This window comes from Peromyscus maniculatus, chromosome 1 (genome assembly GCF_049852395.1).
Source record: "Peromyscus maniculatus bairdii isolate BWxNUB_F1_BW_parent chromosome 1, HU_Pman_BW_mat_3.1, whole genome shotgun sequence".
In the NCBI taxonomy this organism is placed as follows: domain Eukaryota; kingdom Metazoa; phylum Chordata; class Mammalia; order Rodentia; family Cricetidae; genus Peromyscus; species Peromyscus maniculatus.
In genome coordinates, this window is record NC_134852.1 from 11,522,595 (window position 1) to 11,591,283 (window position 68,689).

A 68,689-nucleotide genomic window follows, 5' to 3' on the forward strand; every position below is an offset into this window, starting at 1 on the left:
TCAATTTGATTCCATGGATGAATGTGTCTGTCTTGTACCAATACTGTGGTGTGTTTATTAATGTAGGTCTACAGAATGAATGGAAGTTAGGAGAGGTGAGACCTCCAGCAGTTCTGTTAGTGTTCATGATAGTTTAACTATCCTGTTAGTTTCTATGTGTGTTTACATTAAAGCTGAAATTGTCTTTAAGGTCTGTGTAGCATTATGTTGAAATTTTGATATGACTGCCTAGATGGGATTCTTTAGATTACTTTTGATACGATGGGCATTTTAAATATGCAACTCCTACTGATACATATGTATGACATATTCTCCATTTTTTGATGTTTTTCAACTTCTTAAAACAAATTTCAAATGAAGCAAAAACTTACTTGCTTTGTTTGTTCTATTATTCAAAATTGGTATTTTATTATTGTAAATACCTACATGATTAATTAAGAAACTGAATATCTGTAACCTGAAACTGGAAGACTAGCAGTACAATCATTTTGAATGACAATTTGGATTGCTCTTACAATATAAATAATAATTATTTGTCATGCTGCATAGAAATCCAGAGGAAACACTGAGTCTCAGATATAAAAAGCAAAAGAACACATCAAAAGTTTGAGTACAATAATCAGATTTAACCTTTTTTTATTTTTTTAATTTTTTTTATTTTTTGTTTTTTTTTTCGAGACAGGGTCTCTCTATGTAGCTTTGAGCCTTTCCTGGAACTCACTTGGTAGCCCAGGCTGGCCTCAAACTCACAAAGATCTGCCTGCCTCTGCTTCCAGAGTGCTGGAATTAAAGGTGTGCGCCACCACTGCCCGGCTCAGATTTAACCATTTTGAAACAAAGAAGTCGGTCTAAGATACAACCGAGCTGTAGTCATGGCAAATACTTTTTATGAAAAGATAAAGTATGAACAATAATCAAGAAGCTATGGTTCAACAAGGCAATGGTAAAAGCAGAGTCTTTTACTACCTGGTAAGAGAACCCACACTTTTAATCCAAGCACCTGGGAGGCAGATGCTAGTGAGGCTTTCAATTCAAAACCAGCCTAGCCTGCTCTACAAAGTACATTCCAGTATAGCCAGGGCTACAGAAAAATACTCAAACACACAAAAAAATAATAATGAAAGTGGCAGTGAGGGCGGATGTTCTGTCGGTAAGCTTTTGGTACTGTGGTCAAGTAGATGCCTCAAGCCTTTCACACCCCATATTAAGTTTTATTCTGGTTCTGCCTCTTGTCAGCCAAAGCAGCACCATGCTGTCTGTGCTCCTAAACATGATCTGCACTGGTGAGTCCTGCTGGGAATGGATGGTGTGGAATAAGAGGGTGGAAATATCATCCTGGGAGACTGAATCTGTCTACAGCAGAAACACTGGCCTCCTGTTTTATATTAGTGCATGAGTTCATCTTAACTAAGCTCTAATTCTAATGTACAGAGGCCCAACAGGGACACAGATGTAAGAGGGCAGGCTACTGAAAAAACAAAGAGCATTCATCATGAGTTTTTCTTCCCAGGCCTCTTCCTAGTCCTGAGGACATTGGCACAAGCAGGTGAGTCCATCCTTAAAACCTTAAAATACTATCCATCAAAATAGATAGATTTTATTCTAACAGGAGAGAAGGCATCACAGGGTGTTGGCTGCTAGCTTCTGTGAGTGACTTGTTGGTGAATATTTTGAATTTCAAAATTAAGACCCTGGAAACCTTCCTATCAGTCATTTCTTTCCCAGATTGTCCCAGACACTGCCCTTGGCTGGGTCAGGCATCAACTTTGATTGGATGAACTTTTTGGTTCTTTAAAACAGGGTTTCTCTGTGTTACCTTGACTATCCTAGAGTTTACTTTGTAGACCAGGCTACCCATGAACTCACGTATTCACCTGCCTCTGCCTCTCAAGTGCTGCATTTAAAAGTGTGGACCACAGCACCTGCTGGATAATCATTTTTTTTAAAAAAAGTATCTTCCATATTACTCCAATCCCCATGACTACCTCCCCTTGTATTGAGATTTTGATGTTATAATTTATGACTTTTTAGACATATATGTCAATGGACAAATTATTATGGGATTATTTTTCTTGCAACATCTGTGCTAAAGATAGAATTTGTGTACCATCACCACACTATTGTATCATCTAATTTTGTATTGCTTTAGTGAGCTACTTTTATTTTTTCTACAGGGAGATATTTTCATGTAACTCATTATCAGCCTTTTCTTTAAGCTTCAAGAACACCACAGCATTTCCTGAGCTTATTGTGATAGACTTTGTCTGCTACTATATTGCTGAGAAAATCTTTATATGCTTCATTTCTGAACAACACTGTTGCTGACATTTGTAGAGTGTTTTCTTGTTTTCTTTTATCTGGTCACCCTGGTCTCTTGTGTCCTATAGATTTTTCTCGGAAGACTGCTATTAGCATTGCTGGAAATGTCTCTTGTGTTCTTTGCTTCTTTTGCCATTCTGATATCAGGATCTCTTATGATAATTATATGTTCTGTGATCTTGACTATTTGGTTTGAATTTGTTTCATGTCATTTGCCCATCTTGGACCTGACCATATTCATTTTTTTTATGTCTCGATAACATTGTATAGTTTTTTCTGCTTCTTTTTATTAGCTATTTTTATGACTTTTTGTAAATGTTTTACAAACTCTTTGAGAATTTCATACAATACTTTTAATAACATTCAACCCACTCCCTAAACTCATTCTAGCTGTCACCACCATCCTCCCATGTAAGTCTCAATGTTTCTTTAAACTTTCTTGAATTTTTGTGACGTATAATTTGGTATTAGGATAGTTTCAAAATTATCTGATCATTCTTTGATTGTATTTTTATTCAATTTCTGTATTTACCTCTGATGATAAAGTGACCAATCTAAGCTCACTCATTCTCCTATTTTATCATCAAGTAAACTATTGAAATGCTCTCTTAACTTTTTAAAGTTTACATTCAGTTGATGTGTGTGTGTGTGTGTGTGTGGGTGTGTGTGTGTGTACTATTTAAAAATGTGGAGGTCAGAGGAATATCTACTGGAATTAGTTTTTTTTCCTCTCCCCATTTGGGTCCCAGCAATGATTTTCAGAATCAGGCTTGGTAGCAATAGCCGTTACCTACTTAGACATTAAGCTGGTCCATAAAATTTTCCAATTCAGTAGGTGTATTCTTTGTCTATAGGGGTGGTTTTCAAAGTTTTTATGTTGTTTGATGAATCATTTAAAAATTCATAACAATTTCAACCTAGAGTTTTTTTTATAGTCAGATTACACATTTTTTATTTAATAAAAGATGATTTTCTCTGTAAATTTAATATTTTTGAGACTTTCATACATGAGTACTATATATTCATCATGTCCACCCTTTGGCATATGTCCAAAGAACCTGACATCCTATGCCATGGATGCTTGTTCAGTCATCTTCTTTGCTGCTCTATTCTCAATAGTTAGGAAAAGGGAACAACCTGAATGTTCTTCAGCTGATGAGTGAATAATGAAAATGTACCCTATTTTGTTGAGTCCAATACAAAATTTGTACATAATATACAAAAATCCAATTCAATGTAAAATATTGAAAACAAGTATTTCCTTTTTTAAAGCAGATGGAATAATCTACCTTTTTATCATATCCATAGTCTCTCTTTTTTCTTTTCTGAGTAGATTCAAAAATCTACCTTTTATGTTATCATTTCTATATCTTCTCTTTTTTCCTTTTAAAGTATATTTAATGAGCAAACTTTTATTCTATTATTTCTATATTTTTTTCACAGTAGACTCCATGATCTACCTCATATCTATATCCTCTTTTCACTTTTCCTTTTTTTAAACAAAAAACTCTGAATCTAATCTCCTTGTTTAGCTTTTTCTTGAACATTAACAATTAACAACTTGTAACCAACCATTGTAAACAATGACACTATTCATAACTTAAATAACCAAAAACTATCCACCCTGCCTCTTGGGAATGTGAACATCATTTTCTTCAAATTACTTCCTGCTTTCTTGGACAAAGATGTCTTCAGGGGATCCTGAAAAGAAATTTTGAGGTTAATTATCAAGTCCTGTATCATTTGTCCAGTCTTTCCATAATGGAAAAATGCAGGCTTAAGTCCTTCCTCGAGTACTCTGGGAATCTGTATCATCTCAGCTAGCCATCTCAAAATTGTCCTGAGCAGGCTTTAGTCCAAAACAGTTCTTTCAGTGTTGTTAATCAGCTTAATGACATTATCATAGTCCATGTGGAATCATCAATGTGGGATTCTGTCATCCTTTTGAAGATTTCAAAGCTACTGATAGGCATGGTCATGGTTCCCTGCAGAATTTTATTTTCTTTTTTTTGTACCTCCTCTGTGAGTGTAGTTTATGGGTTACTTACAAAAGCAAGTGATGACTCAAAACAGTACTGAAAGCACATCTCTGTATGAGTGCTTATCATGACAGTCAGAGCCCTGGAACTCTGTATAAAATACAGGCAACTCAACAGGTCTTAGAAATCTCCTCTTAGAGCTCAACTGGCCCAGTAGCTTACTCTTTCTATATAGTTGAAAGGGCCACTCATGAATCGTGGATGCGTCAGCTTCCCAGGGCATAGAATGTTTGTTTACTTTCTGATTATTCTGAGCCCCTCAACCTCTCACATTGAAACAGGGATGTTTCAATTCAGAGAAAAATGTTATACAGAAGACCCCAAAGGAAATGAAAATTGGAAGCTCAGCTCTCAGGGATGTGTAGCAGGAATCTTAAAGGGTCTTGTTAATAAAAACAAACCTGGGAAGCCAGGTATTGGGGTGAATCCTGGAAGATCAGAGAAGCAGAACAAGTCACAGTTCCTCACCAGTTCCTCAGCTGATCCTGTTTCCTTGCACTGGAAGCTTCTCAGTTCTTATCCAGAATGAATCTCAGCTGAACTGTTGCTCAAAGCCTAAAAGCTTAACCAGCCTAGTTCCTGGTGCTCACGCCTTATATACATTTCTGCTTTCTGCCCTTACTTCCTAGGATTAAAGGCATGAGTCAGCATGCCTGGCTGTTTCCATGTGGCTTTGAACTCACAGAGATCTGGATGGATCTCTGCCTCCCAAGTAATAGGATTAAAGGCATGTGTGCCACCATTTTCTGGCCTCTATCTCTAGTGGCTGTTCTGTTCTCTGACCCCAGATAAGTTTATTAGGTTGTACAGTATTTTGGGGAAGACAATATCAACACAGGGATGAAGGAGCATCATTAAATTTTTTATAATGTGCATCTCTCTCCAGGTGTTCATGACAAGCCTTCACTCTCTGCCAGGCCAAGCCATGTTGTTCCTCAGGGACATCATGTGGAATTAGAATGTAACTATCATAGTGACTATTACATATTCAAGTTGTACAAAGAACATGGTAATCCTATTCCTCAGATCCATGGAAGAATATTCCAGAGGAAACTTGTCTTGGGTCCTGTGACACCAGCACATGCAGGAACATACAGATGCTATGGTTTTAATTATCAATCCCCTGATGAAACTTCAGCACACAGTGACCCTCTGAAGATCATAATTTCAGGTCAGAGATGACATTTGTAGTATCTTTTCACTCCCCAAAATCTCTCAACCCTGTAATTGTCTGAAATAGTATTAGTCAGAGGCTAGGATTTATAAGGAATATTCAACATAGAGAAATATATAATGTTCTGGGCATAATATGATACACATAACATGCATTTTTTCTAATCCCTAAATCTTCCTGTGTGTTAAGTAAGTCAAGCAAAATTTGGGCTGGAGGATGGAATTCAAGTCTTAACAAGTTGACATCAAGATGCTAGAATATCCTGAATTATCCTGGGTCTGTAGAACTACAAGGGTTGATGTAACAAAATAGGGAAAAATTCAGTTGTGGGCAAAAAAAATCATCATGAGGGAGACCCCCTGTCACAAACTCTGAACATGGAGGAAGGGTCCAGTGCCAAGGAATGCATGAGGCTCTAGAAGCTGGAAGGAAAAAAATGGACACTTTCCTAGGGATCAGTAGTTACTATCCCTGAAGATACTTGATTTATGCCATTTAAGCTTTTCAGAATTCTAATCTCCACAACACTTACATTCTTTTTAAGAATCAAATTTGTGGTATTTGTTATGTTAGCATTTGGAAAATAATATGGGAACCCATGTCAAGGGCAAATTAAGAAGCATGAAGGGATGCTCTGAGAGCAGTAAGTCAGGACGCTAATTCATCAACATGTTGAAAGGAAACACTGTTCATGATTCTGGATCAGGAATGCCTTACAGAGGTTTGAACCAAAGAGAGGACTGAAGTGTTTCCCTGATCACTATGTTCAACACCAATTCCTTTATGCTGCCAAGGATTATACTTTATCCAAAGTTGCATAAAAAAGGACACATAAAGCAGCCTGATTTGAACCTGGCCATGTTTCCTGCATTCCCCAATCTTAGAAAAAAGACAATATGCTGTGGGATAATGCTTTTGAACACTAGTTTAATAAAATGCCCATTGGCCAGTAGCCAGGCAGAATGTATAGGAAGGAAAAACAAAGAGAATTCTGGGAATAGGAAGGCTGAGTCAGGAGACACCATCCCTCCATCCAGGAAGCAGCATGTAATGGCACACAAGTAAAGCCACAGAACATATGGCAACATATAGATTAACAGAAATGGAGTGAGTTTAAATGTGAAAACTAGTAAGTAGTTAGCCTGAGTTAATGACCAAGCAGTTTTAATTAATATAAGCCTCTGTGTGTTTACTTGGGTCTGAGTGACTGTGGGACTTTGGTGCCAGAGGAGCCAGGCAGGACCAGGAAAACTTTCTCACTACAACAATAGGGTCTATGGAAATAGGGTTCAAAAGACACATTCTCACAACAAGCAAATGGGATAATATTGTGCTAATCATAGAGTCAAACATGTGGAAAATGGACACAACAATGAAGGATTCTGTGTCCAGAGTTGAAATAGACAAAAACTAGTGCACTGGAGCACTAATGGGAAGAACAGATCAATTTTGGGAGAACCACAAGTCTTCAAGGACATAGAGATTTTGATCAGGTTCATACAATTTCTTTATTTATAGGAATCTACAGAAAGCCTTTCCTCTTGGCCTTACGAACTCCCCTGGTGAATTTAGGAGAGAAGGTGACATTGGAGTGTCATGCCGAGATTAAGTTTGAATCTTTTACTTTGACTTTTCACACAAAAGGAATAATCAAGGACTCTTTGCAGCTTTCTGCTGAAAATCATCTTGGGAGGTCCTAGGCCAACTTCTCAATAAGTCCTATGACACCTGATCATGCTGGGAATTATACATGCTATGGTTCTTATAATCACACACCATATGAGTGTTCTGAATCCAGTGACCCCATTGACATAAAGATCACAGGTAAGAGCATGTTACCTGCTCATCATTCTCTTTGTGATATAGAAAAAATATTCTATATACTAAAAGCTATGGGAGGTCAAAAGGAAAAAGAGTGTGGAAAATTTACATGAAGCCAACCTTGTTGAGTATTTTACTGACATAGACAGTGAAAAGAAATACACAAGAACAGACCATTGGTTGTAACATAAAACACAGATACAGGGAGGTGCAAAGGAGTCCTAAGTAGAGATAAACAGAAAATGGTGATTTGGTGAGCATGATATGAACCAGAGAGAATGAAGGCTTTCTATTAACATCCAGAAAATTTTTGACTTCTACCTCTACAAGAAGTCTACCAAGAGAACCAGACATAATGTGCTATGACCTGAGTCCAAATACTTAGTTGGGCTGGTTCTTAATGAATCCTTATACCTTCACACAGGTGGAACCCAGGATTTGCTGGGAATTTGTAAACATGGAATGTGTGCTAAGAGAAAAACTACAAAAAGACAGAAGCCTGAATGGAAACTTTGAAAATAGAGATGGAAAATTTATAGCATATGTTAAATATGTCAAGACAGAGCTTGTCAGACACATGATATGTCTGGCTTTCTTGGTAGAATTCTTATAGAGGTAGAACCCAAAAACAAATTCTAAACCAAATGCTTGGGAGGCAGACAATAGATGACACTTGAGCAGTACACACACTGAAAAGAACAAGAGAGGGAAGATCACCATGGCCACTGTTCAAGAGAAATATAGATATTTATGGATTATTCTGTACTTTGAAGTGAGATTAATTAGTGGAAATTGAGGGACAATTGAGAATAATAGCATTAATATGATTTATATGTATATATAAGTATATATGTAACAACAAATTTAAAAACAATTTAAATACATGAAATGATGTAACTGTATTATGTTATAAAAACATACATTAAAATACAGATTGAATGAACCAAATGAAAACAGAGGCAGAAAATGTAAAAAAGCAAAAACTCTCTTAAAATGTTTGAGTGAGGAGAGAAGTCATTGACTAAATATGATAATATAGAAAGGAAGAGAGAGAAGGAGAGAAAGAGAAGAAAAGTGGAGAAATTGAGAGAGGGAGATGGTGAGAGGCAGGAAGATCACAGAAATGGAATCAGGGAGAGGAAACACTGAGCAGTGAACAAACACTAGTAAGAAACTCTCCCTCTAACTGTCTCTGGCTCTTTTCTTCCAGGTTTGTACAAGAAACCTTCTCTGTCAGCCCTGATGAGCCCTGTGGTGATGTCAGGAGAGAATGTGACCTTGTCCTGCATCTCTGACCATCAGTTTGACATGTTCCATCTGTCCATAGAAGGGGTGACTCAGAGGCATGGGCTGCCTGCAGTGCAGAGCCACAGTGGGACATTCCAGACCAGCTTCCTTCTTGGTCCTGTAATCCAGACAGGGAACTCTAGATGCTATGGCTCTTTCAGGAACTCTTCCCATGTGTGGTCATCCCCAATTGACCCATGGTACCTTCCTGTCACAGGTAGGAAAGCCTCATATAGAGATCTCATATCTTGTGACTAATGAAATACTAAAACCATATCTGGGAACCATCCAACTGATGATAGACAGAAAGTATCATGGAACTACAGTGAAGGATTGCTGTGCATCCTAGAGTCATATATGTACATTGTGTCTATATGTGTGTGTAAGATATTTATACACTCATATGTGTATATATATATGTGTGTATATGTATATAAATATGTATATATGTGTATGTATATATGACACATATACACACATATATATGTAAATATGCATATCTGTAGATATACATATACCAATAATTATCAGTAAAAAAGAGGCTGTCAGCTTAAGAGTGCTGTGGGGATATGCAAAAGCTTGGTAGAAGGCTAAATGGAAGGTCTAGAAACAGGAAAGAGAGGAAGAAAGTAATACACTTATATTTCAGTTGAAAACCTTTTATAAAAGACATGGAACTTGAGACATGGTATCAGATTACAAAATGATAGACAGGTAGCCTCCCAAACACTCCTTATATGACTGCACCCAAACTGGGAGATCTGTGTGTCCAGGCAGATATTGAAACATGTCAGGACAGACTCATTAAGGATGAGGTTCAAATCAGTTTTGGAAGAGCAGAAATGGTGAAGCCCACCTGAAATCTCACTCACACAGATCTCCCCATAGCATTCTTGTAGCTGTGTGGTCCCTACATGAGTGTGTGCTTTCATGTGGGTCCATGGAATGAAGACACAGAGGCATCTTATGAATGAATCTAGCCTATCATGGCTGCAGGGGGGTCTAGCCTCAAAGGACTGAAGCACTCTTCCCTTCACCTAGGACAAATTTATTTACTCCTTTTTCCAGTTTAGATAATAAATTTCCATACCTTCAAAGCAACCCAAAAAGAGCTCCCAGAGACAAAATGCCAGGTGAAAAATACTTGAATTATCAGGTACCTTGTTTTTCCGGGTTTCCTGGACCAAGTTTTGCATAGGCCTTTGATCCTTGGGGGACTCTCTGATCCTTGACTCTCAAACAAGATTCACATAGGGTAATAAGAGAAACAAAAGGTAAGAGAAACAAAAGAGGTGGCTAAACAAAGTAAGGATTAGAGCTAGGTGCTGCTCTCTGGAGCCAAGCCAGGAGCTCAGCAGGAATGCCACTACACATTCTTCTTGTATCATAACAAGAAATCCAAAAGAGAGAGTCTATACCTAGAAGCAAACCACATAATGGTACCATATAACTCTAAAGGTTCAACACTAAGGGGTTTAGTAGGTGCTGGTCACTGTCCAAACTGAAAAAACACTCCATAGATGAAGGCAGACAGGCTCTTGATGACCTTTCTCCCTCTCCTATCCCTTGTTTTTATTAATAAGATTATTTAAGATTCATGTTGCACTGCACTTTGGCTAGTTGTGGATATCTGCATTGATCATGATATATTGCAAATATAAACTTCCCTGCTGAGTTTGAGAGATTGCTATGGGATGGTCTGTATGTCAATTGCTCTGATGGGTCAATAAATAAAACACTGATTGGCCAGTGGCCAGGCAGGAAGTAGGTGGGACAAGGAGAGAGGAGAATCCTGGGAAGCGGAAGGCTGAGGAGGGAGACACTGCCAGCCGCTGCCACCATGACCAGCAGCATGTGAAGTCGCCGGTAAGCCACCAGCCACGTGGCAAGGTATAGATTTATGGACATGGACTAATTTAAGCTATAAGAACAGTTAGCAAGAAGCCTGCCACGGCCATACAGTTTGTAAGCAATATAAGTCTCTGTGTTTACTTGTTTGGGTCTGAGCGGCTGTGGGACTGGCGGGTGACAAAGATTTGTCCTGACCGTGGGCAAGGCCGGAAAACTCTAGCAATAAATGGCGCCCAACGTGTTGGCAAGAGTTTCCACCTAAAACCTGAGAAAAAATATTCTAAAACAGAGCTAAAAACAGTTCCTAATTGTCTCTCTCAAATGAGCGGCAGCTGCCGGTTTGAGCTACTGGCGGGCTCCAAGTGTGTGAGCTTGACCTGCAGTATGGCGGGAATGAGGCCTCTGCAAGTGGCACATTAAGCTGCATGGTGGATTTAGCCTTTGCTAGTACAAAACAAAAAAAGAGGTTTCTGGGCTACATGCTGCATTGGTAGAAGCATAGACCCACTATTTCTGAGAATTAATGGGCTCCCAGAGCTGGTGGAAAACGTACCACCGCCATGTTGGGAAGCTGAAGTGGATGGAGTCAGCAGACTTAAAAGGCTGCAGTTTAAAGCAATAGGCTCAAGGTAATATAAAAAATAAGCCATGTAAAGATGGCTACCACACAGAGAATCTGGATTATGTTCTCTTTGATATTCGTAACTGAAGAAAAACATTTGGTTGCAAAAGCTGTTAAGTTATGCCAAAATGTGTATTTTAAAGGTACCTTGACTTCAAAATTTGGCTATAAGGATATGTTGCTTTGGACAAGAGGCTCTACTTTTGTTTCTACAGAAAGCCAGAGCCTATGGATTTGTTCCAGATTAAGATACATCAGGTTTGACCAGCCAAGACCACCTGAAGGTCTCCAATGACACCATGGCCCAGATGATCCAACATCCAAAATCATTTCAAGGCAACTGGCTCAGATGATACAGCCTTATGGACTGACTACTCCATGATCCTAAAATTGTCTTTGTATCCCCATAAGATACAGCGCCCCCTCCAGCAGGAAGTAGTAAGAGAAGCTACGCCCAAATTCCCAAATATACCAAGCTGGCTTTGGAGATGTGTAAAAGTTAAAGCCTTCCTTTTTAAAAAAAGAAAAGGGGAAGTGCTATGGGATGGTCTGTATGTCAATTGCTCTGATTGGTCAATAAATAAAACGCTGATTGGCCAGTGGCCAGGCAGGAAGTAGGTGGGACAAGGAGAGAGGAGAATCCTGGGAAGCGGAAGGCTGAGGAGGGAGACACTGCCAGCCGCTGCCGCCATGACCAGCAGCATGTGAAGTCGCCGGTAAGCCACCAGCCACATGGCAAGGTATAGATTTATGGACATGGATTAATTTAAGCTATAAGAACAGTTAGCAAGAAGCCTGCCACGGCCATGCAGTTTATAAGCAATATAAGTCTCTGTGTTTACTTGGTTGGGTCTGAGTGGCTGTGGAACTGGCGGGTGAGAGAGATTTGTCCTGACTGTGGGCAAGGCCAGAAAACTCTAGCAACAAGAGATGCATTAATATAGGGATCCAAAGGAAAGTCATAGGAGCCAGTTTAATACTGTGTGCATTTAGCACAATGAGAATAGTAGCTTCTTCATCAAGAATCTTGTCCTAAAGATTAATATTCTATTAGTTAACCATCTATCAATAAATATTAGTCAATCTATTACAGGGATCTTATGATTGTCATGTTATTTATTGCATTCATATGTTCCATCAGACAATCATGGGCTCCTGTATATTCTGATTAGACTGTCATTCTACATGATGGGTTTTTTTGCTCGTTTTCCTCATGCATTCTTGGTGCCACACAAAAAGGAATGTACATCATAAGGCAGCAGTGAGTGTCATCTGAGTAGCATGAGAAACTGAACCTGGAGGAATACAGGTGTGTGGCATTCATTTACATGGCCTAGGACAGGGACACTGATGTGGGTCTTTGCAGAGAGAACAGCTGAGCCCTTGTTCTTTCCCTCAGCTCACAGACCAGTGACTAATTCTTCACTGTATATTCACATTCAAAGCAGACTAATATCTAGAAGAAGGTTTTATGAAAGAGAGAGCACTAAAGAGAGAACTAGGAGAATAGAGCAAGAAAGAGATGGGACTGGAACATAGAGATGCAGAACATCTGATTCTGATGGGAGAAGAGAAACCTTGGTTTTTACCATATCTCTCATTAATAAATTGGTATTTGAAATGAGCATGCAGAAGTGCTTTCTTGGGTGTTATTAATTACTCCTCTCCTCTAAAAATGCAACACCAATGACCAAGGGTCTGAATTGAAAAGAATTTGGAAGAGATAGGTCCTCATGAACTCACACTTTCCCATGAAGGGTGTCCTACATCCCCTCATACTGCACAAGAATATGTTCATATAAAAGCACTCAAAATTTGCCTCATTTTAGGACCCTGAAGGAAAATAAATGCAGAATGTGACATGCACAGAATTTGATCAGTGGGTCTTCCAACTCAATTTATCCAGACCAGTTCCTCACAGCCCAATCAAGCCTCCACACATATCAGGGTGTGCATAGGAGTTATCAAATGATGAGCTGAGATCATAGATTGTTGGTACCATATGAGTACTCAAAGTAAGATATCAGGAATTCTTCTGTAAAGACCTCAGCCCTTTTGGAAGCAAAAATGAATAGATGCAGTGAAACAATTACTGAAATCATAGGATAGAAGTCTCTAACTTTGGTGCCATCTGTCATTGTTCTGAAATGGATCTGAATGTGGATTTCCTATATTTAAATGCTATGGTTCTCAATTTTCCTGTGGACAAAAAAATCAAATTATAAAATGAAATTAGACTTGAAATGTTAAAGCCTGCTAAGGGTTCATTTTTTAATTGCCTAATCTTGCACAACTTTAACAAAATTTCTTGGCATGTTTCTGTAAATTAAAGCTTGCTTTGTTCCAGATGACCTTCTGTTTGCCTGAAGATAGAGTGTAATGTCAGGTACTCTGCCTTTAAAAACCCCTGATTGAGGTATATTGGGGCTGCCTTTGAGAGCCCCAAGTCTCAACTATATATCTGGTGTCAGCATGTGAATAAACGCCTTTGCTTTCTTAAAATTTATTAATGATCAGAGAGGTGAATCTCTGAGTGACCCCACACCCATAACACCATGATCCTGTAAGTAATCATAATAACCTTCTTAGTTCAATACAATAGACCTGTCTGGATCATTTATTGGATCTGTCATTGGTGCCCTATCTGCTAGAATCAAGAGATGTATGCTCATGTTTTACCAGAAAGATTCACACAAACTTTGTACACAATCTTAAATACGTTTTTGGTTGCTGTGATAAAATCCCATCATCAAAAGCGAATTGAGGTAAAGGGTTTATTTGTCTAACATATCTTTACTATCCAAGGTCACAATCCATTGAGGGAAGCCAAGGCAGGAACATGGATGAAAGAACTGAAACAGATGCAATGAAGATTCACCACATACTTGAATGTTCTTCATGGCTTGGTCAGCCTGCATTATTCTGCAATTTATGACGACCTGTCAAGAAGTAGAACTACCCATAGAGGTCTAGGCCTTCCCACCTCAACCTTGAAACAGAAAATTCCCAACAGATTGCCTCCAGGCAATTTGTGTGGATGCATCTTCTCAATTGATAGGCCCAAATGACCATATCTTGTTTCAAACTGACAAAAAATAAATAAATAAATAACTGGGACACTACCACATATGTTCTCTTTTGCATTTTCTTTGTTTTGATATATGATAAAATGGGTTTGTTAAATGAAAAAGAAAAGTTGAGCTATTCAACAGATTGTCTTCTTGCCCTATATTAAACTGATTTGAGGGTCAGTCAACTAATGTATCTCCTAGAAGCAGACATCTAAGCCTTAGTAAGTACTTAATTTCCAATGTGCCATTGCATAAAGTGATGTTGATAAATGATCCCAACTTATGCATCACTGCTGTGACATAATCTTTTGTACACTCTGAAGATAAGTTACTCTCATTGGTTTAATAAAGAGCAAACTCTAATAGCTAGGCAGGTATAAGTTAGGCAAGAGACCCAGACTAAGAGAACACTGGGAAGAAGGGCACAGTCACCATCTAGACAGAGAGAAAGCAGGATAGGGAGTAGAAATAAGGGAAACTAAGCCACTTAAAAGAATGTAGATTTAAAAACATGGGTAAATTTAAGCGATAAGAACTAGTTAGAAACAAGCTATCTGCTGAGGTTTCATGATTAGTAAGTCTTCATTTGTTTACTAGGGAGTTCACTAGTGGGACAGAAACTTCTTCCTGCACATGGCAGAGCATGAGCATGATAGAGGCAACACAGTACAACCCAGTCTTATCTAAGTGTTGAGAATGTAAGCTAGATTCCCGGGTGTGATGTTTCTAGGTGTATGCTCCGGGGTAATTTTCTGAGACTCAGGTTTCGCATTTATCATTTGAGGACCATAAGATCTAACTGTTTATTGATGTGGGGAAAACATTCACAGTACTTGATTTCCTTATAGTGAAGTCCTTTATCAAAGGACTTTTGGCAAAATATTGAAAGTTATTCAGGTCTTAAAATTAAGAGTGGATCTATACTATCAACTAGTGACTCAGATTCAGATATTAAACTCACTAAGACATGTAAAGTGTATAGAATGGAGGGACATTAAATGACACTTTTGATAATGCAAATTAGGATAGAAAATGAATTAGGTACAACTTTTGGACTCACCAAGATAGGATAGATTATGGAGTATTTCCTCTGAATTTCTCAAATGTTTATGGACTAGACATTTTTCATGTACTCATTGCCTGTATATATTGTATATAGTTGTGTACTTATTGTATATAGTTTTTCTTATATTAGTTTTACCCTACTTTTTAAAAATTTAGACAAAAAGGAGAAATGTGGTAAAATTTTTTTTGTGCTCTAACAAATAAAGCTTGCCTGGAAATCAGAGAGCAGAGCTAGCCATGAGTTAAGCATAGAGGCCAGGCAGTGGTGTCACATGCATTTAATCTAACACATGGGAGAAGGAAAGAGGAAGTGATGCGGCTGGGCAGAGAGAGGAAGTGATGAGATGGGGTGGAGACAGGAACTTGACTCCCTTTCCAGGCTGTGGATTTGGTAAGATAAGAGGTGAAGTGGCTAGCTCCTTCGTCTCTCTGATCCTTCAGCATCTAGGCTTATATCTAGCTCCGAGTCTTTATTTTACTACCAATTAGGATTCAAGCTACAATGGAAAAGTGTTCTAACCTTCACTGAGGACTTAGCCCTTCACACTGGTTGTCAGCTGTGGGGATCCTTGCAAATGCTATGGGTGGCAGAGAAATAAACATTGAAAGACAAGAAGGAAACTCAGTTCAGCATGACTTAGTTGTCCTGACTGGTCCAAACTTCTGGAGTCTGAAAACAAACAATTTGTTTCAAGCACATTGAAACATTACACTTTGAGGGGAAAAAAAGTATCCTGATATAATGCAGTTTCTAATGCAAAAGGAAGTATAATGGCATCAAAAGTCAAAACATTGTACATGTAATTTGTTCCAAAGATAGACTGTAGAGATAGGCTACCAGTATTAGTTTAAGGGCATAGGGAAAGCTCTTATGTGTTTTCTATCACACAAATAGCTTAGTGATCATTGGACTATTAACCAACTCTGTTCCTGGTTCTTGGAGCCTGAGGGAATACCTGGCTATGCAGATAATGTAAAGGATTCAAAGACTATTAAGCATCTGCAGTCCTCATTTTGGAGCTTGATATGGCCTGGCCTTTCAGAGAAAACAGTGTTTATATAGACTATGAGCTACTTCTAGACCTGCTTATAGGAGATTGATAGGATCTGAACCTTCAGAAAATAGAGATCACCAGGTTATTGATCACTTTTAATCCCTAGATCTCAAGGAAAAAATCAGGCTACACATCTGTTCTTTGAAAAGACAACCATTCATGTTTGAACTTCTTGGCTTCTCTAGTGGTCATTTGGCACAAATATTTTGTTTTCCTAATGTATTCATAATGAAAAATTAAATAGAAAGTTTTCAGGAAAATGGAATCAACTGGAAATCATAGTTTATAATAATGAGCAAGTTTTAGAAAGATAAAATAACATATATTTCGTTATGTTGATTAAAATTAAAAATTGTGCTTCTATATTTTTAATATTTAATAATTTTTATGTTAGCTAAGAAAATATAGCATTTCCTTATGGCATATATATATATATATATATATATATATATACATATATATGTGTAGTATACTGTATGTGTGTTCATGTCTGTGGCAGAGAGAGAGAAAGAGAAACATTGATGTCTCTTATGATGATCCATGAGACTTGTAGAGGCAGATGTGACAGAGAGGAAGAGGAGAATAAAAAGGGTGGAGAATTAAGGATGGTGGGTGAGAAGTGCATGTAACAGGAAAGCAGAAGAGAGACAAAGCTAGAAGTAGAAGGGAAACCAGCAAGAGCAGTAGGGTGTGATCTAAAGTCTTCCAAGAACAAATTCAGGCATTTCTCAGACACATCAGCCCGAAGTCCTAAAACACTATATAGAGACAAATGGCCATCTTGGAACATCTACAGCAACCCCTTCCAGGCTTCAGGAATCATCACAAAAGAAGGCTTTGAAGAGAGCATAAGAGCTAGAAGATGGGAAGGAGTACAGTGAGAGGCTGGTCTCTGAACATGACAAGGCTGTTATACAAATGAAAGCACCACAGCTGTAAAACTACCTAGTCAATCAACAGACATGAATATGCAACTGTATCCATGCTGTGCTGATGACTAACAGTCCTTCAAGTATATTCTCAAGAGAGGTGTAGCTCTTGTTTCTAAATGTTTTAGGCAATTGTAAATGTCAGTATTATCTTGATATATCTGCTAGTGTGAACTTTAATTTAAAATGTCAACTTGCTAGAATCCAGAATCACTTCAAATATCTAAGAGTTGAATAAACCACAGAGAGTTTGCATGTTGGCATGCCTGGAGGAAAATTTTCTGATTCAGTATAATTGGTATGAAGAGATCTGCTCAATATATAGTAAGTGGCATAATTTCCTAAGTTGAAAGTCCTTAAAGTTTTAAGAGTCAAGTAAACAAGTTGAATATAAACAGACATTCCTTGATGTGATTTTTATTTGTAAATACAATGTGACCACTGTCTCTTGAGGGACATTACTTTTGATTCATCCACAAAGATGAAATTGCAAGTGAAACAAAAATTTCTCCTTCAAAAATAAAAATTAAGACAAAAATGCTTACAAGCAAGTGTGGTAGTCAACACCTATATTCCCAGAAATGGGTAGGATGGAAGAGAATTAATTCAAGTTTGAGGCCAGTCTTGGCTTCATGACTGAATTCTGGTACAACCTGGGCTGCTTAATATAGGCTGTGAGGAAAAATATAAAAAGAAATTTAAGCCACGACTTCCCTTCTGGACCAGAGGTGAGTACCAGGGTCCAACCCGGACCCCATCCCTGGGCACCAGCCACTCCGGGAAGACCTGCCCAACTTGGCACCAGGTTCTGGCCACCGGGAGGGAACCCCTTTTCCAAGCCCCCCGGCAACCCCTACAATCTCCGTGCCCTGCCCCCACGCCCATTTGCCCGAGACCCCAGCCACTTCCTGAGACTTAGAGACCGGCCCCCAGCTCCCAGCCTGCCCCTGACCTCCCTTCTGAACCAGAGGTGAGTACCTGGGTCCAACCCGGACCCCCATCCCTGGGCACCAGCCACTCCAGGAAGACCTGCCCAAGTTGGCACCAGGTTCTGGCCACCGGACAACTCCCCTTCTAGCCCCACCGGGAGGGATCCCCTTTTCCAAGCCCCCGGCAGCCCCTGCATTCTCCGCGCCCTGCCCCCACGCCCATCTGCCCGAGACCCCAGCCACTTCCTGAGACTTAGAGACCGGCCCCCAGCTCCCAGCCTGTCCCCGACTGCCATTCTGGACCAGAGCCTGGCCCCGACTTCCCTTCTGGACCAGAGAGTTGGACAAGAGAACTCCCTTTTGGACAAGAGAGAGAGTCTTCCTGAATCTGTCAGCTCTTTCTGAAACAAGTACACTGATAAGACCAAGAAGGAACCACAAGGAGATGGGCAGACATCGAGGCAGAAGTACATACAACAAAATGAAGAGAATTACAGCATCACTAGAACCTAGCCCGCCTCCAACATCTAGACCTGAACACCAAAAATTGGAAGAAGCAGAAGAAAGTAGCCTTATGAGTAACTTCATGAAGAAGGTAGAGGCTTGTGTAGAGGAAAAGACAATAAAATTGGAAGAATGCTGTAAACAACTAGAGGAAAGGGCAAACAAATTAGAAGAAAACAATAAAGCCCTCCAAGAAAACAATAAAGTCCTGGAAGAAAACAATAAAGTCCTGGAAGAAAACAATAAAGCACTGAAAGAAAATCATGAAAAAGCAATGAAACAAACAAAGGAAACAGTCCAAGAACTGAAAAGGGAAATTGAAAAAATAAAGAAGACACAAACAGAGGGAATGCTGGAAATAGAAAACCTGAGTAAAAGATCAGGAACTTCGGATGCAAGTATAACCAACAGAATGCAAGAGATGGAAGAGAGGATTTGTGGCATTGAAGATGCAGTAGAAGAAATAGTTTCATCAGTCGAAGGAAACACTAAAGCCAACAAAGTCATGAACCAAAATGTCCAAGAAATCTGGGACACCATGAAAAGACCAAACCTATGAATTATAGGGATAGAAGAAGGTGAAGAATACCAACTCAAAGGCACAGAAAATATTTTCAACAAAATTATAGAAGAAAACTTTCCCAACTTAAAGAAGGAAATGCCTATGAAGATACAAGAAGCCTATAGAACACCAAACAGACTAGACCCCCCAAAAACGTCCCCTCGACACATAATAATTAAACAACTAAATGTACAGAATAAAGAAAGCATATTAAGAGCATCCAAGGAAAAAGGCCAAGTGACCTATAAAGGTAAACCCATCATAACACCTGATTTCTCAATGGAGACTTTGAAAGCCAGAAGGACCTGGACAGATGTAATGCAGACACCAAGAGACCATGGATGTCAGCCCAGACTAATATACCCAGCAAAACTTTCAATCATCATAGACGGAAGGAACAAGACATTCGAAGACAAAGCCAGATTTAAACAGTACCTATCCACAAACCCAGCCCTAGAGAAAGCACTAGAAGGAAAATTCCAACCGAAGGAAGTCAGATACACACTTGAAAACACAGGCAATAGATAAAGCCACAACAGTAAACCCCAAAGAAGAGAAGTACACACACACTACCACCAAAACTAACAGGTATGAAGAATCACTGGTCATTAATATCCCTTAATATCAATGGACTTAATTCACCTATAAAAAGACATAGACTTACAGAATGGATACGAAAGCAGAACCCAACTTTCTGTTGCATACAAGAAACACATCTCAAATTCAAAGACAGACACTACCTAAGAATAAAAGGCTGGGAAAAGACTTTCCAATCAAATGGTCTTAAGAAACAAGCAGGGGTAGCCATCCTGATATCCAACAAAATAGACTTCAAACTAAAATCAATCAAAAGAGATAAAGAAGGACATTACATACTCATCACAGGAAACATCCACCAAGATGAAGTTTCAATTCTGAACATTTATGCCCCAAACACAAGGGCACCCACATATGTAAAAGAAACATTACTAAAGCTTAAACCACATATAAAACCCCACACATTAATAGTGGGAGATCTCAACACCCCACTTTCACCACTGGACAGATCTCCCAAATCGAAACTTAACAGAGAAATAAAGGACTTAAGTGATGTCATGACCCAAATGGACCTAATAGATATCTACAGAACATTCCATCCTAACAAGAAAGAATATACATTCTTCTCAGCACCCCATGGAACTTTCCCCAAAATCGACCACATACTTGGCCACAAAGCAAATCTCAACAGATACAAAACAATTAGAATAACCTCCTGTGTTCTATCAGACCACCATGGTTTAAAGTTAGATTTCAACAACAACAAAAACTACAGAAAACCTACAATCTCATGGAAACTGAATAATGCTCAACTGAATCACCAATGGGTTAAGGAAGAAATAAAGAAAGAAATTAAAGACTTCCTAGAGATCAATGAAAATGAAGACACCACATACCCAAACTTATGGGACACTATGAAAGCAGTGCTAAGAGGGAAATTCATAGCACTAAATGCCCACATAAAGAAGTTGGAGAAATCTCACACTAGTGACTTAACAGCACACCTGAAAGCTCTAGAACAAGAAGCAAAGTCTCCCAGGAAGAATAGCCGCCAGGAAATTATCAAAGTGAGAGGTGAAATTAATAAATTAGAAACTAAGAGAATAATACAAAAAATTAATGAAATAAAGAGTTGGTTCTTTGAGAAAATCAACAAGATAGATAAGCCGTTATCCAAACTAACCAAAAGACAGAGAGAGAGAATCCAAATCAACAAAATCAGAAATGAAAAGGGGGACATAACAACAGACATTGAGGAAATCCAGAGAATTATAAGGTCATATTTCGAAAACCTCTACTCCACAAAACTGGAAAACCTAAAAGAAATGGACATTTTTCTGGATAAGTACCACATACCTAAGTTAAATCAAGACCAGATAAACTATTTAAATAGCCCAATGACCCCTAAGGAAATAGAAACAGTCATTAAAAGTCTCCCAACCAAAAAAAGCCCAGGATCAGATGGTTTGAGCGCAGAATTCTACCAGATCTTCAAAGAAGAGTTAATTCCAAGACTCTCTAAATTGTTCCACATAATAGAAACAGAAGGAACATTACCAAACTCCCTCTATGAGGCTACAATTACACTGATTCCTAAACCAAACAAGGATACAACAAAGAAAGAGAACTACAGACCAATCTCCCTCATGAACATTGATGCAAAAATACACAATAAAATATTGGCAAACAGACTCCAAGAACACATCAAAACAATTATCCACCATGATCAAGTAGGCTTCATCCCAGGGATGCAAGGGTGGTTCAACATATGAAAGTCCATCAACGTAATATACCATATAAACAAACTCAAATTAAAAAACCACATGATCATCTCACTAGATGCAGAAAAGGCATTTGACAAAATCCAACACCCCTTCATGATAAAAGTCTTGGAGCAATCAGGAATATGGAGAACATACCTAAACATAATAAAGGCAATATATAGCAAACCAACAGCCAACATCAAATTAAATGGAGAGAAACTCACAGCAATTCCACTAAAATCAGGAACGAGGCAAGGCTGTCCACTCTCCCCATACTTATTCAATATAGTATGTGAAGTTCTAGCCAGAGCAATAAGACAACATAAGGAGATTAAGGGGATTCAAATTGGAAAGGAAGAAGTCAAGCTTTCCCTATTTGCAGATGACATGATAGTATACTTGAGTGACCCCAAAGATTCCACCCAGGAATTGATAAAGCTTATAAACACCTTTAGCAACTTAGCAGGATACAAGATCAACTCAAAAAAATCAGTAGCCCTCCTATATACAATGGACAAAGAAGCTGAGAAGGAAATCAGAGATACATCACCCTTTACAATAGCCACAAATGACATAAAATACCTTGGGGTAACACTAACCAAGCAAGTGAAGGACCTATATGACAAGAACTTTAAGTCCCTTGTGGGGCGTTTACCCACCACCCCCACAGCTTCCCAGAGTTTTCTTGAGTGCGAGCAGCAGGAAATATTAGATAGAAGGATTTATAGCGGAGAATCTTGTGGAGATAAACAGATAGAAAATAAAGGATAGCCTCGAGAGGGCCTGGAACCTATTCCAACGGGCCCCGACTGTCTCTGGTCCAGGGTTTTTATAGAGACGCCAAGGGGTGGAGCAAAAGACCTCCTCCCCCAGCACAGCCAAGTGCAGGCCATCTCAGACACCTGCACTCAGGCCCGTGGTCCTGATCATCCTCTATTCGGACCTGCTGGGTAAAGCCACTAGGAACCCCAGAACGGGCACCCACAGTCCCTGAAAAAAGAAATTGAAGAAGATGTCAGAAAATGGAAAGATCTCCCATGCTCATGGATAGGCAGGGTTAACATAGTAAAAATGGCAATCTTACCAAAAGCAATCTACAGATTCAATGCAATCCCCATCAAAATACCAACACAATTCTTCACAGACCTGGAAAGAATAATACTCAACTTCATATGGAAAAACAAAAAACCCGGGATAGCTAAAAGAAACCTGTACAATAAAACAACTTCTGGAGGTATCACAATCCCTGACATCAAGCTCTACTATAGAGCAACAGTAATAAAAACAGCTTGGTATTGGCATAAAAACCGACATGTGGACCAATGGAATCGAATTGAAGACCCTGACATTAACCCACACACCTATGGACATATAATTTTTGACAAAGAAACCAAAAGTGTACAATGGAAAAAAGAAAGCATCTTCAACAAATGGTGCTGGCATAACTGGATATCAACATGTAGAAGGCTGCAAATAGATCCATATCTGTCACCATGCACAAAACTTAAGTCCAGGTGGATCAAAGACCTCAACATAAATCCAGCTACTCTAAACCTGCTAGAAGAAAAAGTAGGAAGTAGTCTTGAACGCATTGGCATAGGAGATCACTTCCTAAATATAACACCAGTAGCGCAGACACTGAGACAAACAATCAATCAATGGGACCTCTTGAAACTGAGAAGTTTTTGTAGAGCAAAGGTTACGGTCAACAAGGCAAAGCGACAGCCTACAGAATGGGAAAAGATCTTCACCAACCCCACATCTGACAGAGGACTGATATCCAGAATATATAAGGAACTCAAGAAATTAGACATCAAAACAACCAACAGTCCAATTGAGAAATGGGCTTTAGAACTAAACAGAGAATTCTCAACAGAGGAAACCCAAATGGCTGAAAGACATTTAAGGAATTGCTCAACATCCCTAATCATCAGGGAAATGCAAATCAAAACAACTCTGAGATACCACCTTATGCCTGTCAGAGTGGCTAAGATCAAAAACACTGAAGACACTTTATGCTGGAGAGGTTGTGAAACTAGGGGAACTCTCCTCCACTGCTGGTGGGAATGCAAGCTTGTACAACCACTTTGGAAATCAATATGGCACTTTCTTAGAAAATTGGGAATCAATCTCCCCCAAGATCCAGCTATACCACTCCTGGGCATATACCCAAAAATGCTCAATCATACCACAAGAGCACTTGCTCAGCTATGTTCATATCAGCATTGTTTGTAATAGCCAAAACCTGGAAACAACCTAGATGCCCTTCAACTGAAGAATGGATAAATAAATTGTGGCACATATACACAATGGAATACTACTCAGCAGAGAAAAACAATGACATCATACGGTTTGCAGACAAATGGATCGATCTAGAAAAAATCATCCTGAGTGAGGTGGCCCAGACTCAGAAAGACAAATATGGTATGTACTCACTCATAGGAAGATGCTAGATGTGGAACAAGGATGACTGGACTGCTACTCACATCACCAGTGAGGCTACCTGGAAAACGAGACCCCAAAAAAGACATGGAGAAATGGATGAGATCTACATGAACAGCCTGGTCATGAGTGGGAACAATGAAGGGCGACGGTCAAGGGAAAGAGAGTGGGAGATCCTAGCTGGATCAAGGAAAGAGAGGGAGAACAAGAAATAGGAGACCATGTTAAATGAAGACCACATGAGAAGGGGAGGAAGCAGAGAGCTAGGGAGGCCCACGGAGATCCACAAAGATACCCCCACAAAAGACTGCTGGCAATGGTCGAGAGACGGCAGGAACTGACCTACTCTTGTGATGGGATGGCCAGACACCCTGTTAGTTGTGCCATAAACCCCATCCAAGGAAGTTCTGAGGAATCTGGATGCCGACATCCACAGCTGGGCCCCTGGTGGAGCACTGAGATTCTAATTAGTGAGAAAGAAGAGGGTTTATATGAGCAAGAATTGTTGAAGCCAAGGTTAGATAAAGCACAGGGACAAATAACCAAATGAATGGAAGCACAGGATCTATGAACCAAAGGCTGAGGGGCCCCCAACTGGATCAGGCCCCCTGAACGGGTGAGACAGTCATTTGGCTTGATCTGTTTGGGAGGCAGCTGTGTGTTGGTGCCGGGTCCTGGGCTCGTTGCATGAGTTGGCTGTTTGAATCCTGGGACCTATGCAGGGACGCTTGGCTAGGTCTGGGAGGGGGGACTGGACCTGGCTGGACTAAGTCTACCAGGTCGACCCCGGTCCTCGGGGGAGACCTTGATCTGGAGGAGGTGGGAATGAGATGTGGGGTGGGGGGAGGGGGAGAGGGCAAGAGTTGGAGAACAGGGGAATCTGTGGCTATTATGTTGAACTAAATGATGTTGTAAAATACATTTACTAAAAAAATAAAAAAAAACAAATTTAAGATGAAAAGAGAGACAGGAATTTTAGCAACCTTAAATGGTTTTAGGGAAAATGCCTTTCATGTTGGAAATATAAACAGAAGTATTCTTTGTTTCTTCTGCAATTCCCCACAAGACCAACTAAGTATTTCAAAAAAGAACTGCTTATTTTGCATTTGAAGCAATGAAATTAGAAAAGTGTGGTCAGTAACTGAGACCTCACACCTCCTGTGGGTCCTACTACCTCACAATTACCTGTGGTTTTGAAGGCACACAAACAGGAAGCTAACTGGACTGCAGCTATATCAGCATTTCAACCCACAAAAAAAAACCTTCCTGTGTCCTCAATGTGTCCTAAATGAAAGTGGGTTATCAAGGAAGACAGGGCTCCCTAAAAGCTAGACTGTCTCTTAACAGGAAGACTAACTCATTTTAGTGGCAGGCAAGGATAGTCTACTCTCCTTAGCATTTTGCTAATGTGACGTGACTGTCTGGAGCTGTGGGTATGGCTGCCTCTCTTCAACCACTGACATACTGTCTGTGTTTCAGGGTGAATGAAAATTATTGAGAGGAGACTGAGAGACTGAAAACTACATTTGAACCCTCAAGACTGTGCTTATTTTGAAAAGAAAAATGTGTTGTGAATATACAGAAAGACATATGATAGTTAAAGATATTTGTAAGAAATCATAGACAGGCCGGCAGTGGTGGTGCATGCCTTTAATCCCAGCACTCGGGAAGCAGAGCCAGGCAGATCTCTGTAAGTTCAAGGCCAGCCTAATCTACAGAGCAAGATCCAGAACAGCACCAAAATTACACAGAGAAAACCTGTCTTCAAAAACCAAAAAGAAAAAATTTAAAGTAATGATAGATGAATGACAAGCAGAGATAAATAGATAATGAGTAGAATAAAGATGTGTAAAAATAGATGATTGGAAAAAAAGTTTAACAAATCACAAATATATAAATGACTACAGATGATTTGATTGATAGAATGAAGAGGATAAAAAAAGATGATTGATAGCTAATACGTGTGTGTGTGTGTATATTTATGTATACAGATAATAGATAGATAGATGATAGATACATACATACATATAGATACATAGAAAAATACAAAGATGACTAGATATATGGTAGATAAATAATAGATTCATAGATGATAGATAGATAATAGGTGCTAGAAAGATAGCTACCCACATGATTACAGATCACAGTGACATACATAATTGATATACCCAAACTTATTGTCAGATCTTTAAGTACATAAATAAAATATTGTAGAGGTATAATACAAGGAAGTTAACAGCATACCAGAAAGCTCTAGAACAAAAAGAAGAAATCATACCCAGCAGGACGATAGGGCAAGAAATAATCAAACTCATGTTTGAATTTAATACAATAAAAAACAAAATAAATACAAAGAATCAATAAAGCAATTTTAGTCATCAGGAAAAACAATATTGACAAACCCTTATCCAACTTAAATAAACCATAGGAAAAATATCTAAATTAAGAAATAAGTCCTGAACATGAGATATAAAAATAGAGAAGGTTAAATCAAAGGAATCTTAAGGACATACTTTAAGTACCTGTACCGCACCAAATTGGAAAAATCTAGAAGAAATGGATAATTGTCTCTATGCACACCACTTATAAAGTATAAAAATTAAATAAAGATTAGATAAGCAATATAAGTGGACCTGTAACCCCTACTGAAATCAAAGCAGTAGTCAATAAAACATATTCTCAGAAAAAAAAATAGATTTAGCACAAAATTCTGCCAGAATTTCAAAATTAATGCCAATATCCCTCCAGTTATTCCACAAAATATAAAAAGAGTATTATATGAGGCCACAGTCACCCTGATACACAAACCAAGTTATGGTCCTTGGTAAATGGTAAAAGGCAATGGTAAAAGTGGGTTTTCTTTAGCCTGGTATAAGAGCACACACTGATTAAATGATGTGTGAATGTGTGCATGTGAGTTCTGGTGCTTGTAAGGGCAGAAGAGGGCATTGATTGGATCCCCTGGAGCTGTAGTCTCAGGCAGTTGTGAGCCTCCTGCTGTGAGCACTGGGAACTGAAGTTGGGTCCTCTGCAAGTTCAGAACACACTCTTAATGTGTAAGTGATTTCTCTAGCCCTGTACATTCACCATTCTTTACCAAGACACCAGAAATATATTTTTATGTCGTGTTGTTTCACTTCATTGTTGAATGGTTGACTTAGAAATATCTGAAAATGGTTAATATGAACAATTTGACAACTTGTCTTTGCATATTTTCAGACATTTTTATTTTACAAGCCTCTTTACTGACTCTACAGCACTTCCTCTTTATTTCAGTAGGACATACACTATTCTTGACAATGAACATAGACAAGAAATATCAATATTCTCATGATGTATTTCTAGAAGATTTTGTCAGAGGCCAAGAAGCTGTAAAACACTGCAAAGAACTGGAAACATTTGAAACTGGACTGATTATTGGCCACAGAAATCCTAAAAGTATAGTATGCATATTTAATATTTAGGACCTTCAATATTTTACTATATTGTTAGGCTTATTTTTTCAAATAAATTTACTTAAACCATTTTTCCTTTCCTTACTCCTCTCAACCTCTCATATACAGCCATTTTCTTCTCTCAAATTCATCTTTATTTTTAATTACCTTTAAATATCTACATATATTCCTAATTTTATGAATATAATCAGATTAATGTGTATAATGTTATTTATATTTACATAATTTTATATTGACATTTCTAGCAGATGCCATCTCACAACAGACTTTTTCCTCTTGTTAGTAGAATCTTTCTTTCCCTACTTCCATAATATTGCCTGAGCCTTAGATGCAGGAATTCTGCTGTAATATATCAGCTGGGCTTGGACACCTCATAATCATCTGTTCTCTCTATTTTTTTTGTTTTGCGGTTTTTATTTGTGTTTGTTTGATGCTATTCAATGGATTTTTTTTCATTCATGTGTGAGAGCTACATTTCCATGTATCTATAAGGAGAATATTTAGATATTTAGAATGCATTTAGGGATTATACTCGTTTTGAGTTTGTTGAAATTGATAAGTAAGAAGCTATTTGTATTCTTCTACATGCAGATATCCAATCTGATCAAACCATTTGTTGAAGATAATGACTTGTTTTCCAGTGAATGTTTTGGGTTTCTTTAGCAAAGATCAGCTATGCATATATGTCTGGAATTATGTCTGGGTCTTCATATTGATTCCGTTGATGGACCTGTCTGCCTTTCCACCAACACTGTGGCGTGTTTATTCACATAGGTCTATAGTAGGACTTGTAGTTAGGAATGATGAGACCTCCAGAATTTCTTTTAGTGTTCATGATAGTTTAACTATCTTGTTATTTTCTCTGTGTGTTTACATTAAAGCCAGAAATTGTCTTTTTAAGATCTGTGTAGCATTGTGTTGAAATTTTGATGTGACTGCATAGATGAGATTCTTCAGATTACTTTTGGTAGGTTGGACATTTTTACTATGCAATTCCTACTGATACGTGAGCATGAGAGATTCTCCATCTTTTGATTTTTTTTTCAGCTTCTAAAAACAAATTTCAAATACAGCAAAAACTTATTTGCTTTGTTTGTTTGATTTTTAAAAGTGGAATTTTATTATTCTAAATACCTACATGAATAATTAAGAAACTAAATAACTATAACATAAAACTGGAATGATTCAGTATAGTCACTTTGAATGACTCATTAGAACTATTCTTACAATATGAAAAATAATTATGGGACATGTTGTATAGAATGTCAGGGAAACACTGAGTCTTGAATTTAAAAAGCAAAGAGAACACATCAAAAGTTTGAGAACAATAATCAGATTTAACTATTTTGCATAAAGGTGATGGATTCAAGATGGAATTCACTTATAGTCATGGTAAATACTTGTGCTGAAAAGGTAAAGCCTGAACTATTTCCAAGAAGTTATGATCCACAAAGCCAATGGCAAAAGAGATTTCATTAACTTAGTATGAGAACACACACACTTAATTGAAGCACTTGGGAGGCAGATGCTGGTGGGACTTTGAATTCAAAGCCAATGTAGCTTGGTCTACAAAGTGCATTCCAGTATAGCCAGGGCTACAGAGAACCCTGTCACACACTAAATTAATGAACGTGGCAACAAGGGCAGATGTTTCTGTTGTTAAGCTTTCCGAGCTGTGGTCAGACAGACGCCTCAAGCCTCTTATGACACCCAATATGTTTTATTCTGCTTCTGCCTCTTGTCAGCCAAAGCAGCACCATGCTGTCTGTGCTCCTAAACCTGATCTGTACTGGTGAGTCCTGCTGGGAATAGATGGTGAGCAATAACAGGGTGGAAATATCATCCTGGGAGACTGAATCTGCCTACAGCTGAAACACTGGCCTCCGTGTTTTATATTAGTACATGAGTTCATCTTGACTAAGTAAGCTCTGATTCTAATGTACAGAGAACAACGGAGATAGGGATGACAGATGGCCAGGCTACTGAAAAAGAAAGATGAGTTCAACATGAGTTTTTCTTTCCAGGCCTCTTCCTAGTCCTCAGGACATTGGCACAAGCAGGTGAGTCCATCTTTAAATATTGAGATACTATCCATTGCAATAGATAGGTTTCATTCTAACAGGAGAGCAGGCATCACAGGGTGTTGGCTGCTGGCTTCTGTGAGTGACTTGTTCGTAAGCCTTCTGAATTATGAAATTAGGACTCTGAACCCTGTCCATCAGCTCTCTCCTAGATTGTCCCAGACACAGCCCTTGGCTGAGTCAGGCATCAATGTATATTGGATAAACTTTTAATTTCTAGTTGTTCAACACAGGGTTTCTCTGTGTTGCCCTGACTAGCATAGAATTTACTTTGTCGACCAGGCTACCCATGAATTCCCGATATTCTCCTGCTTCTGCCTATCATGTGCTGCAATTAAAAGAGTGAGCCATAACACCTGGAAACTCATGACCAGACATTCTTTCAGCTTCAGGAATTACACAGACTTTTCTGATCTTATTATTAGGAACTCTGTCTGATATAGTTTTTCTGAGAAAATTTTTATATACTTCATATCTGAAGGAGAGTGTTGCTGTCAATTATAGGCATAGTTTTTCTTTTTTCCACTCAGCTGGTCATCCTGGTCTCCTGTGTCCTGTAAGTGTTTGCTCAGAAGACTGACACTAGCTGTACTGAAAGTCACCCATGTTCTTTTCCTCTTTTGTCAATCTGATGTCAGGATCTCTCATGACAATTATATGCTCATTGATCTTGATGATTGGATTTGAATTTGTTTCATGTCATTTGACCATCTTTAACCTGACCATTTTCAGTTTTCTTCATGTCTCAAGAGTGTTGTACAGTAACTTTTCTAAATAAGTTTTTCTCTCCTCTTTTATAAGCTTTGTTTTTCTATCTTTTTGTAAATATTATACAATTTCTTTGTGAATTTCATATAATATTTTAATAATATTCATTCTGCTCCCAAACACATTCTAAATGCCACCTTCATCGTCCCAAGTAAACTCAATGTTCCTTTACCTTTCTTGAATTTTTATGATTTGCAATTGGGTATTTGGATGGTTTCAATTTATTTTCATTCAGGTTTTGTATTTACATGACATATCATGTAATGCATGATCTAAGCTCACTCATTCTCCTATATTATAATCAAGTAAACTGTTGGAATGTTCTCTTAACTTTTTATTTTTACATTTATTTGGTGAATTTGTGAATGTGAGTGTGTGTGTGTGTGTGTGTGTGTGTGTGTGTGTGTGTGTACATGCACCATGACACTAGTGTGGAGGTAAAGGAAAACCTGCTGAAATCAATTTTCTCTTTTCACCATGTGCATCCTGGCAATGGTTTTCAGAAGGTCAAGATTGGCAGAAAGAGCCTTTACCCACTTAGACATCAAGCTGGCCCATATATTCTTCCAATTCAGCTGCTGATTTTTGTCTGTGGGGTGGTATACAAAAATTTTATGTTATTGTTGATTCATTTCAAAATATTTTCTACCAAGAGTTTCTTTTTTTATAGTTAGATTGCATCTTTTTTCTTTTATAAAAGATGTTTTTCTTTGTAAATTAAATATATAGAGAATTTCATACATAACTATTATATGTACCTCATTTCAACCCCTTGGAATGTATCCAAAGAACTTGATGTCCTATGGCATAAATGCTTGTTCAGTCATGTTCTTTATTGCTCTATTTTCAAAGTCAGGACAAGGAAACAACCTGAATGTCCTTCAGCTGATGAATGGATAATGAAATTTTAACACATGTACACTGTGGAATACTGTTCAAAGATAAATAACAATGAAATTAACATTGACACAGATAGAACCAGGAAATCTCATACTGACCAAGGTAACCCAGACCCAGAAACAAAAATAGCATATTTTCTATTTTGTCACTGGATGGTAGCTCTAAAGCTGAAACCGTGTGTTTATTCTCCTAACAATTGACAAGGATTAGTTTTTATTTTTCTCTCATATATTATATCCCTATCACAGTTTCTCCTAAATTCTTTTCATATTCAAAAAAGAGCAAGGCTCTCTGGGATATTAACAGAGCAAAGCACAAAAAGTAACACTAAGCCAAGGCCCATAAGCTTATATCAACATTGGACAAGAAAACTGTATAAGTGGAACAGGGTCCCAAGTGTAGGTATAAGAATCAGAGACAGCACCAGCTCCCAATTCTAGGAGTCCAAGAAGAACACCAAGATATACATCCATAACACACATGCAGAATAACTATTGTAGACCCATACAGGTTCCCTGATGAACTCTGCAGTCTCTGTAACTGAAGGCCATGATCCATTCTACTTGAATCTTTGGGTCATGTTCTGGTGATGCCTTTGACCTTTTGGCTCCTACAATTCTTCCTTCCCTCTCTTATTTGGGCTTCCTGGAGCACTGCCTAATGTTTGGCTGTGGATCTCTGCATCTGCTCCCATCTGTTGATAAATCTGGTTTGATGTTGAGGTCTTTGATCCACTTAGACTTTAGTTTTGAAGGGTAATAGCCTGCTTCTTATATCCCTTTGCCTAGAAATTACTGGACCAGTGCTTTATTCTGAGATATTGAGGTGATGTTTACATTTGATATTAGTGCTGTTTCTTGTATGCAACAGAAGGATGGGTACTGTTTTCACACCATTCTTCTAGTCTGGATCTTTTCATGGAGGAATTGTGTCCATTGATACCAAAAACAGTAATGACCGATGATTGTTAATTCCTGTTATTTTGGTGGTGGTAGTGGTAGTCTCTGTCTCTGTCTCTGTCTCTGTCTCTCTGTCTCTCTCTCTCTCTCTCTCTCTCTCTGTGTGTGGGGGGGTGTTGGCAAGTACATGAACATACATGTTCTTCCATTATTTGCCTTTACTAGTGTGAAATTATTTATTTCCTGTTTTTACATGTGTGTAGTTGAAATTATTGGGATGGAAATGTCTTTCTAGTATTTCTGGATCTTGACGTAGATATTGTTCAAAATTGGCTTTACCATGGAATATGTTGCTTTTCCCAGATATGGTGATTGAAAGTTTTGCTGGATAGTAGGTCAAGAACGGTGGTGGGATATTGAGTCTTGGGAAACTGAACCTACTGATTCAGAGAGCTAAAAGTGGTGGAGGGCAGCCTATCTGCTCTTCATGCTGGTGGGGCCTTCACCTGTTCTTCTGACTGCTCTGGCCTGTCCATGAGCAACAGATATCTGCCCAGGTTTTGGTGGTGTTTTCTTATACTTGTAACTTAATTAAAAAACACTCTGGGAATTATTCATCATGGGGTTTATAGGTTTCTCTTTCTTTTGTGTTTACTTCTTGTGCCTCCCCATTGTTCTCTGTAATGTTTTACGTCTCTGATTTAAACTCTTTTGCTCTTATACATGGATGACAGTGCACTATTAATAATAAACTCCTCTGCCATATAAAGGAGTTCACTGTTGGTAAATAGACATTTACTGTTTAGTTTAACTGGTGATAGTAGTCAGGTTAACTTGTTGTAACCCTGGATCGGCTGACTTTGGTGTCAGCTTCTGTATTTCAGCTGGTATCCTACATGTATTTTGCGATCAGACACTGTTCCTAGATGTACTTCCTGCTGCTTTAAGGGGCCTCAAAACACTCTGCAATGAAGAATAGTCCCTGGCTAGGGTCTATGATGACTGCTGGGTAGCCAGCGTTGCAAGATGTCTACCAGACCTGACTGGTAGTATACGTTGGAGTCTACATAGTTGAGAATACTGAGACTACTTGTTGTCTCATTCCTCAGGAATATCCACAAGGTGGATACAGATAAATGAACAAGATTCATGGGCTGACCATTATGAGTCCAAATCCATTCTAAATACAAATAAACGAGTTGCTGAGCTATACTAGTCTCCCAATATTTCACATAAGGAGTCTTGAAATGAAGAAGGAAATATCTATCAGCCTCTAGCCTATCACTCTTAGTGTAGAACATGATCCTGTATAAACTCTGCGAATAAAAATTTTTACAAAAGTACATAAGGGGCAAAGTGGTTCAAAAGACTCATTCCTCATCATTGTTCTAGATCTTCTCAATCATGTGGTCCTGGCTGCTGTCTCTCCATCATCCATGAGTTTTGGAATATTCATGATATAATTCTCATCTCAATATTGTTAGATTTCTAGAGTTGGTGAATCTAGAACTGTCATTTTCTGCTCCCTTTGTGGCATCACTTGCGATCTATCATCTCAATCACACTAACCTTTCCTTCTACACTTCTGGTGTAAATTTTTTAAATTATAATGTTTTCATGATGAAATTTACTTCATGATTCCAAATTCAAAATTCTCAGTTACAATATCTTAACATGAAAGATATATCATATATATGGTATGTTGGATAACACGTGCAGTCTTTTGTCTTAGTGTTTCTATTGATGTGAAGAGACAACATGACCATGGAAATTCTTATAAAGGGAAACATCTGATTGGGTTTAACCTACAGTTTAGAGTTTTAGTCCATTAAAATCATAGTAGAAAGTGTGTAGGCAGTCATGATGATGATGCTTGAGAAGGAGCAGAGATTTCTTCATTTTGATCCACTGGCAGCAGACTGAGACTCTGTTTCACACTGTTAATAGCTTGAGCATAAGAGTCCACAAAACGTGCCTCCAAAATGACACACTTCCTCCACCAAGGCTACACCTACTCTAATGACGCCATACCTCCTATTAGTGATATTGCCTATGTGATGTGCAATTAAACAGAAGAGTCTATAGGGACCATACCTATTCTAAAAACCACAGTCTCTCACACTTATCACTTCAAAATGGCCCTCTGTGTACAACACATACAAATCTACTCAACTCATGAGAGAAATCCATGGCAGAGCAGTGATTGCAGCAAAGCATAACTCTTTGAATCTATGGGTTTACTGTGTTACTAGCAATGTGGATTAGGGGTTACTCACAGAAGCAAGGGTGACTCAAACCTCACTTAAAGCACACCCTAATATGAGTGATTATCATGAAGCCAAAACCCTGGAGTTCAGTGCACAACATGCAGGCAGCCCAACAGGTCTTAGACATTAGCACTCAGAGCTCAGCTGGTCCAGGGTCTCACTCTTTCTATAGAATTAGGAATGGCCACTGATGACTCTTGAATGTTTCACCTTTCACTGACATAGAAAGTTTGTTTACTTTCTGAATCTCCTGAACATCTCAGCCTCTTACATTGAAGAAGGGATGTATCAAATCAGAGAAAAGTGTTATACAAAGTACATCAAAGAAGAGAAAAATTGGAGACTTAGCACTCAGGGATGGAGGAGCAACATTAAATATTTTCTCTGTGCACCCCTCTGCAGGATATCATGACAAGCCTTCACTCTTTGCCTGGCCAAGCCATATTGTTCCTTTGGGACGGCATGTGGAACTTCAATGTGACTCTCCTAGTGACTATTACACATTCAAGTTGTACAAAGAACTCTGTCATCCTATACCTCACATCCAGGGAAGACCATTCCAGAAGAAATTTGTCGTTGGACCTGTGACATCAGAACATGCAGGGACATACAGATGCTATGGTTTTAATGATCATTACCCTACTAAAATTTCAGCCAACAGTGACCCTCTGAAGATCATAATTTCAGGTTCGAGATGATGTTTTGAATGCCTTTCATTTCCCCAAACCTCCCAACCCGGGAATTTTCAGAAACAGTGTTACTAAGAAGTTTGGACTTATAAAGGAATATTAAACACAGAAAAATATATAATGATCTGAGCATAATAAAATATACAAGGTCATATATTTTTTTTAGTCCCTAAGGCTTCCTTTGTGTTAAATAAGTCAAGGAAAATTGGGCTGGAAGATGGAACTCAGATATTTAACAATTGATATCAGGATGCAAGAATATCCTGAATTATTTCAGGTGGTAGGTCTTCAAGGGTTGGTGTAACAAAATAAAATTCAGTTGTGGCCCAAAGAAATCATCATGAAGGAGACACCCTGTCACTAACTCTAAACATGGATGAAGGGTCCAGGTGCCAAGGAATGCATGAGGCTCTAGAAGCTGGAAGGTAAAAACAAATACTTTCCTAGGGATTTCAGTAGTTATTATCCCTGAAGAAACCTGATTTATGCCATTTGAGCTTTTCAGAATTCTGATCTCCACAATAATTGTATTCTGTTTAAGAATCAAATTTGTTGTAATTTGTTATGTTAGCAACTGGAAAATAATATAGGTTCTCATGCCAAGGGCAAATTAAGATGGAGGAAAGGGATGCTCTGAGAGCAGTAAGTCAGGATGCTAATTCATCAATGTGTTGGAGGAAACAATGTTCATGATCCTGGATCAGGAATGCCTTACAGAGGTTTGAACCACAGTGAGAGCTAGAAGTCATTCCCTCATAACTATGTTCAATACCAATTCCTTTATCCTACCAAGGATTATACTTAATCCAAAGTTGCATAAAAAAAGACACATAAAGCAGCATGGTGTGAAGCTTGCCATGTTTCCTGCACTTTCCTATCTTAGAAAAAGATGATAGGGCCTATGGAAGTAGTATTAAAAACACACATTGTCATAACAAGCCAGTGGGAAGATATTGTTCTAATCCTAGACTCAAAAAAGTGGGAAATGGACACAAAGATGGAGGTGGTTGTGTCTAGAGTGGAAGCAGACAAAAACAAATTCACTGGAGTACTAACAGGGAAAACAGTCCAATTGAGGGGGAACCACGGGTCTTCAAGGACACAGAGATTTTGACCAGGTTCGTACAAGTTTTTTATTCTTAGGAATCTTCAAGAAGCCTTTCCTCTTGGCCTTACCAACTCCTCTGGTGGATTTAGGAGAGAAGGTGACACTGGAGTGTCGATCAGAGATTATGTTTGACACCTTCATTTTGACTTCACATAAAAATGGAACAATCAAAGACTCTTTTGAGCTTTCTACAGAACATCATCGAGGGGGTTCCCAAGCCAACTTCTTAATAGGTCCTGTGACACCTGATGATGCTGAGACATACACATGCTATGGATCCTTCAATCACTCCCCATATGAGTGGTCTGAATCCAGTGACCCCATTTACATAAAGATCACAGGTAAGAACATGTTACCAGCTCATCATTCTCTTTGTGATACAGAAAAATATTCTATACACTAAAAACTGTGTAATGTCACCAGAAAAAGGAGTGTAAATAATTTATATAAAGATTTATATAAAGGCAACCTTGTTAAGTATCTTACTGGCATAGACAATCAAAAGAAATACACAAGAACAGACCCTTGGTTATAACATAAAGCACAGATACAGGGAAGTGCAAAGGAAGCAGAAGTAGATATAAACAGAAAATGACAATTAGGCAAGAATATTATGAACCAGAGAGAATGAAGTCTCTCTACTGACATTCAGAAAATTACTGACTTCTACCGCTATAAGAAGTCTGTAAAGACAGCCAGACAGATCATGTGTCTGACCTGAGTCCAAATACTTAATTGGGCTGGTGCTTAATGAGCCTTTAAGCCTTCACACAGGTGGAACCCAGGAAGGGCTGAAAATTAGTAAACATGGAATGTGTGCTAAGAGAAAATCTACAAAAAGACAGAAGCCTGAATGGAAACTTTGATAGTAGAGATGGAAAAATTAGAGCAGATATTAAATATTTCAAGAAAGAGCTTGTCAGACACATGATATGTCTGGCTCTCTTGGTAGAAGACTTATAAAGGCAGAAGCAAAAAACAAATTCTGAACTAAGTGCTTAGGAAGCAGATGACAGATCACACTTGAGCAGTACACACACTAAGAGGAACAAAAGAGGAAAGATCACCATGGTCAATGTTCAAGAGAAATATAGAATTTTATGAAGTATTATGTACTTTGAAAAGAAAGATTAATTAACACAGATATGTAAACGGACACAAGAATGAAAAAACAGAATGACATTAGATTCTAGATTTTTATTATACATAGGATGTCAAAGTTATAGGTCATGAAATTAGCAAGTGACCAAGGAAGAAAAATTTAATAGAAAGGGGTGGGAAAGAAATGAAAGATATATGACATGGAGGAGGAAATGAGGGGAATAAAGAGATCAGCAATTCTGTACAAGGGAGGGAAGAGGGAAGAAAATGAACAAAAGGAGCTGTATGAGGATTATATAATGAAGACTGTTACTCGGTATGCTAATTAAAACAAAATCATGAGTAACTCTACTTGAACCCATTTACTTGTAAAACAATTGGAAAAAAAAGTGAAAGTATAGAGAAGACTAATTAGAAAAATGAGTGTGATTAGTGGAAGTTGAGGGGCAAGAAAGAATAATAACATTAATATTGTTAATAGTATACATCTATAAATATATGTAACAATTTTTTAAGAACATTAAATGATATAAATACATTAAATGATATAGTTCAATTTCAAATATTAAGAAATAATTTCAAAACAAGCATAAAAATATAGTATGCATGAATATGAATATTTCATTATGAAGGTTATTGCTAGCTAAAATTAATTATGCTCATAAAAACAAACTTTAAAAGACAGATGGAATGAACCAATGCCAATACAGGCATAAAATGTCAATAAGCAAAAATTGGCATAAATATTTGAGTACCAGTGAGGTCATAGACTAAAGATGGTAACATAAAAATAGAGAGAATGAAAGAAAGAGAGGAGAGGAGAAATGGAGACATAGAGAGGAGGAGATGGTAAGAGGCAAAGAGGGATCAATGAAATAGAAGCAGGCAGAGAGAGCACTGAGGAGTGAATGAACACTGGTAACTAACTATCTCTGCCTCTTTTCTCTCAGGTTTATACAAGAAACCTTCTCTGTCAGCCCTGATGGGTCCTGTGGTGATGTCAGGAGAAAACATGACCTTGACCTGTTTCTCTGACCTTCAGTTTGACATGTTCCATCTGTCCAGGGAAGGGGTACCCAAGAGACATGGGCTGCCTTCAGTGAAGAACAACAATGGGACATTCCAGGCCAACTTCCTTCTTGGTCCTGTGGTACAGGCAGGGAACTATAGATGCTATGGCTCTTTCAGGAAATCTTCCCATCTGTGGTCACTCCAAGTGACCCCTTGTACCTTCCTGTCACAGGTAAGAGAACTTCATATATACTTTATATCTTGTGACTAATGAAATACTGAAGCCATGTCTCAGAATCCTCCAATCGATGATAGAGAAAAAGTAGCATTGGGAGCTCCAAAGGACTGCTGTGAGTCCTAAAGTCACGTGTGTGGAATTAAACATATATATGTGTGTGTGTGTTACATTTATATATGTGTATATATATATGTGATGTGTATATATGTACATGTATGCATATATGTATGTGTATATATGACATGTGTACATATATAAGTGAATATGCATAGCTTTAGCCATATATGTAACAATAATTTTCAATGAAAAAAGGATATCAATTTAAGAGTGGTGTGAGGATATGAGAAAGCTTGGAGGAAGGGTTGCTGGGAGGGACTGGAGAGAGGAAAGCGTGGGGAAAGAGAAAGATTTATATTTGAACGGAAAATCTTTTGTTAAAAAACATTTAATTTGGGACTTGGTAGCAGACTACAAAATAACAGACAGACAGCTGCCTGAACACATCTTATACAACTTTTATGCATCCATACTGGGATATCTATGAATAGAGGTAGATATTTTTAATGTGTCAGGACAGACACATTAGGGATGAGGTTCATATCAGTTTGGGCAGAGCAGAGATGGAGCAGCCCTCTTGAACACTTGCTCACATAGATCTTCCCACAGCAGTCCTATGAATCATCAAAACTTGAAATCCAAGGAGAGAGCAAACACCCAGAAGCAAACCACTAAATGCCATCCTATAACTCTACAGGCTCAGCACTAAGAGGTGGAGTGGGTGGTGGTCACTGTCCAAATTTAAAAAAACTTTCCTTAAGGGGAAGGCAGACAGCCTCTGATGAACTTTCTCCCTCTCCTGTCCCCTTCTCTAGTTAACTCAGTAAAAAATTGCACTTCATGCACAGAAGTAGACTCCACAAAGGGTGAGTAATTGATTCCTCTTCTATTGTGGAAGCTTAGAGACCCAAAGCTCTTTAGTTTATTTCTATTTCAACTCCATCTTGACTCTGTGTTCTTACCATCATCATCCCCCTCTCTGATTATTGAACTCTTCAACATTAGATGTTATTTAGAGCAGCATGGAGAATATAAGGACTATTCATCTCTAATTTCTGTACCTGAGACCTTGGTGAGTGAAAAGGAGAGAAAATTTTCTCCCTTCTCAGGAATAATGAAGTGCTCATTCCAGCTCTCTTCCTCCTGGAGAGGAGGTTATGGGGCCTGAAGAAGGAAACAAGTGTTCAGAAGGGAGGATTTTATATGAAAATACTACTTCTAACAGAATAGCCTTGACTTCGTGTTTTCCCTACAAGAGAATTCAATGTCTAGTTCAAGGTGTTGTAGAAGTAGAAGTTGCAAAGCAGCTTAGCTGAGCACTGGTGTCAATCTCAGATGGAGAAACTGAACACGTGATTTACACATAGGGTCCTGCAGGTTTCTGCCAATGGCATAATGCAAATATATCTTTGGATGTGTCGCTTTCTGCTGGGCCATAGTCAATTTACTAGTAACAACACTCCTAAAACTGACTCTCCTCTGAATAGTTATCAGTTGTCTATACTACCTTGGCTAAGGGTGGGACTTCATGTCCACCTCCAGTCCCCATGCTAGGATTTTCTCTAACTTGAGCTTGCACTGGTCATGGAAATGCAGTCACAACCTCTTGTGGAGTTCATATATGTGTCTGCCCTACTGTGTCCAGAGACAATTTCCTGTAGTTATTCATATATATGTATATATGTACATATGTGTTTATTCCATATGTATGTTTTTCTGTGTGTGTGGTGTGTATTAAAACGCAATACTCAGCAAGATATATACATTATATATAAACATTACAATATATCAATATATAAATACTACAACACATACAAAAATAATAATCAAAGAAAAAGAGAATAACAACTTAAGAGTGGTGGGTGATATGGAAACTTGGAGAAAGTATACCTGGGAAGTGCTGGAAATATGCAAGGGAGAGTGAAGGGATATACTTTTATATCAATTAAAAACTTTTTTAATAAAAACAGATGAAGTTTGAGTAAGGATATCAGACTACAAATTAATAGACTAGGAGCATCCCAAAGAGTCCTGAACTTGCTTGGCCAGACACACCAGGACATTGTATGTACAAACAGATATAGAAAGTGGTCAGGAAAGACTCATAATGGATGAGATTGGGATGAGTTGGGCAGAGAAGAGATGGAACAGCCCTCCTGATATCTCAATCACATAGATCTCTTCACAGTATTCCTATTGTCTCATCATAACTTGAAATCCAAGGACAGAGTGCCAGCCTCTAAGCAAACCATACGAAGGCCTCCTATGACACTGACACTCAGAACTAAGGGTAAAGTGGGTGCTGGTCACTGACCAACCTGAAAGAACTTTACATAAGAGGAAGACAGACAGCATCATTGACAACCTCTCTCTCTCTCTCTCTCTCTCTCTCTCTCTCTCTCTCTCTCTCTCTCTCTCTCTCTCTCTCTCCCTCTCTCTTTCTCGCTCGACCTCCTCTTCCCATTACATAGTAAACACATCTAGAAATTGTACTTCCTGCAGAATACAAGATTCCCAAACTAGTGAATAAATTATTCCTCTTTTTATGTAAAACTGGAGGTAAACAAATCTCTTGGGGCCATGTGCTGTGTCAGCTGCCTCACAGCTCTGTAAAGTTTGCTTAGTCACTTCTCTTCTCTGACTCTCAGAAAGATAAAATAACATATATTTTGTTATGTTGAATAAAATTAAAAATTATGCTTCTATATTTTTAATTATTATTAATTTTTATGTTAGCTAACAAAATATAGCATTTCCTTATGGCGTGTATATATATATATATATATATATATATATATATATATATGTGTGTGTGTGTGTGTGTGTGTGTGTGTGTGTGTGTGTATTATACTGTATGTGTGTTTGTGTCTGTGACAGAGAGAAAGAGAGAGAGAGAAACATTGCTGTCTCTTATGATGATCCATGAGAATTGTAGAGGCAGATAAGACAGAAGAGATGAGAAGAATAAAAAGGGTGCAGAATAAAGGGTGGTGGGTGAGAAGTTCATATAACAGGAAAGCAGAAGAGAGACCAAGTTAGAATAGAAAGGAAACCAGCAGGAGCAGTGGGTGTGATCTAAAGTCTTCCAAGAACAAATTCAGGCATTTCTCAGACACATCAGCCCTAGAGTCCTAAAACACTATATAGAGACAAATGGCCATCTTGGACATCTACAGCAACCCCTTCCAAGCTTCAGGGATGATCACAAAAGAAGACTTTGAAGAGAGCATAAGAGCGAGAAGATGGGAAGGAGTACAGGAGAGGCTGGTCTCTGAACATGACAAGCCTGTTATACAAATGAAAGCAGAACAGATGTAAAGCTACCTCGTGGATCAACAGACATGAATATACAACTGTATCCATGGTGTGCTGATGACTAACAGTCCTTCATAAATATTCTCAAGAGAGGTGTAGCTCTTGTTTCTAAATGTTTTAGGCAATTGTAAATGGCAGTATTATCTTGATATATCTGCTAGTGTGATTTTTAATTTAAAATGTCAACTTGCCAGAATCCAGAATCATTTCAAATATCTAAGAGTTGAATAAACCACAGAGATTTTGCATATTGGCATGTCTGCAGGAAAATTTTCTGATTCAGTATAATTGGTATGAAGAGATCTGCTCAATATATAGTGAGTGGCATAATTTCCTAAGTAGAAAGTCCTTAAAGTTTTAAGAATCAAATAAACAAGTTGAATATAAGCATACATTCCTTGATCAGATTTTTATTTGTAGAAACAATGTGACCACTGTCTCTTGAGTGACAGAACTTTTGATTCATCCACAAAGATGAAATTGCAAGTGAAACAAAACTTTGCTCCTTCAAAAATAAAAATGAAGATAAAAATGTTTACAGGCAGGTGTGGTAGTGAAAACCAATATTCCCAGAATTGGGCAGGATGGAGGAGAATTAACTCAAGTTTGAGACCAGTCTTGGCTTCATGACTGAATTCTGGTATAACCTGGGCTGCATAATATAGGCTGCCAGGAAAAATATAAAAAGAAATTTAAGATGAGAAAAGAGACAAGAATTTGAGCAACCTTAGACATTTTTAGGGAAAACCTCCTTTCATGTTGGAAATATAAACAGAAGGATTCTTTGTTTCTTCTGCAATTCCCCACAAGACCCACTAAGTATTTCAAAAAGGAACTGCTTATTTTGCATTTGAGGTAACAAATTTAGAAAAGTGTGGTCAGTAACTGAGACCTCACACCTCCTGAGGGTCCTACTACCTCACAAGCTCCTGTGGTTTTGAATGCAAATGAACAGTAAGCTAACTGGACTGCAGCTATATCAGCATTTCAACCCACCAAAAAAACCTTCCTGTGTCCCCAGTGTGTCCTAAATGAAAGCGAGTTATCAAGGAAGACAGGTCTCCCCAAAAGCTAGACTGTCTCTTAACAGGAAGACTAACTTATTTTAGTGGCAGGCAAGGATAGTCTAACCTCCTAAGCATTCTGCTAATGTGACTATGTCTGGAGCTGTGGGGCTTGCTTGCCTCTCTTCAACCCATGACATACTGTCTGGGTTTCAGGGTGAATGAAATGTTACTGAGAGGACAATGAGGGACTGAAATCTTCATGGAAACCCTCAAGACTGTGCTTATTTGAAAAGAAAATGTGTTGTGAATATACAGAAAGACAGAGGGAATTTTTTTAGCCTGGTATAAGAGCACACACTGATTAAATGATGTGTGAATATGTGCATGTGAGTTCTGGTGCTTGTAAGGGCAGAAGAGGGCATTGATTGGATCCCCTTGAGCTGGAGTCACAGGCAGTTGTGATCCTCCTGCTGTGGGCACTGGAACAGAATTTGGGTCCTCTGCAAGTTCAGAACACACTCTTAATGGATATGTGATTTCTCTAGCCCTGTGCACTCACCATTCTTTACCAAGACACCAGAAATGTATTTTTATGTCGTGTTGTTTCACTTCATTGTTGAATGGTTGACTTAGAAATATTTAAGAATGGTTAATATGTACAATTTGACAAATGGTTTTGCATATTTTTAGACATTTTTATTTTACAAGGCTCTTTCCTGACTCTACAGCACTTGTTCTTTATTTCAGTAGGACATATACTATTCTCGACAATGAACCTAGAAAAGAAACGTCAATATTCTCATGATAGAGAATATTCTTTCTAGAAGATTCTGTCAGGTGTGAGAGCTACATTTCCATGTATCTATAAGGAGAATATTTAGATATTTAGAATGCATTTAGGGATGATACTCATTTTGAGTTTGTGGCAGTTGATAAATATGAAGCTATTTGCATTCTTCTACATGCAGCCATCCAGTTTGGTCAAATCATTTGTTGAAGATACTGTCTTGTTTTCCAGTGAATGTTTTGGGTTTCTTTAGCAAAGATCAGATACACATAGATGTTTAGAATTATGTCTGATTGATTCCGTTAATGAACCTGTCTGTCTTTCCACCAATACTGTGGTGTGTTTATTCACATATGACCTGAAGTTACGAGTGGTGAGACCTCCAGCAGTTATTTTAGTGTTCATGATAGTTTAACTATCCTATTAGTTTCTCTGTGTGGTTACATTAAAGTTGAATTTGTCTTTATAGATCTGTTTAGCATTGTGTTAGAATTTTGATGTGACTGCATAGATGGGATTCTTTGGATTACTTTTGATAGGATGGTCATTTTTACTATGAAATTCCTACTGATACATGAGCAGGAGAGATTCTCCATCTTTTGATATTTTTTCAGCTTCTTAAAACAAATTTCAAATACAGCAAAAACTTACATGCTTTGTTTGTTTGATTTTTAAAAGGTGGAATTTTATTATTCTAATATCAACATGATTATTTAAGAAATTGAATAACTATAACCTAAAACTGGAATAATAGCAGTATAATCATTTTGACTGACACATTAGGACTATTCTTACAATATGAAAAATAATTATGGGACATGTATCGAATGCAAGAGGAAACATTGAGTCTTGAATTTAAAAAGCAAAGAACACATCAAAAGTTTGAGAGCAATAATCAGATTTAAACATTTTGAATAAAGAGAGTGAGTTCAAGATGCAATTCAGTTGTAGTCAGGGTACGTACCTTTGCTGAAAAGCTAAAGTCTGGACAATTTCCAAGAAGTTATGATCCTCAAAGTCAATGGCAAAAGAGATTTTTTTAACCTACTATGAGAATGTACACATTTAATCGAAGCACTTGGGAGGCAGATGCTGGTGGGGCTTTTAATTCAAAGCCAACGTAGCTTGGTCTACACAGTGCTTTCCAGTATAGCCAGGGATACAGAGAAACCCACACACACACACACACACACACACACACACACACACACACACACACACACACACAATGAACGAGGCGGTGAGAGCGGATGTTTCTGTTAGTAAGTTTTCCGTGCTGTTGTCAAGTAGATGCCTCAAGCCTTTAACATCCCATATTAAATTTTATTCTGGTTCTGCCTCTTGTCAGCCAAAGCAGCACCATGCTGTCTGTGCTCCTAAACCTGATCTGTACTGGTGAGTCCTGCTGGGAATGGATGGTGTGGAATAAGAGGGTGGAAATATCATCCTGGGAGGCAGAATCTGCCTACAGCAGAAACACTGGCCTCCATGTTTTATATTAGTACATGAGTTCATCTTAACTTAGATCAGAACTTATTCTGATTCTAATGTACAGAGGACCAACAGGATAGGGATGTCAGATGGCCAGGCTCCTGAACAGAGAAAGATGAGTTCATCATGACTTTTTCTTTCCAGGCCTCTTCCTAGTCCTCAGGACATTGGCACAAGCAGGTGAGTCCATCTTTAAATATTGAGATACTATCCATTGCAATAGATAGGTTTCATTCTAATAGGAGAGCAGGCATCACAGGGTGTTGGCTGATGGCTTCTGTGTGTGACTTGTTGGTGAGCCTTCTGAATTGTGAAATTAGGACTCTGAAACCTGTCACTCAGCTCTTTCATACATTGTCTCAGATACAGCTCTTGGCTGAGTCAGGAATCAATGTATATTGGATAAAATTTTACTTTCTGGTTTTTCAACACAGAGTTTCTCTTTGTTCCTGTGACTATCCTAGAATTTACTTGATAGGCTAGGCTACACCTGAACTCAGATATTCACCTCTGCCTCTCAAGTGGTGCAATTAAAACACCTGCTAACATATAGCCAGCCTTTATTTCAGCATGAGAGATTCCTCAGATTTTCCTGAGCTTGCTGTGAGGGAACTCTGTCTGCTACAGGTTTTCTGAGAAATTTTTTATATGCTTCATCCTGAAGGAGAGTGTTGTTGACATTTATAGTCAGAGTTTTCCCTTTTTCCACTCAGCTGGTCATCCTGGTCTCCTGTGTCCTGTAGGAGTTTGCTCAGAAGTCTGACATTAGCTGGACTGGAAGTCAGCCATGTTCTTTTCCTCTTTTGTCAATCTGATGTCAGGATCTCTCATGACAATTACATGCTCGGTGATCTACATGATTTGGTTTGAATTTGTTTCATGTCATCTGACCATCTTTAACCTGACCATTTTCTGTTTTCTTCATGTCTCAAGAGAGTTGGACAGTATTTTCTCTAAGTAAGTGTTTCTCTCCTTTTTTCTAAGCTTTATTTTTCTGTGTTTTTGTAAATATTTACAATTTCTTTGTGAATTTATATAATATTTGTAACAATGTTCATTCTGCTCCCAAAACTCATTCTACATTCCACCTCCATCCTCCCATGTAAACTTCAATGTTCCTTTACCCTTTCTTGAATGTTTATGACTTTCAATTTGATATTTGGATGGTTTTAATTTATTTTCATCCAGGTTTTGTATTTACATGTCAGATCATGTAATACATAATCTAGGCTCACTCATCTCCTATATTATAATCAAGTAAACTGTTGGAATGTTCTCTTAACTTTCTAATTTTTACATTTATTTGGTGAATGTGTTAGTGTGAGTTTGTGTGTGTGTGTGTGTGTGTGTGTGGGAGTGTGAGTATGTGTGTTTATGTGTGTGTGTACATGCACCATGGCACTAGTGTGGAGGTAGAGGAAAACCTGCTGAAATCAATTTTCTCTTTTCAACATGTGCATCCTGGCAATGGCTTTCAGAGAGTCAAGCTTGGCAGAAAGAGCCTTTGCCCACTTAGACATCAAGCTGGCCTATATATTCTTCCAATTCAGTAGATGATTGTTTTGTCTTGGGGTATGGTTTACAAAATTTTTATGTTGTTGGTGATTCATTTCAAAATTTCAAAACATTTTCTACCCAGAGTTTCTTTTTTCATAGAGTGCATGTTTTTCTTTTATAAAAGATGTTTTTCAATGTAAATTAAATATATGGAGAATTCCTTACATAACTATTCTATGTACATCATTTCCATCCCTTGGAATGTATCAAAAGAACTTGATGTCCTATGGCATAAATGCTTGTTCAGTCATGTTCTTTGCTGCTCTATTTTCAATAGCCAGGAAAAGGAAACAACCTGAATGTCCTTCAGCTGACAAATGGATAATGAAATTTTAACACATGTACACTGTGGAATACTGTTCAAAGTTAAATAACAATGAAATTAGCATTGACATAGATAAATTAAGAAATGTCACACTGACCAAGGTAACCCAGACCCAGAAAAACAAATGGCATATTTTCTCTTTTGTCAGTGGCTGATAGCTCTAAAGCTTTATATGTGTTTTATTCTCTTAATAATTGACAGTGATTTTTTATTCTTTTCTCATATAGTATAACCCAACCACAGTTTCTCCTACTTCCACTTCTCCAGCCCGCACACACACACACACACACACACACACACACACACACACACACACACTCATCTTTTCCAGATCTACCCCTCCTTCATTTTTCTTCAGAAAAGAGCAAAGCTCCCTAGGACATCAACAGAGAAAAGCACTAAAAGTAAGACTAATCCCGGTGATGGTGGCACATGCCTTTAATCCCAGTATTTGTGAGACAGTAGCAGGCATATCTCTGTAAGTTCGAGGCCAGCCTAGGCTATAGAGTGAGTTCCAGGAAAGTCCCAAAGATACACAGAGAAACCCTGTCTTGAAAAAAAAACAAAAAAAGTAACACTAAGCCTAGCACATATGCTTGTATCAACACTGGACAAGGAAACCCAGTAGGAGGAACAGGGTCCCAAATGTAGGTATAAAAATCACAGATAGCTTCAACTCCCAATTCTAGGAGTCCAAGAACAAACACTAAGTTACACATCCATAACACATATGCACAGTAGCTATACAAGGTCCCTGATGGACTCTTCAGTAACTGCAGGCCAGGAGCCCATCCTACTTGAATCACTGACTCAAGCGCTGGTGAGGCCTTTACATCTTTGGCTCCTACAATCCTTCCTTCCTCTTGGGCTTCCTAGAGCACTGCCTAATGTTTGGGTGTGGATCGCTGCATCTGACCCCATCTGTTGATATTTCTGGTTTGATGTTGAAGTCTTTGATCCACTTAGACTTTCAGTTTTAAGGGTGATAGTTATCCAACCATTATCATTCTTCTGCATGTAGACATCCAGTTAGACCATTTGTTGAAGATGCTCTTTTTTCTGTTGTATATTTCTGTCTTTTTATCAATCAACCTCTCTAACCTCTTTCTTGGGGGGGGGGTGTTTAAGACAGAGTTTCTCTGTAGATTTGGTACCAAATTGCATACATACAGAGAAATTGGACAGCCTTGTGGTTTTCCTGATTTTAATGGAAATGCTTTGAGTTTCTCTCCATTTAATTTGATGTTGACTAAAGGCCTTCTGTATATTGCTTTTGTTATATTTACGTATGTTCCTTGTATCCCTAATATCCCTTTATCATGAAGAATTTTTAGATTAATTTCAAAGACTTTTTCAGCATTTCATAAGAAAATTATGTGGAATTTTTTTTTCAGAAGTATATGGTAGATTACATTGACAGATTTTCATATGTTGAAACACCCATACATCTCTGTGGTGGAGCCTACTTGATCACTGTGGATGATCTTTTTTATGTGTTCTTGGATGCATTTTGTTAGTATTTAGTGGAATATTTTTGCATCAATGTTCATGAGGGAAATTGGCCTGGAATTATATTTTGTAATTATATTGAAACTTGTTATGGTTTGGGTATTGGGGTGACTGTGCTTTCATAAAATGAGGCAATGTTACTTCTGTTTCTAAGAATAATTTAAGGAGTACTGGCATGAGCTCTTCTTATGTCTGGAAGAATTCTACACTGGAATCTACTGACTCTGTATTTTTTCTTTGGGAAACTTTAATGGAGAACTTCTGTTTCCTTGGGGGTTATAGGGCTCTTTATATTGTTTATCTGACCATGCTTTTACTTAGGAAAATGGTAAACAATGAGAAAATTATTCAATTCTTTTAGGTTTTTCAGTTTTGTGGATTACGGGTTTTTAATGTGTGCCCTAGTGATGCCTTTGTTATCTTAGATGTCTGTTGTTATGTCCCACATTTCCTTTCTGATTTTGTTAATTTGTATATTCTCTCCCTGGCTAATAGTTAGTTTGGATTAGGTGGTGTAGGTGAAAGTTTTCCCCAGCCCTGCCCCACGGAACCCATAGCCGTTTTTTAAATAATCACTTAAACTCAGCCAATTTCTGTGAATCTTTTTGTTGCCATGTGCTCTGTGGCTTTACCTGTGTGTCATTACATGCTGCTTCCCAGAATGCAGGCCGTCATCTCCTGTCCCAGCCTGCCTCTTCCCAGAATTCTCCTTCTCTGCTTATTCTGCCTATATTTCCTGCCTGGCTACTGGCCAATCAGCATTTATTTATCAACCAATAGGAGCAACACATATTCACAGCATACAGAACATCCCACATCAAGGTAGTATCCATTCTGTTGATTGTCTCAAAGAATGAACTCTTCATTTCATTGATTCTTTGTATTATTTTCTTGGTTTCTCCATTGTTGATTTCAGCCCTCGGTTAGATTATTTCCTGCTGTCTTGGATGTGTTTGATATTTTTTTTTTGTTCTAGATCTTTCAGATATGCTGTTAAGTTGCTAATATGAGATCTCTTTAATTTATATATGGAGGCACTTAAAGTTATGAACTTTTCTCTTAGCAATGTTCTCATTGTGCCCATTGGTTTGGGTACATTGTGCATTCATTTTCATTGAACTGTGTAATGTTTTTCCATTTCTTTCTTACTTTGATCTTGACCCAGTTTTCATTCCGTATAGGGTTCTTAACTTTCTATGAGTTTGCAGGCTTTCTTTTGTTTCTGTTTCCCTGAATTCCAGCTTCAATCTGTAGTGGTCAGATATAATACAGTGATTATTTCAATTTTCTCATATCTGTAGAAACTTGTTCTGTGAAAGAGTATGTGGTCAATTTTTGAAAAAAAATTCATGAGGTGCTGAGAAGAAGGTATATCCTTTAGCATTTGGGTCATATGTGATGTAGACAGCTATTATGTTCATTTGGGACACAATGTCTGTTAGCTCCAGTATTTCTCTGTTTAGTTTCCTCCAACAAGACCACAGCAACCCCAACAAGGCCACTCCTCCTAATGTCCCAATCCATTTCAGGCCATTGCCTTTCAAGCCATCACAGAAGTCTATTTTGTTTGATAATAGAATGGCTAACCCAGCCTGCTTCTTATATCCATTTGCTTAGAAATTCTTTGACCAGTGCTTTATTCTGAGATAATGAGGTGATGTTTACATTCGATATTAGGGGTTTTTCTTGTATGCAACAGAAGAATGGGTCCTGTTTTCACACTATTCTGCTACTCTAGATCTTTTCATGGAGGAATTGTGTCCATTGATATTGAAAAATATTAATGACCAATGATGGTTAATTCCTATTATTTTGGTGGTGGTAGGGGTAGTCTCTCTCTCTCTCTCTCTCTCTCTCTCTCTCTCTCTCTCTCTCTCTCTCTCTCTCTCTCTCTGTGTGTGTGTGTGTGTGTGTGTGTTAGCAAGTACGTTAACATATATGTTCTTTTATTATTTGCCTTTATAGTTTGAAATTGTTTATATTCTCTTTTTACATGGGTGTAGTTAGTGGGATGCAAATGTCTTTCTAGTATTTCTGTAGGGCTGGATCTGGAGACAGATATTATTCAAATTTGACTTTATCTTGGAAAATGTTTCTTTTCCCATATATGGTGATTTAAAGCTTTGCTGGATAGTAGGTCAAGAAGGGAAGCAGTATATTGAATCTTGGGAAACTGAACCTATTGAGTTGGAGAGTTACATATGCTGGAGGGCAGCCTATCTGTTCTTATTGCTGATGGTGGCCTTCACCTGTTCTTCAGACTGTTCTGTCCTGTCCATGAGCAGCTTATATCTGCCCATGTTTTGTTGGTGGTTTCTCATACTTCTGTAACTTAATTAAAAAACACTCTGGGAATTATTCATCATGGGGTTTATAGGACTCCCTTTTTTGTGTTTACTTCTTGAGTCTCACCATTGTTCTCTGTAATGTTTTACATCTCTGATTTCCATGCTTATGCTCTTATATGTGGATGCCTGTGCACTAATAATAATGAACTCCTCTGTCATTTAGAGGAGTTAACTCTTAGTAAGCCGACCTTTACTATTTAGTATAACTGGTGATAGTAGTCAGGTCAATTTGTTGCAACCCTGGATTGACTGACTTTGGTGTCAGTTTCTATACTTGGGCTGGGTTCCTTTCTGTAATTTGAGATAAGCTGCTGTTGCTGGATGTACTTCCTGGTGCTTTAAGAGACCGGGAAACACTCTGCAATAAAGAATATTCTCTGGCAAGGATCTATGATGGCTGCTGGGTGGCCAGTGTTGCAAGATGTCTACCAGAGCTGACTGGTAGTATAGCTTGAAGTCTACATGGTCTTCACTACAAAGACCAGCTATTGTCTCATTCCTCAGGAATATCCACAAGGTGGATACAGATAAATGAACAAGATTCATGGGCTGGCCATTATAAGTCCAAATGCATTCTAAATACAAATAAACAAAGTGCTGTGCTATACTATACTACCAACATTTCACATAAAATGAGACTTGAAATGATGGAGGAACTATATATTAGCCTCTAGCTTATCACACTTAGTGTAGAAAAAAGAGCTGTATAACCTCTGTGAATAACAATTTTTACACATGTACATACTTTTGCATTTCATCCCAATAACACTAACTACACCCATGTAAAAATTTTTACAGAAGTACATACATTCAAAGGTACTTTATAAGGGGCAAAGTAGTTCAAAAGACTCTTTCCTCATCAATGTTATAAATCTTCTTAATTCTGTGCTCCTGGGGGCTACCTCTCCATTATCCATGAGTTTTAGAATATTCATGATATATTTATAATCTGAATATTGTTAGATTTCTAAAGTTGGTGAATCAAGAGCTGCCATTTTCTGCAACCTTGGTGGTATCAATTATGATCTATCATCTCAATCTCATTAACCTTTCCTGCTAAACTTCTGGTGTAATTTCTTTTTAAATTATAATGAGGAAATTTACCTCATGATTCCAAACTCAAAATTCTCAGCTAGGATATCTTAACATGAAAGATATATCATAGATGCTAGATAGATAGATAGATAGATAGATAGATAGATAGATAGATAGATAGAGATACAGATATATAGATATAGATATGTAGATATATTATGTTGGATAACACTTACAATCTTTGTCTTAGGGTTTCTATTGCTGTGTGAGGAGACACCATGACTATGGAAATTCTAATAAATGGAGACATCTGACTGGGGCTGATGTACAGTTTAGAGTTTTTGTCCATTTAAATCATGGTAGAAAACCTAGCAGTGTGTAGGCAGTCATGATGATGATGCTCAAGAAGGAGCAGAGATTTTTTTCATTTTGATCCACTGGCAACAGACTGAGACTGTGTTTCACACTGTTAATAGCTTGAGCATAAGAGACTACACAGTGTGCCTCCAGTGACACACCTCTGCCACCAAGGCCACACCTACTCCAATGAGGACATACCTCCTATTACTGACATTCCCTATGTGCTCTACAATAAAACAGATGAGTCCATGGAAAACATAACTATTCTAAAAACCACAGTCTTTCACACTCATCTCTTCAAAATGACCCTATTGTGTACAACACATACAAACTGACTCACCTCATGAAAGAAATCCATGGCAGAGCTGGAGAGATTGCTCAGAGGTTGAGAGCACTGGCTACTCTTCCAGAGGTCCTGAGTTCAATTCCCAGCAACCACGTGGTGGCTCACAACCATCTATAATTCGATCTGGTGCTTTCTGAATACATAATAAATAAATTAAAAAAAAAGAAATCCAAAGCAGACCAAACAGTGAATGCACCAAAGATTAACTCTGTGAAACCATGGATTTACTCTGTTACTGATAGCAGTGTGGATTAGGGGTTACTCACAGAAGCAAGGGTGGCTCAAACCTTACTTAAAGCACACCCCAATATGGGTGATTATCATGAAGCCAAAACCCTGGAGCTCAGTGCACAACTTGCGGGCAGCCCAACAGGTCTCAGACATTAGCACTCAGAGCTCAGCTGGTCCAGGGTCTCACTCTTTCTATAGAGCTGGGAAGGGCCACCGATAAATGTTGAATGTTTCACCTTTGCATGACAGAGAAAGTTTGTTTACTTTCTGAATCTCCTGAACATTTCAGCCTCTCACATGGATGCAAGGAACATCATTATTTTTTTTTCTCTGTGCATTCCCCTGCAGGAAGTCATGACAAGCCTTCACTCTCTGCCTGCCCAAGCCATATTGTTCCTTTGGGACAGCGTGTGGAACTTCGATGTGACTCTCATAGTGTCTATTACACATTCAAGTTGTACAAAGAGCTTGGTAATCCTATCCCTCACATCCATGGAAGACCATTCCAGAGGAAATTTGTCTTTGAACCTGTGACAACAGAACATGCAGGGACATACAGATGCTATGGTTTTAATGATCATTACCCTATTAAAATTTCAGCCAACAGTGACCCTGTGAAGATCATAATTTCAGGTTAGAGATGATGTTTTGAGTTCCTTTCATTTCCCCAAATCTCCCAACCCTGGAATTTTCAGAAACAGTCTTATTACGAGGTTTGGACTCATAAAGGAATATTAAACACAGACAAATATATAATGTTCTGGGCATAATAAAATATACATCACACATTATTCTAGTCCCTAAGGCTTCCTGTGTGTTAAATAAGTCAAGGAAAATTGGGCTGGAGGGTGGAACTCATATCTTAACCAGTTGATATCAGGATTCAAGAATATCATGAATTATTTCAGGTCTGTAGAACTACAAGGGTTGATGTAACAAAAAAATGAAAAATACAGTTGTGGGCCAAAGATATCATCGTGAGAGAGATACCCTGTTGCTAACTCTAAACATGGATGAAGGGTTCGAGTGCCAAGGAAAGCATGAGACTCTAGAAGCTAGAAGGCAAAAAGTGAATGCTTTCCTAGTGATTTCAGTAGTAACTATCCCTGAAGAGACCTGATTTATGCCATTGGGCTTTTCAGAATTCTGATCTCTACAGTACTTGTATTCTTTTTAAGAATCAAATTTGTTGTAATTTGCTATGTTAGCAACTAGAAAATAATATAGGAATTCAAGTAAAAAGCAAATTAAGTCACAAAAAAGGGATGCTCTGAGTGCAGTAAAATCAGGATGCTAATTCATCAATGTGTTGGAGGAAACAATGTTCATGATTCTGGATCAGGAATGCCTTATAGAGGTTTGAACCACAGTGAGAGCTAGAAGTCTTTCCCTTATAACTATGTTCAATACTAATTCATTTATCCTGCAAAGGATTATACTTAATCAAAAGTTGCATAAAGAAGACACATAAAGCAGCCTGGTGAGAAGCTTGCCATGTTTCCTGCAATATCCAGTCTTAGAAAAAGACAATAGGGCCTATGGAAGTAAGATTCAAAAGACACATTGTCATCACAAGCCAGTGGGAAGATATTGTGCTAATCCTAGTGTCAAATAAGTGGGAAATGGACCCAAAGATGGAGGAGTCTGTGTCCAGAGTAGAAGCAAACAAAAACAAGTAAACTGGAGCACTAACAGGGAGAACAGACCAATTGATGGGGAACCACGGGTCTTCAAGGACACAGAGATTTTGATCAGGTTCATACATTTTTTTATTCTTAGGAGTCTACAGGAAGCCTTTCCTCTTGGCCTTACAACCTCCCCTGGTGAATTTACGAGAGAAGGTGACACTGGAGTGTCGTTCAGAGATTATGTTTGAAACCTTCATTTTGACATCACATAAAAATGGAACAATCAAAGACTCTTTCAAGCTTTCTGCAGAACATTATCATGGGGGTTCCCAAGCCAACTTCTCAATAGGTCCTGTGACACCTGATGATGCTGGGACATACACATGCTATGGTTCTTACAATCACACACCATATGAGTGGTCTGAATCTGGTGACCCCATTGACATAAAGATCACAGGTAAGAACATGTTACCTGCTCATCATTCTCTTTGTGATACAGAAAAATATTCTATACACTAAAAACTGTGTAATGTCACCAGAAAAAGGAGTGTAAATAATTTATATAAAGGCAACCTTGTTAAGTGTTTTACTGGCATAGACAATGAAAAGAAATACACAAGAACAGACCCTTGGTTATAACATAAAGCACAGATACAGGGAAGTGCAAAGTAATCAGAAGTAGATATAAACAGAAAATGACAACTAGGTGAGCATAATATGAACCAGAGAGAATGAAGTATCTCTACTGACATTCAGAAAATTATTCACTTTTACCTCTATTATAAGTCTACCAAAAGAGCAAGAAACATCATTTGTCTGACCTGAGTCTACTTAATTGGGCTGGTACTTAAAGAGTCTTTAAGCCTTCACACAGGTGGAACCCAGGAAGGGCTGAAAATTAGTAAACATGAAATGTGTGCTAAGAGAAAATCTACACAAAGACAGAAGACTTCATGGAAACTTTGATAGTAGAGATGGAAAAATTATAACAAATATTAAATATTTCAAGAAAGAGCTTGTCAGACACATGATATGTCTGGTTCTCTTGGTAGAAGACTTATAAAGGCAGAAGCAAAAAACAAATTCTGAACTAAGTGCTTAGGAAGCAGATGACAGATCACACTTGAGCAGTACACACACTAAGTGTAACAAGAGAGGAAAGATCACCATGGACAATGTTCATGAGAAATATAGAATTTTATGAAGTATTATGTACTTTGAAAAGAGAGATTAATTAACACAGATATGTAAACGGACACAAGAATGAAAAACAGAATGACATTAGATTCTAGATTTTTATTATACATAGGATGTCAAAGTTATAGGTCATGAAATTAGCAAGTGACCAAGGAAGAAAAATTTAATAGAGAGGGGTGGGAAAGAAATGAAAGACATATGACATGGAGGAGGAAATGAGGGGAATAAAGAGATCAGCAATGCTGTACAAGGGAGGGAAGAGGGAAGAAAATGAACAAAAGGAGCTGTATGAGGATAATATAATAAAGACTGTTACTCGGTATGCTAATTAAAACAAAATCATGAGTAACTCTACTTGAACCCATTTACTTGTAAAACAATTGGAAAAAAGTGAAAGTATAGAGAAGACTAATTAGAAAAATGAGTGTGATTAGTGGAAGTTCGGGGGAAGAAAGAATAATAGCATTAATATTGTTAATAGTATGCATCTATAAATATATGTAACAATTTTTAAGAACATTAAATGATATAAATACATTAAATGATATAATTCAATTTCAAAAATTAAGAAATATTTTCAAAACAAGCATAAAAATATATTATGCATGCATATGAATATTTCATTATGAAGGTTATTGCTAAATAAAACTAATTATGCTCATAAAAACAAACTTTAAAAGACTGATGGAATGAACCAATGCAAATAGAGGCAGAAAATATCATTGAGCAAAAATTGGCATAAAATATTTAAGTACCATTGAGGTCATAGACTAAAGATGGTAACATAAAAATAGAATGAGAGAAAGAGAGGAGAGGAGAACTGGAAACATAGAGAGGGGGAGATGGTAAGAGGCAGAGAGATCAAAGAAATAGATGCAGGCAGAGGAAACACTGAGGAGTGAATGAACACTGGTAACTAACTATCTCTGCCTCTTTTCTCTCAGGTTTATACAAGAAACCTTTTCTGTCAGCCCTGATGGGTCCTGTGGTGATGTCAGGAGAAAACATGACCTTGACCTGTTTCTCTGACCTTCAGTTTGACATGTTCCATTTGTCCAGGACAGGGGTACCCAAGCGACATGGGCTGCCTTCAGTGCAGAACCACAGCGGGACATTCCAGGCCAGCTTCCATCTTGGTCCTGTGGTCCAGGCAGGAAACTATAGATGCTATGGCTCTTTCAGGAACTCTTCCCATCTGTGGTCAACCCCAAGTGACCCCTTGTACATTCTAGTCACAGGTAAGAGAAATTCATATATACTTTATATTTTGTGACTGATGAAATACTGAAGCCATGTCTCAGAATCCTCCAATCGATGATAGAGAGAAAGTAGCATTGAGAGCTCCAAAGCACTGTTGTGAGTCCGAATGTCACGTGTGTAGAATTAAACATATATATGTGTGTGTATGTTACATTTATATATGTGTGTATACATATGTGATGTGTATATATGTACATGTATACATATATATGTGTGTGTATGTGTATATATGACATGTGTACATATATGTGTGAATATGCATAGGTTTAGCCATATATGTAACAATAATTCTCAATGAAAAAGAGGCTATCAATTTAAGAGTCGTGTGGGGATGAAAAAGCTTGGAGGAAGGGTTGCTGGAAGGGACTGAAGAGAAGAAAGGGAGGGGAACAGAAAGAATTACATTTCAACTGAAAACTTTTTGTAAAAAAAAAACATGGAATTTGGGACTTGAAAACAGAATACAAAATAACAGAGAGGGAGTCTCCTCAAAACTCCTCATATGACTTTGCATCCACACTGGGATGTGTATATATAGAGGCAGATATATAAATGGGTCTGGCCAGACTCATTAGGGATGAGGTTTATATCAGTTTGGGCAGAGCAGAGATGGAGCAGCCCTCCTGAACTCTTGCTCACATACATCTTCCCACAGCATTTCTATGAATCATCAAAACTTGAAATCAGATGAGAGAGCCAACACCTAAAAGCAATCCACTAAATGTCATCCTATAACTCTGCAGGCTCAGGATTAAGAGGTGGAGTGGGTGGTGGTCACTGTCCAAATTTAAAAAACTTTCCTTAAGGGGAAGGCAGACAGCCTCTGATGAACTTTCTCCCTCTCCTGTCCCCTTCTCTAGTTAACTCAACAAGAAACTGCACTTCTTGCACAGAAGCAGACTTCACAACCAGTGAGTAATTGATTCCTCTTCTCTATTGTGAAAACTTAGAGACCCAAAGCTTTTTGGCTTATTTTGTCTCCGCTCCTTCCTTACTCTGTCTTATCATCATCATCTCCCCTCTATGATTCTTGAACTCTTCAAAATTAGAAGTTTTTTAGGAACAGCATGGGAAATATATGGACTATTCATCTCTAATTTCTGTACCTGAGACCTTGGTGAGTGAAAAGAAGAGTAAATTTTACTCCCTTTCCAGGTTCAATGAAGTGCTCATTCTAGCTCTGTTTTTCCTGGATGTTGATGGGGCCTGAAGAAGGAAACAAGTGAGCGGAAGGGGAAATTTTATATAAAAATACTACTTCTGACAGATTAGACTTGACTTCACTTTTTTCCCCAAAGAGAATTAAATGTTTAGTTCAGAGTATTACAGAAGCAAAGCAGATCTAATGAACACTGATATCAATCTCAGATTGAGCTACTGAACATATGATTTGAACCAAGTGTTCTGCAGTTTTCTGCCACTTGCATAACACCAATATATTCCTGGATGTGTGGATCTCTGCTGGAGCATAGTCAATTTACTAGTAACAACACTCCTGAAACTGACACTCATTCTCCCAACAGTCACCAATAGCCCATAGACCCTTGACTAGGGATGGGACATGTCCACCTCCACTCTCCATGCTGGGATTTGGTCATACTTGAACTTGCACCATACTTAGGCATGCTATCTCAACCTCCTGTGAAGTTCATTTTTCACCTGCCCTCAGTGTACAGAAGACGGCTTTCTTATAGTTATCCATATCTTCTTTTTGCATTCTCTTCCTCCATATCTTTCACAATGATGCTAAACATTTGGAGAATGATTCGAGATGTAAACATCTCATTTAGTGCCATAATTCTATAGTCTCTTCATATCCACAACTTGCCCAGTTGTGGGTATCTGTATTAATCACCATCTATCCCAAATATAGATTCCTCTGACGAGAATTGAGAAATATAGTCATATCTGGGTATAATAATAATTAATTAGAAGTCCATTTAATACTGTTTCCATTCAGCAGATATTATTAGTGGGTTCTCCATCAAGACTCTTGTCCTAAAGCAATATTTTATCAGTTATCTATTAATCGATAAATACTATGTAATCTGTCAAAATGAGGATACTGAGATATACCTCTTATTGGGTTCACATCTTCCTCCAGATAACCTCAGGAACCTGAATATTCTGATTGGACTATCAGTTACCATGATCCTTGCCATCCTCATCATCCTCCTTTATTCTTGGTGCTCTGCCAAAAAGAGTAAGTCTCAGGAACAAGCCAGTGAATGTCATCTGAGTAGTGTGAGAAAACAAGACCAGAGAAGTAGAGGTATGTTTTCTTAATTTATAGAAAATACTTTGACCAAGACAGGGAAACTAAGACAGAGTTTTCTAGAGAAAATCCACAGCCCTTGCTCATCCCCACAGTTTTCAGACCACTGAATAACTCCTCAATGCATCTTCGCATCCAAAGCATGCACTAATATCAAGGAGGTTTAACAAGAGAGAGAGAGAGAGAGACAGAGAGACAGAGACAGAGACAGAGAGAGACAGATTGGGAGGCAGGGAGAGAAGGAGGAACAGAAGGATGGAGGGAGGAAAGGAGGAAGAGGGCAGAGAGTATGTGCTGAAGAAAGAATTTCTAGGGTACAGCATTGTAGAAACTCTAGTTCTAATTTGCAGTGGGTGAGCAACCTTGGGTTTTTCCATATCTCTCACTAGTACCTTGCATTTGAAATGAGAGTGCAGAAGTACTTTATTACATGGGTTTGATTAATTCTGTCTTCTAAAATACAGCCATCATGGATCAAGACTCTGAAGTGAGAGCAACACTGAACAGACAGGTAGGTCCTCCTGAGTCTTCTCTCTTCCATACAGTCTAATATACCTTTATTCTCTGCAAGATTATGTGTACACAATATCACTTAATGTTTACCTCTTTCTAGGACCCTGAAAGAGAAGAAGTGCAGGAGGTGACATACTTAAAATTTGATCAGATGATCTTCAAACAAAAATTGACCACTCCCGATTCCCAGATTCCCAAGGAATTTTCCACAGATACCAGTGTGTACATGGAAGTCAGGAAATGTTAAACTGAGATGAAAGATGGTCATCCCATGAATTCTCAAAGAAAGTTCTGAGGAAGACCACAATCCTTTCTCCAGTAAAGACCAATAGATACAGTGAAACAAGAGCTGGAATGTGAAGACAGAGGTCTCTAACTTAGGGACCATGCTTCATTATTGTAATATGGTTCTGAAAGTGGCTTTCCTTTACTTACAAAGGTTATGGTCCTTGCAACCCACTCAACAGAAATCAAAGTCTTTTCCTTAGTTCATGGGTCTCTATTTAATTTCTCTCTGGCAGACCTCTATAACCTGACTGGCTGTAAGTTCTTGATGTACTTGAAGCTGTAACCATGTTGAGTATCTCACAATTGCAGATCAACAAGAGGCTCACTCTTTATTAGTGTATGTTACTAATATGTAATCATGTTATACAACATAATGGGTTTCAAAACAATTTCATATATATCATATTCACACTCAGTAACCCAATCTTGTCTTTCTAACTCTGCTGTTAGATTTATCATTCTGAAAGCCTATGTTTAACATTTGGTTTTACCATTTGTTGTACTGTATACTCCAATTGCTGTATGTCAAAATGTTCTCTCACCACAACCATCCTCATTTTTTTTTTAATATTTCAATGTATACATCCCCATTATTGAAACATTTTCTAAGGTGTGGTTGAATAAGCACCCCATTCTCTTCTTTTTCAATTACTTTCCTGTTGAAAAGTTAGTTCCTCAGAATTGGAACATTGCCTTTTGGAAGATAAATAATTAAGTCACAAGAACTAAACTAAACTTCAAAAGGCTCCGGAAGATTCTGAAATATACGGAATTCAGAAGGGTCCTCCCTAATTTCATATGAGTAATAACAAAAGCTGAGGAGATCCTCCAGTTAACCAAGCTGCACAATATGCAGTGATGCAGGTTTCCTTTATCTTCACCCACACTGACATTGGCTTTTGAGGGTGCACCAAATTTTGTGTCACCCATGCACCCGTAAGTATCTCTTCATACATTGGGATGACTAATGACACATTGACGGCTAACTATGTGTTTAAAAGTTTAAAATTTCTGTGATTTAGATAACTAGATATTGGGGTTGGGGATTTAGCTCAGTGGTAGAACAATTGCCTAGCAAGCTCAAGCCCTGCATTCAATCCTCAGCTCTGGAAAAAAAAAAGGTAACTAGATATCAAAATTGAATTTGCAAATGTTAAAGTCTACTTAGTGATTATTTTTGTCATTACCAGGTATAATATAAATTTAATAATTCTTTTTCTGTTTCTGCAAATAAAAGCTTGTTTTGTACCAGATGACATTCTGTTTGCACATAGAATGTTTACTTTAGGTACTTGGCATTTAAATATTACCTGACTGAGGTGTTTGGGTACTGCTTGGTCTCTGGGATTCCCAGCACAGTGTGGTCTATAGTATAGTAAAAATTATCTGACAAAGTTGTGATCTGGAATTTGGAGCTCAGGGGATAGAGTGGAGTTGGGAGCTGTTGGGTCAGCTTTAGGGAATCTTAGCTGGCAGTGAGTAGTGTCTTACCCTGGGTCCTTAGATCCAACCTTGCCTTGTGTAAGAAGAAGAATTCTTCTGAAGTCATGGGCTAAAATAAAACATAGGGGGCTGGAGACGTGGCTCAGAGGTTAGGAGCATTGGCTGCTCTTCCAGAGGTCCTGAGTTCAATTCCCAGCCACCACATGGTGGCTCACAACCATCTACAGTGAAATCTGGTGCCCTCCTCTGGCCTGCAGGCATACATGCATGCAGAACACTGTATACATAATAAATAAATAAATCTTTTAAAAAAAATAGGAAAAAATAAAAAAATCTCCTAAATAATGCCAAATAGAAAAATGACAGGTGAAAGAAACTCTTCAAGACATGAAAATGGAAAGAGAAGCAGCAAAGAAAACACAAAAGGAAGGACTTTGGAAATAGAAAATATGAGTAAGTGAACATGAACTACAGATGCAAACATCACCCACAGAATATATGAGATAGTAGAGAGAATCACAAGCATAGAAGATATATTGGAGGGAAGAAATGAATCGGTCCAACAAAATGTTAATTCTAAAAAATTCTGAACAGAAAACATCCAGGAAATCTGGGACATTATGAAAAAGCCAAATCTATGAATAAGAAGAATATAAGAAAAAGAAGAACCACAGCGCAAATGGGTAGAAAATATATTCAACACAATCATAAAGAAAATTTTCCCAACCTAAAGAAAAATGCCTATGAGGAACAAGAAGCTTAAAGAACACCAAATAGATAGGAAAAGAAGAAAAAAAAATTCCCACACCATATAATAATCAAAACACAAAATATACAGTAAAAGATACAGGTTATTAAAAGCTGCAAAGGAAAAAAAGCCAAGTAACATATAAAGGCAGAACTGTTAGAATGACACATGACTTCTTAATAGACACTTTAACAGCCAGGAGGGCCTAGATTGGTGTGTTATAGATGGTAAGAGAACAGAGATACAAGCACAGAATATGGTACCCAGCAAAACTTTCAATCACCACAGATGGAAGGAACAAGACATTTCATTTCAAAGTCAAATGTAAACAATATCTATGCACAAATACAGGCCTAGAGAAGGTACAAGCAGGAAAATTCTAACCCAGGGAAGTGAAATATATCCATGAAAACACAGGCAATAAATAAACACACACAAGCAAATCCCAGAGATCTGAAACACACACACACACACACACACACACACACACACACACACACACACCAACAACAACAACATAATAATAGGAATTAACAAGCAGTGGTCCTTAATATCTCTCAGTAGCAATGGCACTCAATTCCCCAATAAAAAGACACAAACTAGAAGAATGAATATGGAAACGCAATCCATCCCTTTGCTGCATGCAGGGAACACACCTCAACACTAAACATAGACATTGTCTAAGAGTAAACGGATGAAAAAGTGTATCCAAGCAAATGGACCTAAGAAGCAAACTGATGTAGCTATTCTAATGTCCAACAAAATAGACTTCCTCCCAAAATTAATCAAAAGGGATAGAAAAGGATATTTCAAACTCATTAAAGGAAAAATCCACCGAGAGAACATTGCAATTCTTCACATCTATGCCCCAGACACAGAGGCACATACATATGTAAAAGAAACATACCTGAAGCTTAAATTACACATTGACCTCACACATTAATTATGGGAGACTTCAATACTCCACTACCCCTGATGAAAAGGTCATCAGGACAAAACAAAAAGAGACATAATAGTGTTAACAGGCTTTATGAATCAAATGGGTCTAACAGATATCCACAGAACATTTCACCCAAACATAAAAGAATATACATTCTTCCCATCAAATCTTTCCAAAATTAAACTTATAGTGAGTCACAAAGCAACTCTCAACAGATACAGGAAAATTTAAATAAGCCCCTGCATCCTCTCACAAAACTATGAATTAAAGATGTATTTCAACAATAACAAAAACAACAGAAAGCCTACAAAGTCATGGAAACTGAATAACTGTCTGCCTAATCACAACTGAGTCTAGGAATAAATGAAGAAAGGAATTAAAGACTTCCTAGAATGAATGAAAATGAATACAGATACTACCCAAACTTATGAGACATAATAAAAGCAGTGTTAAGAGGAAAGTTTTAAGTGTCTTCATAAGGAAATTAGAAAGATGTCATACTAGCAACATAACAAGATACCTGAAAGCTCTAGAAAGAAAACAAGCAAACACACCCAACCCACATCTGACAGAAGGCTGATTTCAATATATATAAATAACCGAAGAAAACAGGCATCCAAAAAATCAAATAATCCTGTGATAATATATTGTATACCAAATAATGTTTTCCTGGGGTTCAGAAGGCAGAAACAGGTATTAGATTAAACATAGAAGCCAGGCAGTGATAGCATACACCTTAAATCCTAGCACTCAGGAGGCAGAGACCTGTTTGGATCTCTGTGAGTTCAAAGCCACACTGGACTACATGAAATTGATTCAGTCTAGCCGAGAAAGAGAGCAGGCAGTGGTGGCACATACCTTTAATCCTAGTACTTGAGAGTCAAGCCTTTAATCCTAATTCTTGAGATCTCATGCCTTTGCTATCAGTATTTGGGAAAGGCACATGACATTAATCCCAGCATTAGGGAAGAAGTAAAATTTATGGTCAGAGAAAGGCATAGAAGGTTTGAGGATACAGGAACTAGAGCATTTTGGCTGAGGACTCAGAGGAATTCAGTCGGAGGATTTATGGGGACAGGATGAGCTGAGGAGTTGGCAAGGTGACAAGTGGCTGTGGCTTGTTTCCTCTAATCTTTCAGGATTTAACCCAATATCTAGCAATGAGTTTTTATTATATTATCAATTAGAATTCATAAAATATAATTCAATTAAAAATGGGATATAGATCTAAATAAAGAACTATAAACAGAGGAACCTCAAATGGCTGAGAAGCACATAAAAAATAATCAACACCATTAACCATCAGGGGAATTAAAAGCAAAATGAGTTTGAGATTCCATCTTACACCTGGCAGAATGGCTAAGATCAAAAACACAAATGACAGCATATGCTGAAGAGGATGTGGCACAAGGGAAACACTGCTCCACTGCAGGTGGAAGTGCAAACTTGCACAGGCACTCTGGAAGTCAATATGGTGGTTTTGCAGAAAATTCGGAACTGACCTACCTCAAGACCCAGCTATACCACTCCTGTGCATATATCCAGAGGACCCTCTATCATACCACAAGGACACTTGCACAACTATGTTCATAGCAGCATCATTCACAATATCCAGAAAATGGAAACAACCTAGATGTCTATCAAATGAAGAATGGTTGAAGAAAATGTGTTACATTTACACAATATAGTATTACTCAGCTATTAAATTAATGACACCAAGAAATTTGCTAGCAAATGGATGGAACTAGAAAAGATCACCCTGAGTGAGGTAACCCAGACCCAGAAAGACAAAAATGATATTTACTCACTTCTAAGTGTGTAGTAGTCATAAAGTAAAGGAAAAGCATGCTGCAATCTACAAAACCAAAGCAGTAACAAGCAGTGCTCAAGAAAGACACATAAATCTTACTGTGAAGAGTAAATAGAATGGACATCATAGGTAAATGGGGGTGGTGGATTATGAGTGTGTTCGTGGGAACAGAAGGGATCCAATGAGAAGAAAATGGAGAGAAAGAGTGTTGGGAGAGACATTTGGATTCAGGGGGATCTCTGGGATGATCTATAAAACCTTGTGCAATGGAAACACTCAGGAATCTATAAGAGTGACATTATATAAGACTCCTAAGAATGGGGCATTCAGAGCCTGAACCAGCCATCTCCTTAACAAGGCAAGACTTCCAGTAGAGGTACAGGGGTGTCCATCCAGCTACATAAATTCTAACCTACAATTTTCTCTGCCAACATGATTAGCTGCGGTAAAGGTGGCACAAAAATTATGGGAGTGGTCAACCCATTACTGGTGCAGCTTGTGACTCATACCATGAGAGGGAGCCCACATCCAGCATTGCCTGAAAGACCAGAATGTGGAGGCTTAATACACCAGAAACTTAGTATAAAATAAAATATGACTGGTTAAAAAGTCAATGAAGTGGTTCCTAATGATATTCTGCTCTACTCATAGACTGGTGCCTAGGCCAGTTGTCATCAGAGAGGCATCACCCAGCAACCGATGGAAACACACTTGGTGATATTTTAATTGTATATTAATAAATAAAGTTTGCCTGGAGACCAGAGGAAATAGCAAGCCATTTTAAGTAAAGACAATAGTCAGGAAGTGGTAGCACATGCCCTTAAACCTATCACTTAGCAGGAAGGTTTTTTGTGTTTTCAAAACCACACTAGGGAAGAGAGCCCAGCATGGTGACACATACCTTTAATTTCAATACCAACCATAGAGATCTGGAGGTCTGTGCAGATGGACAGAAAGTAACAGAGCTGTGTAGGAAGAGGAAATGAGGTATCTGGGCTAGATAGCCAATGAGAGGGCAGAACAGAAAGGTAATAAAAGCCTGGGTAGACAGGAAGTCATGGCATTTGGAAGCCGCAGAGTAGGTGAGGTAGGTTGCCTGGTGGCTCTCACTATTTCCCTGATCTAAGGCTTTCACTCCTATATTTGGTTCCACATTTTTTATTTAATAAGATCATTTATAAATTAATCAACACACAGACACAGGGGTCCACAGACAAAGCATTAGGCAGATCTGAGGGAATCCTGTTGCAGAAGGGAGGAAGAATTGCAGGAATAAGTGAGCTAAAGGACACCACGAGAAAGCCCACGATATGAACTAACCTGGACTCAGAGAGGCTTGCAGAGCCTGAAATGACAACCAGAGAGCTTACATGGCACTGATCTAGGCCCTCTGCATATATATGACAGTTCTATAACTTGATCTTCTTGTGGGACTCCTAACAATGGGAGCAGGGGCTGTCTCCCATTCTGTTACCTACTATTGGAACACTTTCCTCCTACTGTGTTGCCAATCAGGCCTTAAGAGGAAGGAGATACATAGGCTTGCTGCAACTTGTTGTGGCATGTCCGGCTGATAATACATGGAAAACCTACCCTTTTCTGAAGAGACAGGAGAAGTGGATGGAAGGAAGAAGGAAGGTTAGATGAATGAACACTAGAATAGAGGGAGGGGACACTGTGATTTGGCTGGAAAAACTAGTGAATTAATTTAAAAGTATAAATAAGAGTATAGGTATCCTCAAGTGATGAGAGTGTCAGGTAAGATTCAAGGAAGAAGAGAAGGGATAGAAAGAGAAAGACCCTCTACTCACCTCCTTTGTCCAGTAAGTTCATGGTTTTTAATACAAACAAAATTAATTTACCCATCCAAGTAAAACTCTAACCCCTAAGTTATGACTGACCCCAAGTGTGTTCATTTTGAGAATAATTACATAATTTTAAATTAAGAAGATATGTATTTATTTTGAGAATATTTTGGTAACATTAAATTAAGAATATTTTGCTTATAAAAAAGTTGTTTGCAGGACTGGAGAATAGCCCAGTGGGTAAAAGCACTCGATACTCTTCCATAGGACCTGGTATCAATTCCCAGCACCACATGGCAGCTCACAACCACCTGTAATTCCAACTCCAGAGAATCAAGTGCTGTCTTCTGGAGTCTTAAGGTACCAGATGTTCCCACTGTACACAGACATACATTCAGGTAAAACACCCATATACAAAAAATAAAAATTTGAAACATAAGTTGGTGAGCATCTAATGAAAGGAAATAACTCATTCCAACTATATCAGAAAGGACTTTAGGCAATTTAGCTTTTATATGTTTATATTTATAAGGCACATGCATGTGTATATACAGGTAAATAGGAGGGAACAGAATTGTGTAGGTGGATGAAATGATAGCAGATAATTTCTTAGATAGGGTTTCTATTGTTGCAATGAAACACCATGACCAAAGAACAAGTTTAGGAGGATAGGGTTTATTTGGCATATACTTCTATATTGATGCTCAACTTCAAAGGATATCAGGACAGGAACTCAAACAGGGAAGGAACACGGAGGCAGGAGGTGATGCAGAGGCCATGAATGAGTGTTGCTTACTGGTTTGCTCCTCATGGCTTGCTCAACCTGCTTTGATATAGAGCCCATGACCACCAGCTCTGGAATAGCATCATCCACCAAGTTTTGGCCCCATGACCATCAATAAGCAATTTAGAACAGGCCTTAAAGCTGGATCGTGTGGAGGCATTTTCTCTTTTAAGGTTTCCTACTTTCAGACAACTCTAGTTTGTGGTGATATTTTATTTGTATGTTAACAAGTAAAGTTTGCCTGGGGATCAGAGGAAATAGCAAGCCATTAATACAAAAGTCAGGCAGCAGTAGCACACTACAGTGTGGTGAGTTTAGATTACATGGTGGCTCTGATTATTTCCCTGAACTCTAAGGCTTTCACCCCTACATTTGGCTCCATGTTTCTTATTTAATAACACCGCTTTGAAACTTGCCTACACTAGTTTGTGTGTCAAGTTGACATAGACTAGACAGTACAAATGATGGTAGATATTGGATGGATATAAGGTAGATAGGTAATAGATAAATAGATGAAAGATAGAGAGATAGATAGATGATAGATAGATAGATGATACATACATACATACATACATACATACATACATACATACATACAAATAGATAGTTTATGGATACAAAAAAAAGATGAGGAGATGGATGATAAAACAATAGAGACATCAAACAGCAGCCAAATAGAACATTATGCCTCACATTGTGACTTCTATACTTATTTTTTATCACACTCACCTGATGGCCTTAAAAGATAATGTGTCATACATAAGGGGAGATTCAGAAGGCTTAAATTCTAGTTCAACATCTCTTTCCGTTTGGAAAAATGCTGGGACAATGTCATAGGTCCCATCCAGCTCTAAGTTTATCTGGTGATTTTGCCTTGCTGCTGGAGATCCAGCCATTATCAGAGCTACCACCCTGCTCTGAAGGCCTTGGGAGTTTCTAGAGTTTCAGACTCTTTGATGCATTTGCCCATCTGAATTTAATCAGTTGATATTGAATTAATTTGGGAAGTCCATAATGTAGTTACATGATAATAAGGGAAAATGGTACTAAAAAAACACCACCTGTATGTTGGTTTTTCTTTGTTCCTATTTAATCTCTTTTCAGATAAACCACATTTGCTCATTGCTCTTGGTGGGTTGGCAT

General features: G+C 38.1%; 1 protein-coding gene across 1 annotated transcript; it reads left to right on the plus strand.

Annotated features, from left to right (window-relative positions):
- The first annotated feature begins 7,253 nt into the window (after positions 1-7,253).
- On the plus strand, positions 7,254-60,551 carry LOC102903407 (killer cell immunoglobulin-like receptor 3DL1). Its single transcript, XM_076572191.1, has 9 exons — positions 7,254-7,356; positions 8,564-8,857; positions 36,173-36,478; positions 53,204-53,488; positions 54,635-54,940; positions 56,625-56,918; positions 59,045-59,143; positions 59,680-59,726; positions 59,829-60,551. Exons 1-9 carry the CDS (start codon positions 7,254-7,256, stop codon positions 59,973-59,975), a joined length of 1,881 nt encoding a protein of 626 aa, XP_076428306.1. The 3' UTR covers positions 59,976-60,551.
- The last annotated feature ends 8,138 nt before the right edge of the window (positions 60,552-68,689 follow it).

Bases quoted from the DNA above. Each gene is read 5' to 3' on its own strand.
- LOC102903407 (XM_076572191.1), top strand. From the start codon at position 7,254: ATGACACCTGATCATGCTGGGAATTATACATGCTATGGTTCTTATAAT. The intron at 36,479-53,203 runs GTAAGAACATGT...ATTCCCCTGCAG, and splicing joins CATTTACATAAAGATCACAG to GAAGTCATGACAAGCCTTCA. The intron at 53,489-54,634 runs GTTAGAGATGAT...TTTTATTCTTAG, and splicing joins TGTGAAGATCATAATTTCAG to GAGTCTACAGGAAGCCTTTC.